General features: G+C 39.6%; 1 protein-coding gene and 1 long non-coding RNA gene across 4 annotated transcripts; one reads left to right on the forward strand and one right to left on the reverse strand.

Annotated features, from left to right (window-relative positions):
* Positions 1-261: 261 nt before the first annotated feature.
* On the reverse strand, positions 262-11,412 carry tbx1 (T-box transcription factor 1). Of its 3 annotated transcripts, none has more exons than XM_034171116.1 (8): positions 10,886-11,054; positions 9,506-9,896; positions 7,845-7,946; positions 7,320-7,491; positions 6,456-6,611; positions 4,862-4,929; positions 3,343-3,443; positions 262-1,875 (listed from the first exon to the last, which is right to left on the reverse strand). In XM_034171116.1, the coding sequence occupies exons 1-8, from the start codon at positions 11,052-11,054 to the stop codon at positions 1,493-1,495; spliced, it is 1,542 nt and encodes a 513-aa protein (XP_034027007.1). In that variant the 3' UTR covers positions 262-1,492. The 3 variants fall into 3 exon arrangements, with proteins under 3 accessions (XP_034027007.1, XP_034027009.1, XP_034027008.1); XM_034171117.1 differs by having other exon boundaries at positions 1,493-1,875; positions 9,506-9,845; positions 10,886-11,412; XM_034171118.1 differs by lacking the exon at positions 7,845-7,946 and having other exon boundaries at positions 10,886-11,411.
* On the forward strand, positions 9,931-35,227 carry LOC117511140. The gene is made up of 3 exons (XR_004560897.1): positions 9,931-10,439; positions 34,712-34,815; positions 34,910-35,227. It is a non-coding gene; the product is annotated as an uncharacterized LOC117511140 (long non-coding RNA).
* Positions 35,228-63,680: the final 28,453 nt, after the last annotated feature.

Consider the following 63,680-nt stretch of genomic DNA (forward strand, 5'->3'; position numbering starts at 1 on the left):
AGCATTAGTTTTTTAATCCAAATAATTTGTGCAGCAACATGAGTAATAAAACTTTATAAATGTCTAACATGTTAAAAAAAAACAATTTAAATATTCACTCAAATGATTTAAATATTTTTATGGCAAGGTTTGAGCATTTCTGGGCAAATTACCAAATTATATGTTTATATAAATGATTTATATGAATTCTTTAAAAAATTGTAAGGAGCAGCCTTTTAAAATTGTTTTAATGAGACACACATACACACATACATATATGACTTAAAAATAAGGCTGCTCCTGGCATTTTTTTTTTTTTTTTTTTTTTTTGGTATGTATTTTTTATTTATTTATATTTTTTTGAATTATGCTCTTTCAATATGAAATTAAAGCTTCACAACATGATCTTAATTAAATAAAGGTCCTAATTGTTTAACTAAACATCAAAGGCTGTTCAATGATTTGAAACTTGCAATTCACAATTTGAGGACAGCTGTGTGTAAATATTTTTATTTTAAATAATAAAGGCCGTGTTTAATTATGCAGTCCTTTGTAATTTATATGTTTTATTTCATTTGGCAAGGTTGTAGAGATTTGTTGTGACCTTGAGATCAAAAATGTTTTTTTTTGTTTTTTTTTTACGATGAAGCCAGATTATTATTATCATTTTTTAAATACAGAGAACGTGTGTGAATATTTTGGTTAGCTATGCAGTGACGCATTCAGAGACCAGCCACAGCAGCAGGGAGTACTACGGCAAATTCAGATGGAACTGTGAACAATGTGAACCCTGCCGTGAGGTAAATTCCCACTTCTCTCAGATAGTACTTTGACCGTAAGACTGGCGGTAATTTTTTTTGTTTTTTTAATGAAATGCAAGAATTTACTATTTATTTTACAGATACAGAACAGTCATTCTGCTTCATTTATTTACTTTGAATTGCTACAAGTCAGTGCCTTGTACAAGTTTCTCAGAGCGGCTCAAGATGTTCACGTCATTTCAAAATCAAATCTCACCCCCCCACCCCCCGGGCCCCAAACTAAAACATTTGATGTGTTTCGACACCCTCTCTGATGATCTCAACATGCAAACATTTCGCCTACCTAGAAGGTTGATGACTATACATATACATAATATATTTATATATAAGATATGGCTTTTTTAAAAGCAATAAAAACAAGTAAAATCTAAAAGTGCATCCAACACAAAAAGAAAACTCAACTCCAGTCTGTGATCAGAGTTTCTGTCCCTCCTGTCGGTTCACTGTCCACTCCAATCAGGAGCTCCCTTGTAGGGCTGTTGCCCTTTGGGTTCAAAGGTCACAGCAGATCTCTGTCAGGGCTCAAAACAGATGCCCTTTCTCCTGTACAAAAACTGTTTATTTAAATAAATATGGCAGATTTATCCAGCAGCAAGGACGGTTCAGCTTGTGAATGCACAAAGCCGTTTCTTTTTCGGCCTGTCTCCGCTCCCACAGTGCTGTTTACGTTATCCTTCTGTGGACAGCAGGCATTATCTGGGCCCGTAGTCGTAGTTGGTGGGACCGCTGGTTGCTGAGTACATATTAGCTGTGGCCGGGTTCATGTGATGGTGGTAAGTGTGTCCTCTGATGCTGGGTAAGGGGTAGGGTGATGGCCTGCTCTTGGCTCCCAGGTAGTGTTCGTAGGTGCTGGGGTACTTGTAGGGGTGATGGTGCAGAGTGTCCGGGGGTAGAGAATGGGGGTCAGGTCTGAGGTCGTGCGGAGGGCTGGGTCGGCCACTGGTGAGCGGGACAGCGTGGAGGCCTCCTGGGACGGGCAGGGCTGGACTGAGGACTCGAGACATCAGCTGGTGAGCCGGGTCGGCGTGTATGGGTGTGCCAGTAGGGTCCCGCTCATATTCCCGCCTGCTGTCATCTGTGCAGAAAGAAATACGAGTTAAGTTACGGCTACAATGTTTGAACTTCACACCAGTTTGTTTTAATATGGTAGTTGGCTTGTACTGACAGATTTGGGTTTATCAAGGATCACACAGAAAGTATCTTATGCACTGATGTGGGTCAAAGTGTAAATTGAACACTGGGAGCAGCCAAGTGGTCTTACTTTTTATTCACTAAATTATGAGCCATTTTCATACATAAAATAAAAATCAATATTTAAGAACAACAATGATATTCTAGCAATTTAAAATCCTATTTAGACAACTAAATAGTGCAACTATACACCAAATGTGTGTTTGTGTGTTAAAAACTACTTTTTGCTGAGCAGTGCAACACAAAGATCATAACATGATTGTAAAAAATTATTAAATGTCTTTTCTGCTAAATGGCAAAAACACTGAAGTGATTTATTAGTTGTTTATTGCCTTAAAATAAGATACATTTTTTAATCGTGAAAAGTGGCCACAGAATTCATATACAGTATTTTTTGTAACTTTTACTCCAGTGTGATGTATATACTGAGGAAAAAAAAAAAAAATCACATTCATTATGAACAATAAGAAGAAGAATTATAATAACTATTTATTTAGGGCTTTCCCAGAAATCAAAACATACAACAAAATAAACTCCAATGATAAAATAATAAGCATAATAAGAATTATACAACAATTCACAAAAACACCAAAATGCACACAGAAGTATTTTTTCCCTTTTCTTTTTGTTGTTGTTTATGCACCAATGATACCAGGTCAAATTCCTTGTGAGAACTTAGCAATAAATTTAATTCTGATTCTAAATAAAAAAAAAAAATCAAAAGAAAAATCAAAGAGCTGATAATTAAGAAAAAAAAAGCTGCGACATATATTCCAGTGCAATTCATTCGTTTGTTTTCCTCTTCAAGAAACATTTTTTGACACGTGCGACATATTCTGGAAAATACAGTATTTATATTTATTTTTAAATGGATTTGTAGCCATATTTGATGGTTTTCAAAAGAATTAAGGACATTATATGGTTTGCATCGTGTGTGTGTGTGTGTGTGTGTGTGTGTGCGCGCGCGCGCATGTATATAAGCCCAGAATAATTGTTCCAAAATGCAAATTTAAGTAAGTACATAAAATACTACGTGCAGATATATTCCAAAATAAAAACTTTCAAACTGTTATAAAAAACATGTCTCCAGATACTTTAGAGTTCAGGGTCAAAAAGGACTTTCTGCTTTTAAATAAAGTATTATTGAAAAAAGTCAAGCAATTAAAAAAAAAAAATCTGCAGCTTTTCCAAACATAAAGCAGAGCTGCAGCTGTGGCTAACGTGCACTGGCTGAGATTTAAAGCTGAATTAGAATTAGAAGTCAGTGTTGTGAATGCATTACTACAAAGGTAAAAGGCCATCAGGTCAAATCTGATTTTAGATGATTGAAGTTTGTGATCGAGCTGCAGACCTTTCTCTGTGCCGTTCTGCTGAGGGGGTGACGACATCGGGTTTCTCGTTCTGGCAAAGGCGCTCATTATTGGCAGAGAGCCGGGCCTGTGATTCCTGGGCCTGCAGCACGGATAACGGTTCAGTTACACACTCATTTAACCAGTGTCAAAGCAACTATTTCTTTATTACACTTTAAAATGATGCGAGTTTACACTGAGGCATGAACCTTCACACATTGAGAGTCCCATTACTGTAAAAGAACCATTTGTGTGAAGTACACACGACTCACACTGAAGGGAAAAAAACAAACAAACAAAAAAAAAAAAACACCGCTTCAGTTAAAGCTTTCAAATTCAACATTTTTTCAGCCTTGGGTGGGCGGAGTTTGCAGTAGATCATTTGTCTCTGGGGTACCAGATGTGTGTGCTTAATCTGATATGGTAATGTGGGGGAGGTGACGGTCTAGTGGTTAAGCATTGGTCTTGAGACCAGAAGATCCTCAGTTCAAGCCCCAGCCTGACCATGCAACCACTAAGGACCCTTGGGCAAGGTCTTTAATCCTCTAGTAGTTCCTGGTGTGTAGTGTTCACCTTGCATGGCAGCACCCTGACATCAATGTGTGAGCATGCATGAATGAATGCGAAGCATCATTGTAAAGCGCTTTGCGCTTCTGATTCAGATGGAAAAGTGCCATATAAATGCAGTCCATTTACCAGAATTGTAATTCCTGTCTCAGTGACAAGAAGAGAGAAAACTCACATCTGACTGACTTTTAAATCTCCTACATTTGTTTTAAGGCTGATTCTTTAACTACGGGCACTATTGGCCTTGTAAATGTAATTTCCACCACATAAAGCGCCTTGGGGCAACTGTTTGTTGTGATTTGGCGCTATATACATGTGCTCTGATGTCACTGTTTATCTCCATAGAAACTACCCAAACAATCTTTCATACAAACTGTTTAAAGGTACATTACAGTGTTGTGGTGGAAATTACGGCAATAGTGTGGGACAACTACATTTTGTTTAAAAAAATCACAACAGTTGTATGACATTGAATACCCCAATTATGTTTTGATTATTTTACTGATATTTTATTCAGAGATATTTTAAAACATTAGAAAAAACATTTCTTTACCATTCATTTTTATCATTGAAGATCAAAAGTCTGGGTGTGGGACAAGCACAAAACGGCAATATTTGCATATAATGATGCTGAAAAAAGGTGAAAAAGTCATCATAGACTACTAGAACAAATTTCTTAACACACTTTCATTGTAAAGATAACTATAAAAGTGTGAAATTTCCCCTTTTTGCTGTTTTTCATACAATATGATCAAAGGACATAATAAGTGCCCGTAGTCTAAGAATTACCCTTAAACGTCTACATTTGAGGCACTGATTGTGCTTTCTTAAGTGGAAAAACTCCACCCATCTGGCACCAGCATAAGATTAAACAAATACCTTTTTTCTGCAAATGCTCCCAGGCACAGGTTGCCTGTTGCACACATTGTACAGTAAATAAGTGTAAAATCTCACCAGTCCTCTGGGTCACAGTCCCTGAAGCCCTTTGCAAAAGGATTGCTGGCAATTTTCAGCTGTGTGATCTGAAATCCAGAAACAACATCAGACGCACCTCACGGCTATATTTCAGTTTGTTCACATATCATTGCAGGAAACAGGTTAGTGTGATGGAAACACACACACAAAAAAAGAAAGAAAAAAAATCACGTAATGAACAGTTTCCAAATCAGATCAAAGGGGCTTAAAGCACAAATTACTGTAACTTACACTTACAGAAATTATGCAGTGAAAGTGATGCAGTGATTTCTTACACCATTAGAATACTTTTCCTTGCAGAGGGAAAGCTTTTTATTTTGCATTTATTTATTTACAATAAAACAGATGTATACTTTAAAACTAATTTATTTAATATACATAAATGATCAATAGTAAAAAATAGCAGATTTAATAAGTGATTATTTCTTATTACTGATATACAGGCAAAAAGAAAGTTCAAAACTGTAATAATAATAGTAATATTAATGAACATCTTTCCAAATTCATTTCAGATAAATTGGTGACACTTTACAATAATGGTGTATTAATTAAGTAATGCAGTAACAAGCATTAAATAATGAATAAAGAAGTAACTGTTTAGTAATAATTTATTTTGGGTGCTCATGGTAACTAGGAAGTAATTAATACATTACTCAGCAATTTATAAAGAGAAATAAGCACCATTAATAAATGATCACTAAACACATTAGTTATCTTTAATTAATTTTGAACTACTCTTCATTACTTAATCATTAGTCATTTTGTATTTTTTGTCTCAAATTTTACTGCAAATGTTATATATGGTTGCTATGTTTATTTGTGATATATATTGGTCCACAATGGAAACAAGTGTTTTATATGCTCTTTGTGTTACCGTGTATATTTAATGTATTTCTATTTTATTTAATACACTGATTTGTATTTTTTATTTTAACAAAAACAATTAATTATAATTAATTATTATAACTGACTGCGTTAAGCAACATGAACACTTGAATAAATGATAATTAGACACATGAGTTGACTCTTAAGTGACTGTTAAAACTTGTCACTGCATTCACTGATATCTATTGATACACCCTTATTAGCGATAATTTCTATAATTACTACCGATACTACCGATTGAGCTCAATTTCAGAATTAGAATTTGAATTTCATTTCTAACCTGCAGCCGTAAATGTGTCGAAATAATGCCCATCCAAACAGATCTCGGAGAGAGGATTTAAAAAACATTATTATTATAACATGATCCAATGTTACATTCTGTTATTTTGCAGCAAAATCCATTCGTCATCATGAATCAAACTTGTGTTAAATGAAACGTAAAGATGCGTTGCGTTGAAATAACTTGAAATAAGAACAGAACTTGGGGCCACAATGGAGAGAAAAAAAACACTTTTTTTTTTTACATATACATAGATATACACACACACACACACATACATACATACATACATATACGGTATATATATACGTATGGCTTCTGCATCATCGCAGTGATCCAGAAGTGCAAATTGCAAATAATTGGAGACCCCCCCCCCCCCCTCCTCTGCCTGGGGTGTGAGGTTCTTACCCGGTGGTTCTGGTAGGCTGTGACTGCCGTGAAGCGGGTTTCCTCAAAGACAAATGTTTTAAAATTCTCCTCTGCGTATTTCTCGCTGTCCTTACGGGGATCCACGTAAACCACGTGGAATCGTGGCTGGTAACGGTGCATGGAGTTCAGAATGATCTGCAAAACACGTGGGTGGACAGAGAATCGTTATCTCCGGGAAAACTAAACTGGTTTAGTGAACGTGATTGTGCTGCAAAATTTCAAGTCTCACGCTTTTTTCGTGCCCCCATCACGAAATGGGTGTCAAGTTCATGACGTGGGTTTGTTTTTTTTTTTTTTTTTATTTTACTATTTCTAATACCCCTTCTCCTAAATATATCCGCCCCCCCCCCCAGCTCCCCCCCATGATTCCTCATTTTCTGCTCCCACGAACCATAGATTAATTTACTTTTCGTAATGCCATCACGAGCTGCCGTGAGATTGGGTTGCGTTGGACACATGAACGTGCAGCTCCGTGGGTCTGAGCCTGAAGGATTCTAATCTGCGTCTCCATTTTCTCTGACATTTGCTAACAGTATTTTTTTAAGAGGGGAAAAGACTAATTTCAGCAGACGTGAAGCGTGGAAAGATTCCAGCAAAAGCAGAAATAATTTCCACTGGTGAAATATTCCACTTCACTGCAGAGCGTCACTTTTGGAGCAAAGCCTCCTTAGTGCTGAAATGAAAATGTGCTTCTGGCGGTAATTCGAGAATGTTGTGATTTATTTGATGTCCAGACGCTTATTTAATTGAATCAGCATCCACGCTGCGACCACATGCACGTTTGGATCAGCTGCCAGGAAAGTTTGCGCGCTTTTTTCTTTTTGCGTTCTGACGTATACTCACGTGTCCGTTATCGTCCAGGAGGTTGTTCGTGAGTTTGAGTTTGTCAAAGGAGACGATCTGTTTCATCCACTGCGCTCCTTTGGCCGGAGAGTCCGGGTGGTAGTGGACTCTGCCCGGCGTGGCGGGGTCCGCTTTACCGGCCACCAGCCACGACGAGCTGTGGAACGCATACCTGTTGGAGGGAGGGAGGGGAGATGGGCGTGAGTTTAATGAGGCCCGTGCACTGAAGAGTTTTCCTTTTTGCACCAAAACAGCTCTGCGTGTTTTAAGCTTTTAGCCACGCCACACCTACAAACAATCTGTTGTCAAATTATAATAAAGGATAAATATGATGTAGTAATTTAATTTTCACCCGAAGTCATTGGTGCGTAAAATGGAAATATAAATGCAGATTACTGGTTTATATTTGTGCCACGGATGTTACACTTTTTATTTCCACGTGCAGCAGAGTGCGCGCGCCTCCGTTGAAGCTGCAGTGTTTTTAAAGTTTCATAATGATCTGCTTTAACGTGTTTAAAACGTCACCTGTAACGTTTGTCGTCCACAGGCAAGAAGTCCATCAGGAGCATGTAGTCCGCCATAGGATCCATTCCAAATATTTTCACTTGGAAAGTTGGAAACATTCTCCTGGAGAGAGGGGAAAAAAACTGGAATGAGTGTTCGAACGGGTTGTTTTGTGAATTCTTCAGGCCTACAGAGCAGAATGTGAAGGTCATTTGAAGATGGAGGCTGCAGTTTATTGAACGTGACGCGGTTTAGTTCGCGCGTAAAAGTTTGATCCACAGCGGGACTCTGGGGTTTAGCTTCTGTGAGCGCTTAAATTTCTGATCATCGGATGAAATCCAGATACAGAAAGCTACATGCACAAAGGTCGCGTTTTTTTTTAAATTACCCCCACCTCTCTCTTTTTGGAAATACACCCGCTGACACGTGCGTCGTTCACGCAGGTGCCACTCTTGTATTTGTGGAAGCCAGTTTAGAATTTAAAGCTTGCGTTATGATGACGAGGTTCAAAATCCAAACTGCACGTTTACCTGTTCAAAAGAAAAAAAAAATCACGCAGTCCACTCAAAATATATTTATTAATTAGATGTATGTTTTGCACGCCTATATTTTTCTGAGCGTTTCATCGCCAGATGTGAGGACTTTGTAATAATTTCCCTGAAACTTTTGGTTTAGGATTTGTGTTCACCTTCCCAAAGTGAGCGGTTGTTATTCCAGCGTGTGGTCCACTCGTGGAAGATGATCTGAAAGTTGAGGAATCCGCCACGTCGGGGAAAGGGATCCTAAAAATAAACGCTCAATTAACGTCCGTGTCGTGGCTCTGTGAGCCTGAAGGAGCTCTAAAGTGCTCCTCTGTCACGAGGCTCAGTCACCACGGGGGGGGGCCAAAGGTCACCGCCGGTACAGAGTCAGCGCCACAAAACCGGTCGTTAAAAACGGGCTCCAATTTGTAAAAAAAAAAAAAAAAAAAAAAAAAAATAGAAAAAGCAGCCATAAAGTTCAAAGTAAAATGTCAGACACGGCCTTAAAGTGACAGGACATAAATAAATAAATGTAAATTAAAACTATTTATTCGGTAAATCAGATTATAATGAGGAAAATGTTGGAAATGTGAAAATGATGTGGACACGCAGAGTAAACGAATTAAAACGACACTGCCACCAGTAATCTGACCCGCTGCTTTATGACGCGTAAAATCATAAAATAGAGGGTGTTTACCAGCTATAAACTACGGGTGATCAGAAAAAAAGACGATATTTTAATTATATCTGATTCTACTCAACTACACGAAAACCAACCGTCATCATTTTTGTTTGGACTCATAATTAAACTTAATTAAAAAAGCTTTCTATTGTGAACTAAATACAATTAAAAATGTTTCAAATGTGTATGGCTGTGAGGTTACAATAAAAAGTTAAATAAAGAAAGCAAAATAGAATGTTTGTGAAACGTTTTATTTTTTCTATTTTATTTATTTATTTATTTATTTTTAAAATCAGTTTCGTTTTGAATTTCACACGTTTCTGTGTTTATTTTTGTGTATTCGTGACTTTGAAGCATTTTTGTTAAACCTTTTAAAATACAACAATAATTATGTAATTGCGGTTCTAGTGGTATTAAATATAATAGCATGATAGATTTTAAATAAAAGTGAATCCTGTTTTTTTTTTTATTGCGCTCACCTCCCGGCCTTTGTGACGATCATCTCCGTGCCAAGTTGGTTGAATTCGTCCCATAACGCTTTCATCTCCAGCTGCACGTTAATGTTGGCCACTTTTGGGTTTTTCTTCACCATCGTTTTGCTGTTCGGCGTCGAGCTGGAGGACGACGACGAGCAGTTGGGCGTCCCGGCGTCGCTCGGTGGCGCTTGGGCCGGGTTAGGAGCCGGATAAGTGTAGTTGTGCTGGGCGGCCGTGCAGGGCTCAAAGTGGGACTCATGTTGGCTGTAGGGGTCCCCGGGGGACGGAGAGAGGTGGTATCCGCCCGGCGTGTTCAGGCTGCTCAGGCTGCTCGTCGTGAAGGCTGCAACATCGCAAAAATGGGACAGCTGCGTCAGCCACGGGCTGGATATGGCTGAAATCATCCCAAAAAACTGGATTTACTTCAAATGCCTTTCGGTAGAAGTCGGTTACAACACAAACAGTGAGAAAAACATGAAGCCGAACTGTGAGCTCCAAATCATGGCAGGTAGAAATGCGCCATTCCCGCCCCCGGCTGTGCGGCAGTCCCTGCGGTGGCGTCCTGTACAGCAGTCAGTCTGCGCTAAAACGTCCCAAAACGTTCCCACCAAACTGCACGAACAAACACCGAACCGCGCTGTGCGCTGTGCGTGCGTAAATGAATGAGCCGCCTGCGTTGTGCGCCGCTGTTGTTTGTCTCCTCTCTTATCTGACGCAGGGGGCCTCCCCTTTGCGATAAAACCGGTTCTTATTTCTATTTAGATAAGGAACTGCAGGTAATGCGCCTTTTCCTCGCCACGGGACGAGACTGATTGACAGAGAAGTGCGCCCCTTTTTAATGTGCTTTCCGGCATCCATTTAACTTTTGGATAAGAGTATCGCCCACTGCACCCCGTTTACAAACAACAGAGGATCTCTGCGTAAACGCGTTTACAAGGTAAACAAACGTCGATATGCATGAGTAAACAAGCAGGCGGGCAGGTGATTGTTGCTTTATGGACAAATGGATTAATGGGATGGATCCACAGGACGCCCCTCTCGGAGTTGGCTATGCTTATTATAGACTGTTTTTACCATTACGCACAGTGTGTCCCCGTAAAATCTCCTCCTCTTTTCATTTCTTTGCGGCGCTGTCCCACGACATAAATCTGACTGTGGAGCGCTGTTGGATTTTGGATCGGGAACTCCTTCCCCCCCACACACACACTGGCTGCTTTCTTTGGACACACTAACTTTTGTCATTAAACTTATTCGGACAGCCACGCGTTCCAAACAGCGCGCAATTATGCCCCGAACACCATGAAACTGCAGTTGCCGCGTTTCTGGCTGATGGTGGTGGTGGTGCGTTATTTCTGGTGCAGCAGCACTAACAATCACATTTACCTTCCATTTCCCGGGTGACAGTGCTGTAGTGCATTTTAAAGGAGCTGTGCTTCTCCTGACCGCTGCTCTGTCTCTCAAACGCCGCGTTTCCCGCTTGTTCTGCAGCCGAAATCAAAGAGGCAATACTGAAAGCATTTGCCTTTGGAGAGAGGGGACCGCCGTCGTCCATAGGCAAGGGATCGAGTCGGGAAAAGCCGTCCCTCCTTCTCTTCCACCTCCTCTGCTTTCCAACCGCGCAGAAAGCAGGAGAAGGCTGCGCAGAATGAAGAGGAACATGCGCCAAAACTGGGGCTTTCACATTCCGCCACCGGCGCCCCACTTACAAACAATTCTTAAAGTTCCTGCAGCGGTCGGAATCATTCAGCCAAACCCCCCAAAACACGGGTCCTGTTATTAAAACTCATCCGGACGCAGATTCTCGTGTTTGAGCTCCGGTCGATGTCGTGGTGGTGTCATCTGAGTCCTGCCTTGAGGAGAATGCCAGAGTGAGAGAGATCCACGCCTCCCCCGCACCACTGTGGAAAAAAGTGTCTGTGCGCCTTTGCGCTGGATGTTTTATTTCAATAAGACCCCGTCGGTCAATTCAATTCAATCACAACGTCATTACAACGTCCGGCTTCACAGTGCGCCACTTTTTCACCAATGTGCACATCTGTGTGCAAGCCAGTCTATAAACCCCTTCAACTTAAATGTCTACTGCTTTCGTTATTTTAAAGGAGAAGCATTAAAGCTGCGCCAACTTTTCACAAAGTTTTCTTAATTGATCCAAGAAAAGCTGTGACTCTCGTGAAAATGTGGTTTATTAAAGCGCATTAACACACTGTTGAATGAAGTCTTCATTAGCGCTCAAATATCACGCACGGTGGACATTATGTGCGCGCGTTAACACTTCTTCCCCTTATTTACACCAGCATCATCTATTTACCCACCGAATTATTCGTTTGTTTGTAGCACAGATTTTCAACTGCGGTTTTAATCTCTCGTACTATTTTACGCACAGAGACAAGCAGGACGCCAGAAGAAAACACGCGTGGACTTGACCTGTCCCCCGTGCGCCTCTGAACTTTAATGCGCAGCGACCACTTTTATTCTGTTTGAGCTGCCGAGTTCAAGGTCGAGTCTTATTTTTACTGAAGCCGATGAATTAAACACGAAGGCAGCAGCAGGATTTGGATAAAACGGTTTTATTCAGTTCTGGGCGTTTGGAGATCTAAGGTGTTAAATGGAGTAAAGCAACTTTACGCACATTGACATCTCACACTCATCTTGATTGTTCCACTGGATAAATCACGCACAGTCATAAATGTTTATTATAATTATTTATTTTACGCCAGCTCAATTCATCATTGCCAAGTCGGAAGCCTCCTTTGTAAATACTCAGGTGATAGACAAAATACAAGATCAAAACGAAAGGAGGACGGTGTTGGAATTCTCTTTCGGGCCTCAAAAGCCGAAAACAGAAAATGATGAATGAAAATATGAATCTGAATAAAAACGAGTCGTGTGAGAGCCCGCGGCGGCGCCACAAATGGAAAAAAGAAGCAAAACCCGCACTTTAAATTAATATTTAAAGTCATGTAAAATGTTCTAAGATTCCTCACAATGCCGTGAATATGAATCGATTGAATTCAAAATCATTGTGAGCGCATGACAAGAAGGGTGACCCACAACCCGCAAAGTGCTGCCACGCAATCAAATAAAAGAAATAAGTTGTCACCGTGTTCTTGTTTTTTTTTTTTTTTTTTTTTTTTTTTTTTTTTTTTTTTTTGCCCACAAACAATCGAACAATCTAAAAACAAAACAAAATTACTTCACCTTGTTTGAACGTCAAATAATTTTTAACGCTGATTTAAAGTTTTACTTTGACAAACAGTGGCACAAATTTAAATACACACACACACACACACACACACACACACACACACACACACACACACACACACACACACACACACACACACACACACACACACACACACACACACACACACATATATACATACAGTCAGTGACCGATGGGAGCGCAAAATATATTTGTTTACTCCTGATTTAATGGTGTTTGTCAGTGTTGAATCTGGTCAGTGTATTTAGTTTTTAATTGGTATTTAAAACCTCATTATTTTGAAACAAAAATAGCCACTTTGATTTGACTGCATTCAGATTTCTTTATTCATTAATTTATTTATAGCTGAGATCATTTTAAATTTACACGCAGTATTGTGGTGTGATTTTCCGGCCTCTTTGGTCAAATTATTAAGACGTTTTCCCCTTTAAAGTCTAAGGTGACATATAATTTCAATGTAGACAATTAGTGGCTCCACAAAAATTCATTTAATACTCATGCTCCAGCTTGCTCTTGTTTGGGAGAATTTGTGTCAGATTCATACTTCTTAACCATGGTCACTTTTTATTTTACGCACAATCTTCACTTCCGTGGTAATGAAATGATTTATTTGTCATTGCGGTTTTTTTTTTTTTTTTTTTTTTTTTTTTTTTTTTTTAACTACACCAAGATGCGTGTCCCCCGAAGGGAACTTGTCTGAGGCCTGCGTGGTTGCCTGGTCCTGGAATGTGACAAATCACTTTTACGCGCACGTGCCTTATTAAATGGCATAGATCTTAAAAAGTTATTTTTGTTAGTTCTAAACATAAAGGTTGATCTGGTCGTGTCTGCATGTGGTTCAAACCGCCAACAAAATCTTTGATGTTTCTGACAGTATGAGCCCGTCTGCGTCATAAAGAGTTGATTCAAAATACTGATTTACACGTACTCATCAATTAGCAGATAATAAATCACAGGTTAATCATTAAAAAACAACGATTTTGCTGTGGGGACCGAGACGGCAGTCCACGTATAAAACTCGATCCTGTCAAAATATTTGTTCAAATCCCTGAATAAGAAGCAGAGGAAGTGAACAGTTGACCGTTGACAGCAGAGGGTCGATGTGTAAGTGCTGCTGCTCTTTAGCAAACAGCAAATCATTTCAAATATAAATTCAAGTTTAGGATGGCACTTAACTTATGTTACCCAGTTTATTAAATGTCAGGAAAATCAATTTGTTTAATCTCCCAAAGAGAATTTTGTGTATTATTTTATTTGTGTACTATCACATCATTGATAAACGTTTTCCAGAATAAAGTATATTTATAGGTTTATGTCTATTTTTCGTTGTTTTGTAATTGTAATTTTGATGAAATGCAATATTTTTTAATATTAATCAGTCGGTTTTATTACTTCGCGAAAATGACTCAACGAATGAAAATGATTTGCCTCTGAAAATCAATTAATTGATCTTCAGTGTATTTATTTTGTTGCAGGTGCAGGCGTTGGTCATTTTTGTGTTTGCCTGCGCTGATCTGTGAATGCTTTCATTCAATCCAGACACTTCCAGAGTATATTTAAAAATAAATCAGCATATATTCTATCTGCAGTTTTGTTTCCAGTAAAATATCCAAACATTTTAGCGGAGAGCTGAATAGTTATTTGATTTCTTTATTTGTTTTTCCTCGTTTGTGCATTTATTTACACAATCTGTCATTGGTTGGTTATTTGGATATTTTGAAGACTTTTTTTTTTCCTTCCTACACCGTGATTCCATGAGTTCCATTAAGAATAAATGTAAATAAAATAAGTTTCGATGATGCTGATTTCAAATAAATATGTAGCAACGGCCGGTGTGTGTTTTTGCGCACGTTACAGGTGTTTGTACATCGTCTTCACCCAGTCTAGACAGATATATCACAGCAAATACAAATGAAATATAATGAGTGCTCATTCTATCTCATATTATGAAGATTTGGCTGTTTTGTCGTGTTATTGTTACAGTGACTTGTTGCTTTTTTTCCTCTTCATTTCCAGAATGAAAGAAAAAGGAAAAATGAGCCTAAAGTCGTTTCCTTGTTGGCATATAAATGTGTTTTTCCTGTTCAGCTCAGTTCTCTTTGTACATTGAGGGTCATCATAAAAGGATACACACATAAAAAGACAATGGAAATGAACACAATGGCTGACCAAAGGTGAAAATCATTATTCCCTAGTGTCTGTCTCCAGCAAATTCCGACAAATATTCCCACACACGCCCAAAAAAAACAAAAAAAAAACAAAAAAAACCCCGTAGAAAATAGGATCCATCCTTTTAATTAAAATGCAGAGCAGGTTTACTTGAAGTGACATCAGCAAATTAGACAGTCACATTTTTTTTTTTTTTGTTAAAAAAAGAAGCAAATTTTATTTTTCCTTCATATTTTAGCATTTACTTACATAATGAGAAGGTAACTTGTTTCAACTAATGTTTAATAATGAGGTCCAGAATTACAATAATATTTTATCTCAATGCTTTAAAAAGTTTTTACAAAAATTGTCACAAGTGTAACACAATTTACAATCATGATTATTATTCTTGTACAACTGATGCTTTCTGTCTTCTTTTAGGAATTGTGGTGAGGTGTGTTATGAAGGAAGAAAATCAAAGAAAAACAGCAATTATATTCACCTGCAGACATTCAAATGTAATATTTTAAATATGTCAGCAGTGTAATGCCTGAAGCCTTGTAATAACTTTTTTGTATTAACTTTTTTTAAAAATATATTTATAGCTTTTTCCCCCAACAAAAGACCAAATACCAGCACATTTTCTACGAAAGTGCAAGCACAATTAAAGTAAAATCAAACATGTGCTATACAATCCGAACATTCATGAACATCCAATTCCAACATACCATAGGCCCCACAAAATAATAATGAATAAATAAATAAATAAATAAATAAAAAACACACACAACACTCCCATGACAATCAGCTCAATCAGGTCCAAAAGTTTTCAATGATCCAAGATAAGCGATACAAGGCTGCCACAGTTTTAGAAACCCATCAGCCCTCCTTCTGAATATAAATTAGATTTTTTTTTTTTTTTTAAACATGAGATCTTTCAACCATTAAGACATGGATGGGGGACGTGGAGCTTTCCAGGACAGTAGTATTCTGTGTTGTGCTAGCAATGAGGTAAAGGTAATTACGTCCGCCTTTGATTCAGGGACATAGTGTGGACTCCAAGAACTCCAAAAATAGCGATCATTGGACAAGGCTCCAGCCTGACTCCAAGAATGTGAGAGATAACATCAAAATCCAAAATCCACTATGGTTTAAGTTTGGGGCAAAGAAAACATGTATGACAAACAACCCAACTGGGATGGACTTAAATCACAGGGAGAGGAGTTCCATGTATCATACAGATCACAAACACTGGGATAAATTTTGGAAAATTTGAACTTTTGATAAATACAGCCTGTGTACTACTTTAAATTGAATTAGGGAAAGTCTTGGGCAAGATGATCGCATACGAATTCTGTCTACAGCCTTATTCCAGAAAACCTCCCTGAACTCTTGTTCCCAATTACAGATCATTTTATTGACTGAATGATTGTCAATTGAAATAACAAGATTATATATCCACGATGTAAGAGCTTTTTATGGGGCATAAGTTCAAAGAGGTTCTCCCAAAGATGTTTAGGGGCTGAACGGGGAACTCTGGAAAAATAGTAGATGCAGACTGTCTATTTTGAAAAGTAATACTACTACTACTAATAATAATAAACAAAATAAATGAGATGAGGGCAGGTCAAATAAGGAAGATAAAAAAAGTAAAAGTTATTATCCCTAAAAAGATCATAGAAGCATTTAATGCCATTCTTGCCTCATAGATGAAATGCAGTGTCTAAAAAGGAGGGAGAAAAGAGGTGATTCAAGTACAGAAATAGAAACACATTTGAAGTGAAGTAAAAATTGATACCTTGTTTTAAGAGAGGCAAGTACAACTGGATTGTCTGTGTACCGAGACAGGAACACAGGGAGAGATGAAAATAATAAGGCTGGGAGAGAGGTAGATAAGCACGACTGAGCTTCTAATTGATACTAAGTTGTATGAGGATCTTTTAACCAGTATTTTTGAATATTAGCTGTCCAATGAGAGAACATCAAATTAGGTAAAGACATACCTCCACTGAGCTGATATTTTTGTAATAATAATGTATGTACTCTTGGAATTTTACCTTCCCATATAAATGAGGAAATCATTTGATCAATAGATTTGAAAAAGGTTTTTGGTAAGAACAGAGGAATACACTGAAAAAGGTATAAAAGCCTGGGTAAAACATTCATTTTTGCTATATTAATCCTACCTAAAAGACACTGTTAAATTAGCCCATCTTTGAAAAGCTGACCTGACCTTATATTGGACAATAAAGGAATTAGATTAGCAGACCACAGAGCCTGAGGTGAACCAATTACATTCACTCCCAAGTAATTAAAGCCAGAATCAGTCAGATCAGTTTGTCTGAGTCGCTGTGCAGCTACATTTATAGGTAAGCATTCAGCTTTTTGTATGTTAAGTCTACATCCAGAAAAAGAACCAAAATTTTGGAGTCCTGTCATCATAGATGTTAAACAACTAGTTGGATCTGCACACAGAGCAACCCTATGTTCTGTACTCTCACAAGTCACACCCTGGAACAAGGAAGAGGTTCTGAGACTTATTGAGAGTGGCTCTATTGCTAAAGCAAAAAGTAAATGGGAGAGGGGAGAACCTTGACATGTACCACGTGACAGAGTAAAATAGTCAGATTTTACATTATTAGTCCAGATAGAAGCTAGCAGGGAAGTATACAAGAGACAAATCCAAGAAATAAATCTATTACTAAAACCAAATTTCTTCAGGACTGTGAAAAGGTACTCCCATTCTTCTATATTAAATGCTTTTTTTGGCATCCAATGAAATTACCACTTCAGGCAGATTACTATTGTGTTTGGAGTACAGTATATTGAAAAGGGTGCATATCTTATAAAAGGAATGGCTTCCTTTGACAAAACCCCTCTGTTCATTTGATATAGTAGAAGGGAGGATTCCATCCATACAGGACACTAACAGTGTGGCCAAAATTTTTACATTCACGTTAAGAAGGTTAATAGGGTCTATAAGAAGCACAGGAAGTCGGATCTTTTCCTTCCTTGAGCAGTACTGAAATTGAGCCCTTGAGCAACAACACATCTCTTCAACCTGGGCAAGCTCCTCTTGCAGCTGATATTATCGGCCAATCACAAGTAGATTAAGGAGCATCTCTCCCGTGACCAGTAGTGGCTCATCAATCTGTTTCCATGGAAACAAACTTTTGCATCTGCTTTTGCATGCAGCATGCACAGTCTGGGTGGTCAGATTTGGAAAACAGGTCAGCGAGAAAGTTGTTTTCAGTATTAAGGTGAATTTCTCAGTGGTTCGCTGCGACTGACAGAGAGCAAAAACAGTTTGGAATGTCTGGACGTGGTGGTGGGCGGCGGTGGTGGGTGGGGGTTGGAGTCAGATCCCTTTTCAAAAATCACTTCTTCTCTTTCCCTCCCGTCTTTGTTTTAAAACTGGGAAGCTTTTAGCTTTTGAAAAGTATCCTTTTCCTATCTGTGGCTCGGCGGCCCCGGTCGTCATCACCTCGCCTCTCCCTGCAGCCCTATTGGAGCGGCAGAAAATAGCTGGCATTCCTGCCACAAAGAACTGATGATGTGGGCGCGGGGCCTCCGTGATCTCTCCAAATTAATTAAGGCCTTTCTCCTTTCCAAGCAGGATCTGTGGCCTTTGTCTCTGTGATACGTCTTAAGCCTGGTATTAAATGTGAGGGCAGGGTCTACGCTCATTATAAATCTGTCACTGCCTGCTTTGCTCTTCTCTGTCTGGCCCGTGATACTAAATATGAGTGTAGCCGCAGAGCCATCCTCCGGCCCGGCTCTCTGTCCTCGCCTCCTCCTTATCTGCCGCTCCTCCCTGCTCCCCACTGGCTTGGTATTTATTTAAATATGAGAAGGTCTGCTTGTTGTTTCTGGCATAGGGAGCTAAAGAGTGAGATGGCACCCCCCCCCCCCCGGACCCTCGCCCCAACTGTCTTTGCTCTGCCATCCTGACTTAGTCAGTCTTCACCAGCTCTGCACTTGAACCACAAACGTAAAGGCCTTTACAGACGGGCCCAGTGTGCACGTGTATGAACGAACGTGTGTTTGTGTATCAATCAATCAATCAATCAATTTTTTTATATAGCGCCAAATCACAACAAACAGTTGCCCCAAGGCGCTTTATATTGTAAGGCAAGGCCATACAATAATTATGTAAAACCCCAATGGTCAAAACGACCCCCTGTGAGCAAGCACTTGGCTACAGTGGGAAGGAAAAACTTCCTTTTAACAGGAAGAAACCTCCAGCAGAACCAGGATCATGGAGGGGCAGTCTTCTGCTGGGACTGGTTGGGGCTGAGGGAGAGAACCAGGAAAAAGACATGCTGTGGAGGGGAGCAGAGATCGATCACTAATGATTAAATGCAGAGTGGTGCATACAGAGCAAAAAGAGAAACAAACAGTGCATCATGGGAACCCCCCAGCAGTCTACATCTATAGCAGCATAACTAAGGGATGGTTCAGGGTCACCTGATCCAGCCCTAACTATAAGCTTTAGCAAAAAGGAAAGTTTTAAGCCTAATCTTAAAAGTAGAGAGGGTGTCTGTCTCCCTGATCTGAATTGGGAGCTGGTTCCACAGGAGAGGAGCCTGAAAGCTGAAGGCTCTGCCTCCCATTCTACTCTTACAAACCCTAGGAACTACAAGTAAGCCTGCAGTCTGAGAGCGAAGCGCTCTATTGGGGTGATATGGTACTACGAGGTCCCTAAGATAAGATGGGACCTGATTATTCAAAACCTTATAAGTAAGAAGAAGAATTTTAAATTCTATTCTAGAATTAACAGGAAGCCAATGAAGAGAGGCCAATATGGGTGAGATATGCTCTCTCCTTCTAGTCCCCGTCAGTACTCTAGCTGCAGTATTTTGAATTAACTGAAGGCTTTTTAGGGAACTTTTAGGACAACCTGATAATAATGAATTACAATAGTCCAGCCTAGAGGAAATAAATGCATGAATTAGTTTTTCAGCATCACTCTGAGACAAGACCTGTCCACAAACACACCAGCAGTATTAACATTCAAATGAACTGCAGAGTTGATGCTATTTCACAAACTCTAGAAGAAGCAGAACTTTTAGAGCAAAAATGCCTCTTTGAAAACTGAGGTGATTATTTTATCGTATCCCGACTCACCCCATTTAGGCCCAAGGGAACTAATGCATCGACATCCCTACTGCAACAGGAAGGTACAAATTAGGTGCATTGAGCTGATGTCTTGGTCTGATGTTGGCCAAAATTACTGGGTCAGAATCTTCTGTGGCACATTGGAGTGATGTTGTAGGGAGTAAGACTTGGTTCACAGTTGATGTTTTCACATAGGAACAGGTTAGCAAAGTACATCCAGATAAATGTATTTTTCATTCATTTTTCATTTTCATTTATTTATTTATTTCATTCATTTAAAAGAAAAAAAAAAAAAACAGAAAAGCAGAAATAAAGCATCTCCATTACCAGAATGAAAAGGAGCAGAGAGAAGAACAAGTCTTATATTTTCTGCCCCTTTTTACAATGCAATCTTTCAATATCCAGCGTCATTTTTCAACATTATTTAACAGATTGTATTTCTTTAAACTTGTCACATACCACTGACTTATTTCATAATTATGACCATTATTAAATAGATTACATCTCTGACAGGTTACATTTTTAAACTTAAAACATTTTATACATTATTAACAAGTTACATTTTTTTTTTTTACTTCCTTACAGCCAACTAACTTATTTTATAGTTTCATACTTACTTAATACATCTAGTTTAATACGTTTTTTAAATAATTTAAGCGACCTTAATTCTTTAATTTCTTTGCTGAGATTGTTCCATAATTTTACACCATTTACTGCAATACTGCAATGCTTGTGGCGTCCCACAGGGGTCAGTATTGGGTCCAAAACTGTTTCTAATTTATATAAATGATATTGTCAATGTTTCCAAAATATTAAAATTAGTATTATTTGCAGATGACACAAGCATTTTTTGTTCAGGGGGGGATTTGCAGGAGTTACTGAGGAGGATCAGTATAGAAATGGGAAAATTGAAAATATGGTTTGACAGAAACAAATTATCATTAAACTTAAGTAAAACAAAATACATGTTATTTGGCTATTGTAATACAGACATACAGGTTCAGTTACAAGTCGAGGGGGTAGATATTGAAAGGGTACATGAAAATAAGTTTCTGGGGGTGCTTAACCTTTTCCAATTCTGTTTTTATCACTTGTGCTACTTCCTGTATATCTGATCCAGAGTAAAACAGCGTTGTATCATCAGCAAATAAAATGCTACCAAGCACATTAGATACATTCACAAAATCATTGATATACAAAATAAACAGTTTGGGTCCAAGTACTGATCCTTGTGGTACTCCATAAGCAATATTACACAATTCTGATTTGATATTATTTATCTGAACAAACTGTTTTCTGTTTTCTAAGTAGCTTTTTACCCACTGATGTGCAATACCTCTTATTCCATATTGTTGTAACTTGTGAAGCAATCTTGAGTGGTCAATAACATCAAAAGCTTTTTTCAAGTCAATAAAAATACTTACAAAATAATCCTTATTTTCTATTGTTGTTGATATTTTCTCTATTAATTCCATAATTGCCATAGCTGTCGAATGTTTTGTTCTGAATCCATACTGAGCATTATTTAAAATATGATGTTTCTCAGTGAATTTATCCAACCTTGTCACAAAAACTTTTTCCATAATTTTAGAAAACTGTGGAAGCAATGATACTGGCCTGTAATTAGAGAATTTATGTTTGTCTCCATTTTTATATAATGGGACAACCTTGGCAGAGACAGATTGCAAATATAAGTAAATGGTTCAATAACAGTTTCTATTATACTTTTTACAGTCATCATGTCTAAATCTTCATGGTCAGTTGATCTTTTGCTTACACAGTTTTTTTTTTACAATATTTCTTATTTCATCTTTTTCCACATTGTCCAGGAAAATACTATTGACCGTATTTACAAGTGTATGTAATGTATCTTCTACTATTGGTTTATTTCCCACCAGACTTGATCCTACATTTGAAAAATAATCATTAAACCCATTTGCCACTTCTTTTATGTCATATATCTCTTTATTTTCTTTGACAAAGTAATTTGGAAAAGTTGCTTTCATTCCATCACTTTCAATCACACTTTTTATAATTCCCCATGTTGCCCTCATATTATCTTTACTCTTATTTAATTGTTCACTATAATAATCTTTTTTTTGTTTCCTAATTATTGTCAATAGTTTATTTTTATATTTTTTGTATCTGTGTTCTGTTTCCTTTGTTTGCATTTTTAAAAAGCACCTGTATAAATAGTTTTTCTTTGCACAAGCATTTTTTATTCCCTTTGTCAGCCATGGTTTATTTACTTTTTTCTTACTAATTTCTATTAATTTACAGTTTTTATTATATGATTTCATTAATATTTTCATAAATGAGTTATATGCTACATTAACATCACTGACATAAACTTCTTCCCAATTTTGATTTTTAAGATCATATTTTAATGCCTCTAAGGCTTTTACTGACTTGTCTCTTTTAAAGTTTATAACAGTTTTTTTCTTGTACCTATTTTTATATTTAAATATTGAAAAGACTGGTAAATGATCACTAACATCTGTCATCAAGATCCCATTCCTGATAATTTCATCTGTTCTATTTGTAAATATATTGTCGATTACCGTTGCACTTTGCGATGTGATTCTGGTTGGTTTTGTTATCAAGTGGAATAACCCCAAACTATACATTGAATTCACAAAATCACTTATTCTTTGGCAACTGGAGCTCTCTATGTTAATGTTAAAGTCTCCACATATAAAAAGCGTTTTGTTTTTAATTTGATGGAATAACTCTATTATTCTATCTGTAAATTTCACAACACAAGTGTCTGGTGCTCTGTATACACAACTGATTAAAAATATTTTTAGATGTTTCATGTACAAGTTCCACTGTTACAATTTCTATGATGTCATCCACAGTTGTCATTTCTTCTACAATTGTACATATCAGATCTGCCTTTATGTACAGAGCAACACCACCGCCCCTTTTATCTCTTCTGTTCACAAAATACAGCTCATATCCCTCTATTTGAACATCAGCCATGAGATCATCATTAAGCCAAGATTCAGTGATTGCAACAATACTAAATCTATTTTTAAACTGATTTAAATAATCTTTTATTTGCGACATTTTACAATAAAAGCTTCGACTGTTTATATGTAAGAGTGACAGGGTATCTTCTGCAATTTTTTCACTATTTAGCTGTTCTACCGTATAATACTCACAACCAATCGTTTTTAAGTCAAATATACTTTCATCAATATTAGTGTCTATGTCATATATTTTATCATCTATTTCCATGTTTGATCAGATTTTTTTTGTTGTTGGTCCAATTACCAACAGACGTCATATTTGATTGTCTATTCAGGTCTGTATTTCGTAAGGTCCTCCATGTTTTTGATTTGTATACCGTTTGTTCCTTCTTTTACTCTAATCCACACTCTACAATTCCAGACCCATGTAGCAACAATGTGCTTCTGTTTTTTTAATAGTCTTGCTTCCCTAGCAATATCTGCATTTTTTTTTTGTTAAATGCTCATTTATATAGACACTTGTTCCTTTCAAATTTTTTGCCTGTCTTAATACTTCATTTTTATATTTTCTGCTTGTAAATAGTATAACAATGTTAGACAGTTTATTTTTTCTATCTTTAGTTGGAACAGTATAGCAGTCTGATATTGTGTCTTGATGGATGTCAACACCATTTTGATATAAAAAGTAACTTGCTGTTCCAATGATTGTCGTTCTTCAGGTGGTGCATCCTCCCCACTGGTTCCACCAGAATCCACCACCCTTGCATATGTCCGATGCCTTGTTTCTAGTCCAGATATTATAACATCATCTTTTCTAGTCATCTTTACAAACATATCTATTTTAAGTTAGTGAAAAAGGTCTTGGATTGGTATCTGTATCGCAGATACTTAAGGTTCTAGCATTCGTAACGTGTGAGACGTGAAAAGGTGGTATTGTACCATCCTAAGAATAAACACACCTGTGAACCAAGAGCTGCCAAATTGATCTTCTTACAATGGTCACTGTCCCTCTTGTTGGTCTCTTGTTTTCAAACTATACTCAACAAAAATATAAACACAACACTTTTGGTTTTGCTCCCATTTTGTATGAGATGAACTCAAAGATCTAAAACTTTTTCCACATACACAATATCACCATTTCCCTCAAATATTGTTCACAAACCAGTCTAAATCTGTGATAGTGAGCACTTCTCCTTTGCTGAGATAATCCATCCCACTTCACAGGTGTGCCATATCAAGATGCTGATTAGACACCATGATTAGTGCACAGGTGTGCCTTAGACTGCCCACAATAAAAGGCCACTCTGAAAGGTGCAGTTTTGTTTTATTGGGGGGGGATACCAGTCAGTATCTGGTGTGACCACCATTTGCCTCATGCAGTGCAACACATCTCCTTCGCATCATCCTTGAAGAGAACATCTCTCCAACGTGCCAAACACCAGCGAATGTGAGCATTTGCCCACTCAAGTCGGTTACGACGACGAACTGGAGTCAGGTCGAGACCCCGATGAGGACGACGAGCATGCAGATGAGCTTCCCTGAGACGGTTTCTGACAGTTTGTGCAGAAATTCTTTGGTTATGCAAACCGATTGTTTCAGCAGCTGTCCGAGTGGCTGGTCTCAGACGATCTTGGAGGTGAACATGCTGGATGTGGAGGTCCTGGGCTGGTGTGGTTACACGTGGTCTGCGGTTGTGAGGCTGGTTGGATGTACTGCCAAATTCTCTGAAACGCCTTTGGAGACGGCTTATGGTAGAGAATTGAACATTCAATACATGAGCAACAGCTCTGGTTGACATTCCTGCTGTCAGCATGCCAATTGCACGCTCCCTTCAAATCTTGCGACATCTGTGGCATTGTGCTGTGTGATAAAACTGCACCTTTCAGAGTGGCCTTTTATTGTGGGCAGTCTAAGGCACACCTGTGCACTAATCATGGTGTCTAATCAGCATCTTGATATGGCACACCTGTGAGGTGGGATGGATTATCTCAGCAAAGGAGAAGTGCTCACTATCACAGATTTAGACTGGTTTGTGAACAATATTTGAGGGAAATGGTGATATTGTGTATGTGGAAAAAGTTTTAGATCTTTGAGTTCATCTCATACAAAATGAGAACAAAACCAAAAGTGTTGCGTTTATATTTTTGTTGAGTGCTCATTTCTGCCTATCAAGGGTGCCAAGTACACTACACATGCTATTACATGCCCTTCCTGTAGGAGCTGTAGGTTGACAAATGAAACATAACAGAAGTAAAGAACAATGTCCAAAGTGGTAATGCCAATCATTAGCAAGCTATGCCAAACATCAATTTTGTATACAATTCTAACCAATGTGTAAACTCTTCCAGAAACATCATTATATTTTGGAGTCATTTGTAAGGTGATATTGACAGTAAAAACAATAAAAATACACTTCCTTCATATAAATGTAAATTTTTCCTTCATTTGCTAGCAACCGTGCTAGCTTAACAGAGTCCTACAGTGGCACTTCATGCTAGCTTATTGTGTGTTTCTAAAGATTTCATCCAGCATTATTTTAGTTGTAAGATAATTTTGTAAATATGTTGAAAGAATTGTGTGATAAATAATAACTGAATTTAGCCAAGGGAGTCTGTGCCAGCCTGCAGATTTAATTAAAATGCGTATTTGTTCATTCCTAGTATTGCAGCGTTATTGACTTTTCTGATCCCTCCTCCCAGCTTGCATCACCTTTGAGGAACAGGTGTGTAGGACGTCACTGTTCTATGGACTCATTGACTGTGTCCCAATTTAGGAGCTGCACCCTTCTAAAGCTGCATTCACCGGCTGCATAAATCAGAATTGGCGCAACTCGGCTGTCTCAAAGCTTCTCGGAATGTGCCTGATAAATACAGCCTTCTTTCCTCTGAAAATGAAGGATACACCTGTGGCATCCTTCACAGTCCAAAAAGTAATGGGATGATATTTTTTCCAAGACAAAATGGTTGGTAAATAAAAAAAATAAACAAAAGGACAAATTCAGGTTCCATATGTACAATTATAAATAAGCAATGTTTATAAGTAAAGTATGAATAAGTATTGAAAAGTGATTGCTAAACTACAGGTTATGTCCAGTACATTAGATTGGTGTATGTAACTGTCAAGGTTGCTAGGCGACAGGGGACGGGGCAGAATTAGCTAATGACACAAAAGCTAAGTGCTCTGTGGGCTAAACAACTTACTTGTTTGTTTATTTCACTGTACTTGAATGCAGCTATGCCACTGCTATATTCACAATGCTGATTTCATGGCTATAATAAATAAATCCCCTTGACACAAACTATAACATTTTACTGTCACCTCCATTAGCATTGGTGCTGTTTTTGGCCTCATGAGTTTTAGAGGGGGAAAACAATGGGAAGCCAAGGACTGGCCTATTTATTTATTGTGTCAAATAGCTTTTCCAGTACATTGACAGGTCATAAAAATGTGACATCACTCTTTCATCTTTCTGCTTTCTCTTTGGCGCATCTGGAGAAACACTCCAACCCGAAAGAACAGTAAAACGCTGAGTCATGCGTTACATCTGAAGGTGTTTATGGGGAGTTGAACGTGGCAGTTTATTGTGAGACACCAGGTTCAGGATCGCTTCTTGGCAACAGCAGGAAGTCAATAACATTTCCATTCCAGGGCCTCCGCACAGACCCCAGACGTAAAATTAGTGGATCAGAGGCGTGCAGAGATTTGACCTTGAGTAATGTTGTTACCACACCCCTGCCTGGAAATGTGCAGCAGACAGGAAAATGTTGGTTTTTGTTTGGATGTACGGGAGATTTTGGCTGCCAGGGAAATATTAGACTGTGCCTCTCGTCCAAGACGACAAAGCAGGAAGTCACACAGAAGATAAACAACGTGGAGAATGGAGCCAATACGATGGCCTGACGTTTTTGCTCCATCCTCCTCGTATCAGGAGGATGCGTGCATCTTGAAATGTTGCAACTTTCTCATCATAGTGCTAATATTCAGTATGAGATGCTTCACAGAGGAGAATCACAGGCATTGTGTTTGAGGTGGGAGGAGGTCTTGGCCTGTGCGTCTTATCTCTGTGTTTTATAGAGAACGTGTCCAGCGAACGTTGGTGTAACCGGTGCTCACTGCAGTGATTTATCATGTCAGCCGTGCCCTGCCAGTACATGTTTGTTTGGATATTCTCCTCTTCGGGGTGGTGACAGTGAACGATGAGGAACCATGTGGCCACGACGGCTTTGCGCCATGGAAACTAGCAGCACTAGCACCATTTTTGGGCTCCTACAACGTGGAGCTGTGCACACTGGTCGGTGCTCTGTGATGGGGCTCAGTCGGGTGTGGGGGAGATTTGGATGAGTGGCTAATTGCCGGCCAGAAAGTGTAACTTTAGGTGAAGGGGTAGATTAAGTCATGTTGACTTGTGTTCGCTGGGGGAGCTAAAATGACACTTGCTCCCCCCCTGGGCGGACAGTTCCTGACACCCACTCGAGTTGGCTGGGGGGGTCCTGGGTCACATTAAGGGGGAACTGTGTGCCCTAGCAGGGCAGACCACATGACCAGCTCCTCTAAAACAAGCATGGCTGTGTCTGTAATGTCAAACACTTCCTCCATTTGCATCCATTAAGCAGCTCTCGAGGCGGCGGGATCATTTGAGAGCTGAAGAACAACAAAAGCTGCAGAGACCAAATGAGCTCTGGACTGAGAACGTTCCCTCACCTACTGCACCTAAGATATTGTCAAAAATACTTTTCAAAAGTGGAAATTAAATTTTATTTCTTAGTTATATTATTCTTATATATAAATGACAGAATATGGACTTGGAAAAGAATGTTATATTTTAAATGACACACACAGTATATAATATTTTTGGCTACATTTATTGAACAGTATTTACATCTCTTTTGACATAAGGTAGATGTTTTGCAAAGTAAAATGTTAGTGACATTTTCTAAATGAATGAAAATTAAATGAGTTTATTTCTGATGAAGAAACAATTATATTTATATATATAATTACAATTATAATTATAGCATCTAAAACTTTGCAGTCTGCAAGGTTTTACATGCACACTACCCCATAAGGGTAATCATCACATTTAATTCACATTTTTAAAAAAGTTACATGAAATAATTTCAAAATTTCCATTAAAACAAATACATTTTAGTTAAACATCGCAAGGTTTAAAACATATTTTAATTGCTAAATCTCAAAATGAACAACAGAATAAATTAATACTGCAACACTAAAGCTGGTTTTAAAATGTAGTTTAATTACTAAAGCTCAAAATAAATAATAAAACAATCTAATAATATTGCAACACTAAAAGTGGTTTAAAACATAGTTTAATTGTTAAAACTCAAAATAACAGAATATGATATTGCAACACTAAAATTGGTTGAAAACAGTTTATTTGCTGAAGCTCAAAATAAAAAATAAAACAATATAATGTAATTAAGACTAATTAATTTTATTAATGAAAAGTAAATGCATATGTGTAGTAGGCCAACATAAAAATAAATTATATTAATATGAAGTAAATTGTCAAAAAGTCTAATCTGCCCAAAGCGTTAAAAATAATGAAAAACTGAGTAATATATAACATGTATAAATAAAATTAAAATTGCAAATATGGGACTGATTTTCAAGTTTAAATCAACTTTTGAGGTGATAAACTATATAAATTCTTTCCTGTGTTTCATGCAACTGTTATGAAATTAGGGTTGTATTCAAATAAATTATTACTGTATGATTATCAGCAAACTTCTTTATATTTTTTTGTGTTTTCAAATAATTTTTTAAATTAATTGAAAATAAAAGTGTGGTTTGTAATTTGATACTTGATTATTTCTTTGATTAAAAACATATTTTGATATTTGAACATTTCACATTGAATGAAAAACAATAAACATTTTATTATTGTTTTGCACAGTAATGTACATGATAATGTAAATGAACATTTTCTGTAAAAGTGAAACATTAGAATGAAACTTGGATGAATATTTGTTTATCAGATGTACTTGTTAAAATGTTTTACACACAGATTACACCATAAATAATGCAATGATCATATTTTATTATTTCATTAATGCTTCATCACTCTAAAAAATGAAAATTTGTATTAATTTAATCTAGTTATGTCAACTGGACAGTGGCTTACTGGTTAGCACTGTTGCCTCACAGCGAGAAGGTCATGGGATTAATTCCCACTTGTGGCCTTTCTGTGTGGAATTTGCATGTTCTCCCTGTGTTTGCGTGGGTTTCTTTTGGGTGCTCCGGCTTCCTCCCACATCTGGTGGAAACTTTAACCCATTTATGCCCAGATTTTTTTTTATTAGTGGACAAAGTTGCATTAGCACATTTGAGATTTTTTATTATGAGTAGAAAATGACAGTGATACACTTCAGCAACAGTTGTTGCCAGTGGGGAAAAAACGGGTTAAATTGTCCGTAGTTGTGCTCATGGGTGTGAATGTGTTTGTCTGTATGTGGCCTTGCGGCAGACTGGCATCCTGTCCAGGGTGTACCCCGCCTCACACCCTATGACTGCTAGGATAGGCTGCAGCCCCCCGTGACCCTCAAGTTGGCGTAAGTGGTTGAAGATGAGTGAGTGTGAATTATTTCAACTGGTTGCACAAAACTTGCTTGTTTTAAATGGGGAAACATAATATGCAATTAATTGTTACAATTTGCTTTTCCCATTTAAACAACCTGGTGTCGCTGACTGAACGTTCCCCTCTAAAAATCAGTCCCCCCTACCTATGCTGTGCTTGCGTCATTTAAACATTTAACATTTAAACATCTCTGTGTTTTTAGATGTCTTTAGCATAACTGACAAATTTTTATCATAAATAATATTAATTCAACTTCAGGGGTGGGTATTGATAAGATTTTATTGATATAGATTCCGCTTATCGATTTGATTCCTTATCGATTCCCTTATCAATACCTCCTGTGAATTTTCTGTGTACTAAAAGTGGGCTTTGCAGGTTTTCTATGTCAACATTTTATTGAGTCTTAAAGTAAATAAATATGAAATTGGTCACTGGAGCCTTGATCTCTGGACATAAATAGAAATAAACAAAATATGTAGTTTTTCTCAAAAGCATTTCCTTTCAGATATTAATGGTGCAGATGTCACTCCATACCTCTGAGCTGAGCTCAGCCAGCTGCATGTCAACATCAATGTCATTCATAAAGAATGCAGGACGTCTCATTTTGGGAGGGAAAAAAATGTTTTAGTCTGTTGTAGTTTGTTTGTTTGTCTGTGTTACGTTTGGAAAGAGGTGTCATTTGATTTACAACCCCTGGCAAAAATTATGGAATCACCGGCCTCGGAGGATGTTCATTCAGTTGTTTAATTTTGTAGAAAAAAAGCAGATCACAGACATGACACAAAACTAAAGTCATTTCAAATGGCAACTTTCTGGCTTTAAGAAACACTATAAGAAATCAAGAAAAAAGATTGTGGCAGTCAGTAATGGTTACTTTTTTAGACCAAGCAGAGGAAAAAATTATGGAATCACCCTGTAAATTTTCATCCCCAAAACTAACACCTGCATCATATCAGATCTGCTCGTTAGTCTGCATCTAAAAAGGAGTGAACACACCTTGGAGAGCTGTTGCACCAATTGGACTGACATGAATCATGGCTCCAACACGAGATATGTCAATTGAAACAAAGGAGAGGATTATCAAACTCTTAAAAGAGAGTAAATCATCATGCAATGCTGCAAAAGATGTTGGTTGTTCACAGTCAGCTGTGTCTAAACTCTGGACCAAATACAAACAACGTGGGAAGGTTGTTAAAGGCAAACATACTGGTAGACCAAGGAAGACATCAAAGCGTCAAGACAGAAAACTTAAAGCAATATGTCTCAAAAATCGAAAAATGCACAACAAAACAAATGAGGAACGAATGGGGGGAAACTGGAGTCAACGTCTGTGACTGAACTGTAAGAAACCGCCTAATGGAAATGGGATTTACATACAGAAAAGCTAAACAAAAGCCATCAGTAACACCTAAACAGAAAAAAACAAGGTTACAATGGGCTAAGGAAAAACAATCGTGGACTGTGGATGACTGGATGAAAGTCATATTCAGTGATGAATCTCGAATCTGCATTGGGCAAGGTGATGATGCTGGAACTTTTGTTTGGTGCCATTCCAATGAGATTTATAAAGATGACTTGAAGAGAACATGTAAATTTCCACAGTCATTGATGATATGGGGCTGCATGTCAGGTAAAGGCACTGGGGAGATGGCTGTCATTACATCATCAATAAATGCACAAGTTTACGTTGATATTTTGGACAATTGAAAGGATGTTTGGGGATGATGAAATCATTTTTCAAGATGATAATGCATCTTGCCATAGAGCAAAAACTGCGAAAACATGACACAAGACATGTAGGGTCAATGTCATGGCTCAGGGTCAATGTCAACGAGCAGATGTGATTTGATGCAGGTGTTAGTTTTGAGGATGAAAATTTACAGGGTGATTCCATAATTTTTTCCTCAGAATTGAGTGATTCCATATTTTTTTCCTCTGCTTGGTCTAAAAAAGTAACCGTTACTGACTGCCATAATATTTTTTTCTTGATTTCTTATAGTGTTTCTTAAAGCCAGAAAGTTGCCATTTGAAATTACTTTAGTTTTGTGTCATGTCTGTGATCTGCTTTTTTTCTACAAAATTAAACAACTGAATGAACATCCTCCGAGGCTGGTGATTCCATAATTTTTTGCCAGGGGTTGTATAACAGCGAATTGCTTTGAAGTTATTAATTCCAGCCACACTCTAACTCAGCAGAGAGCGGCACAGCGTTTGGAGCTGTATGAACAGAATGGAGGGGGATTCTTGTTTCTTCCCTGCAACAAGACAAGAGTCCAAGTTAGTGACTTTAATCTGCAAAAAAGTGACTCACGATTGACATTTTTAAATGGCTTTGAGAGGGGTTAAGAAGCGGACTTGTCGCTTCTGAAAAGCAGTGAAGCAATGAACCAATGAAGCGGTGGGTTGGAGCACTGCTTCATTGCTTCAAGCTTCAAGAACAGCAGCTGATTACAGACCCGTTGTAGGGTCTGTAATCAACGTAAAGAAATGATAATTTTACCAATAAAACACCCTCCAAAACAACGGCTGCTCTGAAGGACCAATAAGGGAATCATTGACGCAAAAAGGCTATTGATGTCAGTGGATCGAATCATTTCTTAATAATTCTTGATACCTATCCCTTGCTCCCCCGTGCCTCACAGTTTGAAAACCACTGATTTAAAAGGTTTTACTTTGTCATCTGATGGTTAATAAACACATTATTCCCTTTGATCGGTTTGGGTGTAGAGACTCAGAGTCAGAGAGTCAGACTCAGACGAGCTGCTGTGTCGCTCTGAACCGCCCCCTGTCTTTAATAAAAAGTAAGTAAGTCCCTTTGACTGCTCCCTTGTTTGCACTCGGGGTCGCCACAGCAAATCCAAGGTGGATCTGCATGTTGAATTGGCACAGGTTTTACGCCGGATGCCCTTCCTGACACAACTCCACATTACATGGAGAAATGTGGCAGGGGTGAGATTTGAACCCGGAACCTTCTGCACTGAAACCAAGCGCATTAACCACTTGGCCACCACCCCTGCTGGGGTCCCCTGTCTTTAATAATTATGGAATAATACTGAATTTATGTGGAAATGATTGTTGTACAAAAGTTTCAGATATCTGTTGCTGAGATAGATGATGACTGGAGTGCAGTTTGAAGCAGAAATTAGGTGATAATCGGTGAATTGCTGCTGAAAAGCAAAATGACTGATGCACAGTAAAGGCAGGGCGGACTGATTTTTAGGGGGGGGCCCAATCGGTCTGTGACCCTGGTTTTGTTGGACAGGTTGACATAACCAGATTATGCAAATAATTTCATTTTTTTTCCACTAGTGTGATTTTGGACAGATACGAGGGCTGTCCATAAAGTATAGGTCCTTTTTATTTTTTTCAAAAACTATATGGATTTCATTCATATGTTTTTACGTCAGACATGCTTGAACCCTCGTGCGCATGCGTGAGTTTTTCCATGCCTGTCGGTGACGTCATTCGCCTGTGAGCACTCCTTGTGGGAGGAGTCGTCCAGCCCCTCGTCGGAATTCCTTTGTCTGAGAAGTTGCTGAGAGACTGGCGCTTTGTTTGATCAAATTTTTTTCTAAACCTGTGAGACACATCGAAGTGGACACGGTTCGAAAAATTAAGCTGGTTTTCAGTGAAAATTTTAACGGCTGATGAGAGATTTTGAGGTGATACTGTCACTTTAAGGACTTCCCACGGTGCGAGACGTCGCTCAGCGCTCTCAGGCGGCGTCATCAGCCTGTTTCAAGCTGAAAACCTCCACATTTCAGGCTCTATTGATCCAGGACGTCGTGAGAGAACAGAGACGTTTCAGAAGAAGTCGGTTTCAGCATTTTAACCGGATATTCCACTGTTAAAGGAGATTTTTTTAATGAAAGACGTGCGGACAGGTCCGTGCGTCGGGACGCAGCCGACGCGGTGCGCCAGCACAGCAAAAACACCTCCGTGTTGATAACCATTTGTAAAATCCAGGCGGCTTTTGATGGCTTTCAGTGGAGTGAGTATATGAGAAATTGTTTAACAGCTGGACATGTTCCAACTTGTCCTTAAGGCTTCCAACGGAGGTGTTTTTCCTGTGGCGGAGCGTCGCGGCGGCTGCGAGCCGACGCGCGGACCCGTCCGCACGTCTTTCATTAAAAAAATCTCCTTTAACAGTGGAATATCCGGATAAAATGCTGAAACCGACTTCTTCTGAAACTTCTCTGTTCTCTCACGACGTTCTGGATCAATAGAGCCTGAAATGTGGAGGTTTTCAGCTTGAAACAGGCTGATGACGCCGCCTGAGAGCGCTGCGCGACGTCTCGCACCGTGGGAAGTCCTTAAAGCAACAGTATCACCTCAAAATCTCTCATCAGCCGTTAAAGGTTTCACTGAAAACCAGCTTAATTTTTCGAACCATGTCCACTTCGATGTGTCTCACAGGTTTAGAAAAAATTTTGATCAAACAAAGCGCCAGTCTCTCAGCAACTTCTCAGACAAAGGAATTCCGACGAGGGGCTGGACGACTCCTCCCACAAGGAGTGCTCACAGGCGAATGACGTCACCGACAGGCATGGAAAAACTCACGCATGTGCACGAGGCTTCAAGCATGTCTGACGTAAAAACATATGAATGAAATCCATATAGTTTTTGAAAAAAATAAAAAGGACCTATACTTTATGGACAGACCTCGTATATCACACAGATACAATTTCACTCTTTGAAAACACTTTCTATGGATATATTCAGCGGGCTACTCGTTGATGGTCACCTCTCCTTCACAGAGTTGTTAGACCCTTGTTAGGGTGTAAACGGTAAATGATAAATGGACTACATTTATATAGCACTTTTCCATCTGCATCAGATGCTCAAAGTGCTTTACAATTATGCCTCACATTCACCACGATGTCAGGGTGCTGCCATACAAGGCACTCACTACACATGGGAGCAATAGGGGATTAAAGGGTGATTTTCCAGTCAGGGATTTGAACCCATAATCTTCTGGACTCAAGCCCAACACCTTAACCACTAGACTATCACCTCCCCTCTAGGCTTTGCTTTTACCTTTCCTTGTGTGTCTTGTCTCCCTGGGGTATCATGTTTGTCTGTCTGTCTCTGTGTTGCTGGGTGTAAACTCTGGGTTCCCCCCTTCAACCTGCCCATCTGATCCTCTGCAGCTGCTAAGTATGCTCACCTGCAACATATCTGCAATCAAGCCACTGCAGCATTCAGCCATGTCTCGGACATCAAGACACTGCCAGATCTTTCAGTCTCCATTGTGGTACAGACTATTGGCCTTATCTCTGAGAAGTTTGGTTTGTATTTTTGGTGTTATTTTCCTGGATGTCTGATCACCTGTTTTCTCTGTGCCTCAGATCCTCCATGCCTGAGCCACCAGAATCCTAGTTGCCATCTGCCTTGCTTCAGTCTTCAGCTCCCTGTTTGATTCACTCTTATTCAACTCTTCTGCCTGCCTCTCCTCCACTGTAGGACCAGTCAGGCCAAACCTTCTTACATCTCACCGAAATAAACTATAAAAACTGTCCTGTCTTCAGGTTGTGTCTGCTTTCTGGGCCATATCTTTCAGTTCGTGGGTCAGTCATAACAGTCCTGAAGCCACTCCTTTGATATCTTGGCTGTGTGCTTAGGGTCATTGTCCTGCACAGATGGTTGTCCTTCTGGAAGGTTCTCCTCTCTCCATGCTAGAGCTCTGACAGAGTGACTATTGGGTTCTTGGTCACTTCCTTGAATAAGCCCCATTTCCCCCAATCGCTCAGTTTAGATGGGCGGCCATCTGTAGGAAGAGTCCTGGTGGATCTGAACTTTTTCCATTTACAGATGATGAAGGCCACTGTGCTCACTGGGACCTTCAAAGCAGCAGAAATGTTTCTGTACCCTTCCCCAGATTTGTCCCCCGAGACAATCCTGTCTCAGAGATCTACAGACAATTCCTTTGACTTCATGTTTGGTTTGTGCTCTGACATGCACTGTCAACTGTGGGGCCTTATTTGTAGACAGGTGTGTGCCTTTCCAGATCATGTCCAGTCAACTGAATTTACCCCAGGTGGACTCCAATTAAGATGTTGAAACATCTCAAGGATTATTAATGGAAACAGGATGCACCTGACCTCAACTTTGAGCTTCATGGCAAAGGCTGTGAATACATATGTACATGTGATTTCTTAGTATTTTCATTTTTAATAAAGTCACAAAAGTCTAAAAAAAAAAACGTTTTCACATTGTCATTATGGGGTATTATGAAGTACATGGAAGAAAAGTCAGAGTTGGACAAACGCTGTCTTATGTTGTTGTCTATGGCATTCCTGAACTCTCCCCTAGAGGTGGAAGTGGATGATGGTGAAATGAGAGATACAACTCCACCAGAGCCAAAAGAACATGTCTACATCAATCCTAACTTGTCGAGGGTACAGCGTGAACGCAATCAAGTCGCTAGGAATGAACTGAAACGAAGAAGAGAAAATGGCGAAAACAACCTAATAATCAGGAACTTCAAAGTTGTTACAAGACAGGCATGGCAACAAGAGGCTTTATAGGACAAAGGCACATATCGAAAGACAGTAGCTGATTATGAGCCGGCCCAAAAACTCTTGTGAAATGATTACATCAACAAAAGCACTTTAAAATGCTTTGCTACAAATTCTGAAAGTATTTAAATAACGTGGATGAATTTAAAGTAAACGTAAATGAAGTCAGATTGGATGTGATTTTTGGTACTGAAACATGGTTGAATACTGAAATTGATGATGGTTTAATTAATATTCCTGGTTTTAATATTTTTGGGAATGACACTGATGAAGTTGGAGGAGGTGTGTTGTTTTATGTCAGAGACCATTTGTATGCTGAGTTATGTGATGAACTTAATGACATGGGTGTGAAAGACCCATGTCACGTGAGAAAGTCACGTACCACCGCCGCAGAAATGTGTGAATTTAAGCTACCATACGAAAGTACTGATGTGGATTCTGATACAGAATTATTGTTTCACATTTGATGGATTACTCTGCACCCTGACCGCTGTTGGAGAGACACTGCCTCACGGTAAGCCTTGCTGACTGAATTACCTACAGAAAAATAAACCGTGCAAATGATGAAATTGGATTAGAATGGGAATAACTCTTGTGTCTGATGATTTGTGGACATTCATGCTGTTATACGGTCGCAAATATCCATTTTACTGGATCCACTAATGCGTTGCCGCAAAACTCCTTTTGAAGCTCAATTTGCGACCGTATATCCAGCATGAACGTCCGCAAATCATCAAACACAACATAGTCATTCCCTAATTATAATGCTTGGATTTCGATAGAAACTAAATTTTGCCAAATTTGAAAGGTTTGTACAGCTTTAATGTTTGTTGCCTCAAATATTCCACAGACAGTCAGTTGATGCCTCCTAAAAACAAAACCATTTTCAGGTTTGTGAGAATCCTTATTTTTCTGTGCCTGTTTTAAATGGAAAGTACCTGTTTCTAGCCATGCCCCATTTGTTTCTGAATGATGTGTCAGCTGCCTCTCTCCTGTAGACCAGGTGGGTGTGTCACAGAGCATAGACTGGTTTAGTGTGCTTGTCTCTCAGGGCAGCAGGAATCCAAATATGGACTTCTGCGACATAAGTCACACAATTCTAAAATGAGCTGTTTCAGTCTTAAAAATTTTGCTTATGTCTTGAAATCTTGAAATTCCAGCAATAGTTAACTGTAAAATGCACAATACAACTACTTTAATAACTAAAGAGGCTGCCATAAAATGTGTTTTGTTTATGAGCTGATCATAACTTTAACAAAATGTTTGGTTTTTCCCCAACAGTGTTTACTGATGTAAACAAACCAACAGCTTCTGAAAATAAAAGTTAGTTTAATGGTGGTCTTTTGTCAGTTATGGTATTTGCTAATGTGCAAAGTTATGTTATCACCTATAAAGTGGGGATAGAGATTTTTGTGAAATTTCATAAAGAGGAAGTCTGTGGGTAAGTGAAAACCTGAATAAACTTTGACATTGATCCAGTTTTGCTTCAAAATTATGTTTGATCTCTTTCCTTAATGCTCGCACCTTATGATGTCACAAAGACTGAACTGTGGATCCTTCTGAACACTCCGCCTCTGTTGTTTGTCAGAGATAGCAATATTGCTTTGGTGGAAGTACCAGCCCAATTCCAATGAAGTTGGGACGTTGTGTAAAATATAAATAAAAACAGAATACAATGATTTGCAAATCCTCTTCAACCTATATTCAATTTAATACACCACAAAGACAAGATATTAATGTTCAAACTGATAAACTTTATTGTTTTTGTGCAAATATTTGCTCATTTTGAAATGGATGCCTGCAACACGTTTCAAAAAAGCTGGGACAGTGTTATGTTTATCACTGTGTTACATCACCTTTCCTTCTAACAACACTCAATAAACGTTCGGGAACTGAGCACACTAATTGTTGAAGCTTTGTAGGTGGAATTCTTTCCCATTCTTGCTTGATGTACGGCTTCAGTTGTTCAACAGTCCGGGGTCTCCGTTGTCGTATTTTGCGCTTCATAATGTGCCACACATTTTCAATGGGCGACAGGTCTGGACTGCAGGCAGTCCACTCTAGTACCTGCACTCTTTTACTACGAAGCCACGCTGTTGTAACACGTGCAGAATGTGGCTTGGCATTGTCTTGCTGAAATAAGCAGGGACGTCCCTGAAAAAGACGTTGCTTGGATGGCAGCATGTGTTGCTCCAAAACCTGGATGTACCTTTCAGCATTGATGGTACCATCACAGATGTGTAAATTACCCATGCCATGGCCACTAACACACCCTCATACCATCACAGATGCTGGCTTTTGAACTTAGCGCAGATAACAATCTGGATGGTCTTTTTCCTGTTTTGTCCAGAGGACACGATGTCCATGATTTCCAAAAACAATTTGAAATGTGGACTCATCAGACCACAGCTCACTTTTCCACTTTCTGTCTGTCCATTTCTAATGAGCTCGGGCCCAGAGAAGGTGGAGGCGTTTCTGGATGTTGTTGATGTATGGCTTTCGCTTTGCATGGTAGAGTTTTAACTTGCACTTGTAGATGCAACGACGAACTGTGTTAGCTAACAATGGTTTTCTGAAGTGTTCCTGAGCCCGCACGGTAAGATCCTTTACACAATGATGTTGGTTTTTAATGCAGTGCCGCTTGAAGGATCGAAGGTTACGGGCATTCAATGTTGGTTTTCGGCCTTGTCGCTTACATGTAGAAAGTTCTCCAGATTCTCTGAATCTTCTGATTATATTATGGACTGTAGATGATGGAATCCCTAAATTCCTTGAAATTGAACATTGAGAAACATTGTTCTTAAACTGTTGGACTATTCTTCACACAGTTGTTCACAATTTGGTGATCCTTGCCCCATCTTTGCTTGTGAACGGCTGAGACTTTTGGGGATGCTCCTTTATACCCAATCATGACACTCACCTGTTTCCAATTAGGTGTTCTTTGAGCTTTCGTCGACTTTCCCAGTCTTTTGTTGCCCCTGTCCCAACTTTTTTGAAATGTGTTGCAGGCATCCATTTCAAAATGAGCAAGTATTTGCACAAAAACAATAAAGTTTATCAGTTTGAACATTACATATCTTCTCTTTGTGGTGTATTCAATTGAATATAGGTTGAAGAGGATTTACAAATCATTGTATTCTGTTTTTATTTCCATTTTACACAACGTCCCAACTTCATTGGAAATGGGGTTGTAAGTGCGCTCTGAGTGTCCTTCTAGGAAGAAGGTTTCCAACGTTGTACATGGACACAGGTGTTTGAGATGCTGATACCGTTGCAAGAAAATGAGGCTCCAGGTCTTTAGTCTCTTGGTGCTTCCAATGATCTCTCCCAAGAGCGGATGTCTTTGGTGTCAGGTCTGTGGTTTCATTGTCAGCTTTCACATTATGGCAATATGGTGTGCATTCCTGAATATGGTCTAGCACGCATGTGCGTCAGTGTTGAGAACCTCAGCAGGTGGCAAAGCTCAAGGGGATGGCCGCATATCACCTGGCTGTGATGGATAGATGGCTATTTTTGAGAGGTGGGAATGGACTGGTTGTCAGTGTAGTGGCAGTTATGTGCGGCACCAGCGCATGTCCCTGGATCTGACCTGTCTTCCCAAGGGATCAATAAAGTTCTATCTAATCTAATCTAACCTAACCTAAATAGCCATATATGCGTGTCTCTGTGTGACTTAAAATATCTCAAGAACAAAGGGATGGTTTCAACCACATTTTGCGACTGGGTTGCCTTCCACTGAAAGATGATCTCATGAACTGCTGAGGGTCAAAAGCTCAAGGTCACAACGAATGTCAAAATTTTGCACTAATGCAAACAGGAATTTCAAAGGGTTGTGACTCCTAAATTCAAGCTTACAGACCCAATGGTATTACGAGACATGAGTAGGTAAATCATGTTTTGGCTTCCAAAATATACCACCGTATTTGACATTGCGTGACTTTGAAGGCCAAAGTCCAGGTTACGCAATTCAATTTCTGTTCAATTCAAATTTAATTTATGTACTATTACACTTTCCCTCTGGCATACAATACACAAATATTGACTAATTTAAAATCACTGTAACAACATAGAAAATAGAGTAAAAACCTGCAATATAGAATAATTACAAATGTTAAATTACAGAGAATTTAAAATGTCACAAAAATGTAATATTTGATATAACTGACACCCATAAAACTTAAAAATAATTTAAACATACCAGTGAATGGATCAAATAAAACAGGTGCACAGTACCTCTGCAAGCCATCAAATACACTATAGTGGCTTAAAGGTGCCAGGTAGGCCCATGATTACTATTAGATATGAAGAGGAAGTCGTATGCGGGTTTATAATATGCAGCTATGAGTCTGATCTTGATTGACCTCGAAGATATTTAAGATCAGTCCCAGGTTGCTGTAAGAAAATAGAATATGTGTACTTTACCAATTAATATAGTGTGCCTATGGTGGTGGATACTGTCCTCACCACAGTGTTGCTATCTAATTTGGATTTTTGATATTGAAGATAATCAATAAATCAGTATACTGAGAATTCATAAATGGATTAGTTGCTCCTCTGATACTGTCTACTGTGGCTTAAATCATCATACTGTAATGAGGGCATAAAACAAGTGCATGCCTATTTTAATAAAGCTAGAAAAGGTCAGAATAATTTTTATGCACAGACAAACCCCTGCCTGTGTGCAGCAGGTACACACAGTCTGTGTATCTGCTGCAGGTCTTTGCAAAAAGCAGTAGCTCCCCTGTGTGGTTTGCTGCAGTAAGAGCACGTGGCACCACAGGGGCAGAGGTGGGCATCTGGGTATGCAAGCTGCCCAGCTTCCGGCCTGAAAAACCTCAGCAGCATGAACTCATGTGACGTGCATTTAAATGCATCCGCTCTAATGCAGGCGGATGAAAGAAGTCGTCTATTAAAGTGGAAGGGAAGCGAAAAAAATCTGTCTGCTGCAGTGACTTGGCTTGTAAATTGTGTTTTCCCCTCCGTGTTTTACATTCCACCTGCATTCCTGCTATCACCTAGAGACACCTCTGTCGTCAACTGCTTCTCCACGTGACACATGAAAACACCTTGCTCGAAAACAATTACTTCTTAGTGGTCTTTCAAACTGTGTGATTTGTACTGAACACAACAATCACACTTGAACAGGTGAACAATTTTCACACATGCATGTGAAAATTAAAATGCACAGACACAGAGTTATTTGGCTGCAGGCACTCTGGTGCAGCTAGCTGTTTTGAGAGAAGCTGTGATGTTATTTCAGAGGTGGCCTCATGCAGGATCAAGTGTCCTCGGCCGGATCGGGTGCCCTTGTGGAATGGATAGTGATGGCATGCGCCCTCTGCACACACCCGACCGTCATCAAACACTTTCACCTTCGTAGGTTTTTAGTACACACATATACAAATGAGAGTTGAGATTAGATGACTAATTTATACAAGTACAATATAATGTAACAGACTGCCCAGTTAGCTCTGTGTTAGTTACTGAATGGGCAACTTTAGCCATCCCTGCATCTACTTTGCCCCCCCACCCAGAGAAATTTGTCAGGAGCCGTCACTGCTCATCATGCCGGACAATAAACTGAAAAACAAGCTCAATTCAAGTTAAATGTAACAACTACACACGTTGATATAAGATACGAAGTCACCTGCTCCTAATTTCCATCATACGAGTTGTTGGAATGTTGGAAATGTTGGAAACCATTCGGAAGATTCAGATGGCTTTCGGTGGCTTTTCAGTCGAGTGAGTATCCGAGAAATTGTGTAACAGCTGGACATGCCACATGTCCTGTGAGACTTCCAACACGGAGGTGTTTTTTGTTGCGCGCCATGAGCGGCTCCGTGCCGACGCGCGAATTCCTCCGCACGTCTTTCATTACAAAATCTCCTGTAACAGTGGAATGTGCCGCAAAAGTGCTGATGTCCACATTTTCTGTGATTTCTCTGGTAGTCACACGACGTCCCGGATCAACACAGCCTTCACTTTGGAAATGATCTGGTCGTTTCAGCCTGGCGATGGCCGCTCGAAGCGCAGCGCGCTCTCCGCCGCTGTGGGCCGTCTTTAATCCGGTTATAATCCTCCTTAATCTGTGTGACGCCGATAGAATCTTCACCGAAAGCCATCTGAATTTTCCGAATGGTTTCCACCTGGCTGTCTCACACAGTTTCTGAAAACATTTTCAGGGAGCAAAGCGGCAGTCGCTCAGCCATTTCCCTGACAATAAAAATCCGACGAGGGGGCTGGACCAGTGCTCACTCAAAGCCTGCCCACAGGCGAATGACGCAACCGACAGGCGTGAAAAAACTCACGCATGTGCATGAAGGTTCAAGCTTGGCTGATGCAATCACACGTGATTCAAATCCATATAGACAGACGTACATACATGGGATGACAAGGTTATTCCCTGTAACAAGTCCAGACATGTCCAGCAGGTGGCAGAATATTACATATGCAAGACAAACAAACAAAAAACAAGCAAATAAACAAACAGACTGGTGAAAACATGAGCTCTTGGTGCATCAAACTTAATCAAATTTCCCTCCCTTTATCCTCATTATATTTTGATGACTTACAAAGTGATAGGAGCCATTACAGCTGTGTACTGGAGGAGCACATGGAGGTATTATTTTCAGTTTTGTGTGTCCGTCGGTGTTTGAATAAATAACTGTTTGGGGCAATTTGAACCAAACTTGGGGGAATAATAAGTGAAGTGCGCATCTCAGGCCGCGCTGAGGAATTATGGGTAGGCTAAATTTTTCGGCTACTAACCCACAAGCTATGACGGCGGAAAGCAGCGAGGAGTGCTGTGATTTGGATCATTTCAACCGCTGAAAAGTTGACGATTTAAAGCGTTTTTGTAAGCTCCATGGATTGCCTGTTACAACCAGGACTACGTACGGCAGTGACAGAAATGGAAAGAAGAGCTGGTTGTGCTTGTGTGTGCTGGCATCTGTACAGAAACTACCGTTAGTGCTGACAAAGGAGGAAGAGCGCGCTGCTGTCGAAAAAGACCCATGCTTGTTGATACCCCTGGCAAAAATTATGGAATCACCGGCCTCGGAGGATGTTCATTCAGTTGTTTAATTTTGTAGAAAAAAAAGCTGATCACAGACATGACACAAAACTAAAGTCATTTCAAATGGCAACTTTCTGGCTTTAAGAAACACTATAAGAAATCAGGAAAAAAAATTGTGGCAGTCAGTAACAGTTACTTTTTTAGACCAAGCAGAGGGAAAAAAATATGGAATCACTCAATTCTGAGGAAAAAATTATGGAATCATGAAAAAACAAAAGAACGCTCCAACACATCACTAGTATTCTGTTGCACCACCTCTGGCTTTTATAACAGCTTGCAGTCTCTGAGGCATGGACTTAATGAGTGACAAACAGTACTCTTCATCAATCTGGCTCCAACTTTCTCTGATTGCTGTTGCCAGATCAGCTTTGCAGGTTGAAGCCTTGTCATGGACCATTTTCTTCAACTTCCACCAAAGATTTTCAATTGGATTAAGATCCGGACTATTTGCAGGCCATGACATTGACCCTATGTGTATTTTTGCAAGGAATGTTTTCACAGTTTTTGCTCTATGGCAAGATGCATTATCATCTTGAAAAATGATTTCATCATCCCCAAACATCCTTTCAATTGTTGGGATAAGAAAAGTGTCCAAAATATCAACGTAAACTTGTGCATTTATTGATGATGTAATGACTCCCACTGCCTTTACCTGACATGCGGCCCCATATCATCAATGACTGTGGAAATTTACATGTTCTCTTTAGGCAGTCATTTTTTATAAATCTCATTGGAACTGCAACAAACAAAAGTTCCAGCATCATCACCTTGCCCAATGCAGATTCGAGATTCATCACTGAATATGACTTTCATCCAGTCATCCATAGTCCACGATTGCTTTTCCTTAGCCCATTGTAATATTTTTTTCTGTTTAGGTGTTAATGATGGCTTTCGTTTAGCTTTTCTGTATGTAAATCCCATTTCCTTTAGGCGGTTTCTTACAGTTCGGTCACAGACATTGACTCCAGTTTCCTCCCATTCGTTCCTCATTTGTTTTGTTGTGCATTTTCGAGTTTTGATACATATTGCTTTAAGTTTTCTGTATTGACGCTTTGATGTCTTCCTTGGTCTACCAGTATGTTTGCCTTTAACAACCTTCCCATGTTGTTTGTATTTGGTCCAGAGTTTAGACACAACTGACTGTGAACAACCAACATCTTTTGCAACATTATGTGATGGTTTACCCTCTTTTAAGAGTTTGATAATCCTCTGTTTTGTTTCAATTGACATTTCTCGTGTTGGAGCCATGATTCATGTCAGTCCACTTGGTGCAACAGCTCTCCAAGGTGTGATCACTCCTTTTTAGATGCAGACTAACGAGCAGATCTGATTTGATGCAGGTGTTAGTTTTGGGGATGAAAATTTACAGGGTGATTCCATAATTTATTCCCCAGAATTGAATGAGTCCATATTTTTTTCCCTCTGCTTGGTCTAAAAAAGTAACCGTTACTGACTGCCACAATTTTTTTTTCCTGATTTCTTATAGTGTTTCTTAAAGACGGATGGTTAGACGAAGTACAGAGACTGAAATTGTGGATATTGCAGAATATTTGCTAAGCAGGGATGAGAAGTCACTACTCCACCGGCTTCATAATAACGACGATGACGGTGAGTCTCACATATAACCTCTTTGGTGTCACGTTTGTTTTGATAAGTTGACAGACATACAATGATATGTGCATGCATGCAGTTTGTTTTATAGAACATTACAATACAATATTACAATATTACAATATTACGCGCCACGTCATTCATGGCGCGACATTACAGTCATAAGCCAATGCACGAAAACAGCAATTTTAGTCCATCTTTTACGTCCGTTTGGATCTTTCTTTTTTGTTGTTTTTTGTTTTGTTTCTTTTTTTTGGTTTGTTTCTTTTCTTCTTCTTTCCGTCTTTGGGTGGACTCGGCGGAGCTTTGCAGTCATGTGTTTTCAGCCAACTTTCAAGCCTATAAATTCCGTTCGAGCATTTGAAAACAGCACAATGCGCCCCTATCATTATTGTATGTGTCGCTTAAGGCTTAAAACCTTTGAAACAATTCCTGTAAAAGCCTTAACTTTTACAGTCCACTAATGCTACTGTATATGAAATTCAATGGGAGCGGTGTGAGTTTGGGAGGTGGAATTTTTGCCCCCATTTGACCCACACATGTGCAGATGTGATGCTCACATCGCTTATTGGTCAACAGTATCAAAAGCAGCACTGAAGTCTAACAGAACAAGCACAGAGATGAGTCCACTGTCTGAGGCCATAAGAAGATCATTTGTAACCTTCACTAATGCTGTTTCTGTACTATGATGAATTCTAAAACCTGACTGAAACTCTTCAAATAGACCATTCCTCTGCAGATGATCAGTTAGCTGTTTTACAACTACCCTTTCAAGAATTTTTGAGAGAAAAGGAAAGTAGGAGATTGGCCTATAATTAGCTAAGATAGCTGGGTCAAGTGATGGCTTTTTAAGTAATAGTTTAATTACTGCCACCTTAAAAGCCTGTGGTACATAGCCAACTAATAAAGATAGATTGATCATATTTAAGATCGAAGCATTAATTAATGGTAGGGCTTCCTTGAGCAGGGGTCTAATAGATATGTTGATGGTTTGGAGGAAGTAACTAATGAAAATAACTCAGACAGAACAATTGGAGAGAAAGAGTCTAACCAAATACCAGCATCACTGAAAGCAGCCAAAGATAATGATACGTCTTTGGGATGGTTATGAGTAATTTTTTCTCTAATAGTTAAATTTTATTAGCAAAGAAAGTCATGAAGTCATTACTAGTAAAGTTAAAGGAATACTCGGCTCAATAGAGCTCTGACTCTTTGTCAGCCTGGCTACAGTGCTGAAAAGAAACCTGGGGTTGTTCTTATTTTCTTCAATTAGTGATGAGTAGAAAGATGTCCTAGCTTTACGGAGGGCTTTTTTTTTATTATAAAGCAACAGACTCTTTTTCCAGGCTAAGTGAAGATCTTCTAAATTAGTGAGACGCGATTTCCTCTCCAACTTACTGGTTATCTGCTTTAAGCTGCGAGTTTGTGAGTTATACCACGGAGTCAGGCACTTCTGATTTAAAGCTCTCTTTTTCAGAGGAGCTACAACATCCAAAGTTGTCTTCAATGAGGATGTAAAACTATTGACGAGATACTCTATCTCACTTACAGAGTTTAGGTAGCTACTCTGCACTGTGTTGGTATATGGCATTAGAGAACATAAAGAAGGAATCATATCCTTAAACCTAGTTACAGCGCTTTCTGAAAGACTTCTAGTGTAATGAAACTTATTCCCCACTGCTGGGTAGTCCATCAGAGTAAATGTAAATGTTATTAAGAAATGATCAGACAGAAGGGAGTTTTCAGGGAATACTGTTAAGTCTTCAATTTCCATACCATAAGTCAGAACAAGATCTAAGATATGATTAACGTGGTGGGTGGACTCATTTACATTTTGAGCAAAGCCAATTGAGTCTAATAATAGATTAAATGCAGTGTTGAGGCTGTCATTCTCAGCATCTGTGTGGATGTTAAAATCGCCCACTATAATTATCTTATCTGAGCTAAGCACTAAGTCAGACAAAAGGTCTGAAAATTCACAGAGAAACTCACAGTAACGACCAGGTGGACGATAGATAATAACAAATAAAACTGGTTTTTGGGACTTCCAATTTGGATGGACAAGACTAAGAGTCAAGTTTTCAAATTAATTAAAGCTCTGTCTGGGTTTTTGATTAATTAATAAGCTGGAATGGAAGATTGCTGCTAATCCTCCGCCTCGACCCGTGTTACGAGTGTTCTGGCAGTTAGTGTGACTCGGGGGTGTTGACTCATTTAAACTAACATATTCATCCTGCTGTAACCAGGTTTCTGTAAGGCAGAATAAATCAATATGTTGATCAATTATTATATCATTTACTAACAGGGACTTAGAAGAGAGAGACCTAATGTTTGATAGACCGCATTTAACTGTTTTAGTCTGTGGTGCAGTTGAAGGTGCTATATTATTTTTTCTTTTTGAATTTTTATGCTTAAATAGATTTTTACTGGTTATTGGTGGTCTACGGGGATGGGGTAATGAGGGGATGGCAGGGGGAGAGAAGCTGCAGAGAGGTGTGTAAGACTACAACTCTGCTTCCTGGTCCCAACCCTGGATAGTCACGGTTTGGAGGATTTAAGAAAATTGGCCAGATTTCTAGAAATGAGAGCTGCTCCATCCAAAGTGGGATGGATGCCGTCTCTCCTAACAAGACCAGGTTTTCCCCAGAAGCTTTGCCAATTATCTATGAAGCCCACCTCATTTTTTGGACACCACTCAGACAGCCAGCAATTCAAGGAGAACATGCGGCTAAACATGTTAACATGATAAGGTATGAGATTAAAAAGATCCTGGAACTTAGCCTGGTCTGGAGCGGGCTAGCGTCACAGAATAAATGTCCATGGTGACTTCTGTCATTATATATCCCACTTTCCAGTATCCTGCTTTCGTGCAGCCGGATCAGGATAACTACGATATCCTGAACTTAATCCTACACTCAACACACTGACTCATTGTAATGGCTTTCCTTCAAATAAATATATGTAGTCCCAACTAAATTAAATTATCTTAATTAAGTTGGGGCTACATATATTTATTAGATGGAAATCCTGCACATAATTGAATTGAGTTCATCCAATGAGTTATTTTTTTTGTGCAACGGGCCCCAGATGTTTGCAGAGGCCAATGATCTGCTGTTCAATAATTTGTGTTTCTGTCCCTGTTTATCACAGAACAGTGACTGAATAAAGATCATCTCTACAAATACTCATGTTATTCCACACGATCTGAACCTTTATCTGCATCCATCATAAATCTGACACATGCATACAAATTATCCATGTTCTCAAGACCAGGCACCTAAGTAGCTCTACTCTACTCTTTTCTACTCTCCTATTTTACTCTTCCTTTTTAGATATTTAGATATACCTTTGTATACTGGCATAGTCCACCTTAGAATTGAATATAACAGATATACCTTACTGAATTTTCATGTAATATTTCAGCCCAGTCTCACGTTTTTTTTCGTCCTCCCGCCACGAAATGATTCAAATTTTCATGATGGGTTTTTTTTTTAAACTCACTATTACTAACCCTACTCCTCCCCCTAACCCTACCCCCCCCCCCCCCCCCCGCCCTGCACTTTTAATTACGTACAGCCATCACGGAATGAATTAGAAGGATTTCGTGCTCCAATGATGAAAATTTTGCACTTTGTGCCTGCCCTTTAGTCTGACGAAGGGCAAGTTGCCCAAAACGTTATGTTAAATAAAGCCTTTTTTTGTATCAGAGCACTGTGGTTGTGCGGATCATTCGGTTTCTATTTTTGGCCCACCGATTAATAAGCCATGAATAATGAGCCATCCATGGGTGTGTCAGTGATTTTTTGAAGAATGATCCACGTTTTAAGCCATCATGTATCTGCTACTAAGGCGCCTCTATGTGCCTCACATATGCCAGGTATCAGTGAGCCACGACCGACCTGTCATTTGAGCCCCGTCCAGCCTCGGATGGCTTGTGTCGCCGTATATGATCCACGTCAAGCCACATATGATCCATGTAGTGCCATGTAACGCGACGTTGGTGCACATTGAGGCATGGATTTGGTCCAAACCTTCAGCCCAAAGTGTGGGTTTTCAATTCACAGCGTCCATTCAAGGTGCTGTCACATTTTTTAAACATAGTCCAAAAAAAATGTTTCTGTACAGTCCGGCCGGTGTGCGCCATGTGCCAGGCCGCTGTTCACTTGTGTTTCAGAGTCATTCAATGCAGCAGTTCTGCATGTTCACCCAGCTCTCTGTGACCAAAAAAAAAAAAAAAAGACACCACAAAGAGGTGGCCACTTTAATTATATACACCTGCAACTGTGTGGATCAAAAAAAAAAACCCACAACACAAAACACATCCACAGACCAGCTAGACGGGAACCATGGGTTCCTGGACAGTCACCTCTGCGCTTCTTCTCGCTGGCTTTATTTCTTCCACAGCTTACAGTCATTTTGATACCATGATCCAACTTTTAATTTTGTGTTTGTCCGTTAATGTCTGCAAAATAGCTCTTTTGCGAGTTGGTGTTCTGCGTAAATGCTCGTCTTGAGCGCAAGTCATTTCGTCAGCAGGCAGAGTGCTGACGCATCCTCATCTGATCCATTATAACAAGATGTTAAATCTATCATAAGCATACTTTTACAGCTGCTTATAAAGAAGGAATGGATATGCTGTTTTACCAAACTTGATCCAACTTTTAATTTTGTGTTCATGTGGTGGTCTTGTGGTCTTGAGTGTGAGTCATTGCGTCAGTGCGCACACAGGAGCGAGGAGCTCATCTGATCCATTATAAAAACATGTTAATCTATCATAAACATACTTTTACAGGTACCTATAAAGAAGGAATGAACATGCAACATGCAACTGTTTTACCAACCTATTACAATATAAACATTACAAATAATTACCTTTTAGGCTGTTCCAAATATGTTCTCCACCTCAGTGCATGAGAGAGTGAGACAGAGAGAGGAAAAAACTCCAAATGTCCTCTGTGATTCCAGAAGTGATTAGAGGTGTTTTCACCTGCCAAACTGTGACAGAAAATAGCTAGAAGCACTCAGAGAGTGCAAACCTCCACCAAGGCCATGGGATCACTGACGTCATAACATCTACACATCGTGGAATCATTGAACCTAAAAAAGTCTAACAATGTTGTTTGCTCAGTAGTAAAAAAAGTTTCATCTGTTGTGACTGGATAGCATGTATCCTTAGCGCTTGGCATCACAGTTTATTGCAACTTGCACCTTTCCCAGAAGCTACTGTCATCTGAGCACTGATATTGATATTGCATGTGCTAAAAGACAAAAACAAATAAGAGACAAAATTCAATTTATTATTCAACTAAACTACAAATATATGAATTTTTTAACATTTATGAAACACTTCTCTAAACAAGGCCATAGAGTCACTGACCCTAAAGAGATTCCCTCCTTGGCATAGTGATCTATTTATTTTTGTCTCTTTCTCTAAAATTGTACATAACAATTAGGGTCATTGACCCTAAAGAGATTCCCTCCTTGGCACAGTGATCTATTTCTTTTTGTCTCTTTCTCTAAAACTGTATACAGTAATCATTAGATTATTAATATATAAACAAAGATAAATTTAAGAAATATTACAATTTGAAAACGAATGCACCCGAGCGTGATGGCAGCTGCAACTGCTTAATGCTAACTTTTAACATTGAAAATGCCATAGAAATGCTAACATGTTAGCATCGTGATCCGGTTCCAGATCACCACTAAAATTTAATCACTTGTTCCTCTTCTCATTTACAACCACTCCACAAAATTTCCACAAAAATATATTTAAGAAATATTACAATTTGAAAACAAATGCACCCGAACGTGATGACAGCTGCAACTGCTTAATGCTAACTTTTAACATTGAAAATGCCATAGACATGCTAACACGTTAGCATCGTGATCCGGATCACCACTAAAATTTAATCACTTGTTCCTCTTGTCATTTCCAACCACTCCACAAAATTTCATCAAAATCCATTCAAAACGTTTTGAGTTATCCTGCTGACAGACAGACAACCAAACAAACAAACTCAACCGAAAACATAACCTCCTTGGCAGAGGTAATTATTTTCTATACAGTGTCCAGCACACAAAGCAGGTGGGATTATCACTACAAAATGCGCACGAGGGTGAAGCCAAAATAGCCTGTCCTGTCCTCGTAGCCGCCAGGTGCTCAGATAATGGGTTTTTAACAGCCTCGTCCTCCCTACAAACATGCCTCTATAATCCTAGTTTGTCGTCGTAGTACCTCGAATACAAACTGCCCCACGCTGTTGTTGCTAAATTCTGAATTTCTTGAAATTAGCGCCACGCTCATAGATGAGCCCCTTTAGCTGAATATTCTGCCTCTAAGAGCCACTATTCTCCCACAGTTGTTGAATAACTGGACTCGTACCAAAAAACATGCTACGTGGCTCATTATTCGTCCTTCATTATTTGGTGGGACCAGAGCTTAAGTCACTTAAATTTGCATCTTTTTCTGGTCTGCGCTTGCCTGCAGTCCAGACCTGTTACCCATTGAAAATGTGTGGCGCATTATGAACCGCAAAATACGACAACGGAGACCCTGGACTGTTGAACAATTGAAGTCGTACATCAAGCAAGAATGGGAAAGAATTCCACCTACAAAACTTCAGCAATTAGTGTCATCAGTTCCCAAACGCTTATTGAGTGTTGTTAGAAGGAAAGGTGACGTAACTCAGTGGTAAACATACCACTGTCCCAACTTTTTTGAAATGTGTTGCAGGCATCCATTTCAAAATGAGCAAATGTTTACACAAAAACAATAAAGTTTATCAGTTTGAACATTAAATATCTTGTCTTTGTGGTGTATTCAATTGAATATAGGTTGAAGAGGATTTGCAAATCATTGCATTCTGTTTTTTATTTACATTTTATACAATGTCCCAACTTCATTGGAATTTGGGTTGTATATATATATATATATATATATATATACAGTGAGAAAAACAAGTATTTGAACACCCTGCGGTTTTGCAAGTTCTCCCACTTAGAAATCATGGAGGGGTCTGAAATTTTCATCTCAGGTGCATGTCCACTGTGAGAGACATAATCTAAAAATCCGGAAATTATAATGTATGATTTTTTAATAATGTATTTGTATGTTACTGCTGCAAATAAGTATTTGAACACCTACCAACTATCAAGAATTCTGTCTCTCACAGACCTGTTGATTTTTCTTTAAGAAGCCCTCTTATTCTGCACTCTTTACCTGTATTAATTGCACCTGTTTGAACTTGTTACCTGTATAAAAGACACCTGTTCACACACTCAATCAATCACACCCCGACCTGTCCACCATAGCCAATAGGTGCACAGATGACGCAGTTTCCATTGCGCTTCATTCTGCTCTCAGCCACTTGGAAAATCCAAACACTTATGTCCGAATGCTGTTTGTTGTTGATTTCAGCTCAGCATTCAATTCCATCAGCCCTAGTAGGCTTGTCAACAAACTGCAGGCATTGAAGCTTGGAACCCCGCTATGCCTATGGATTAAGGACTTTCTGACAAACAGACGGCAGTATGTGAGAATAGGCAACTCCATATCCGCTTCCACTGTCATCAACACTGGTGTGCCACAAGGGTGTGTACTAAGCCCCATCTTGTACACACTATACACCCATGACTGCGTTGCTATTCACAGCGCCACCGACTCTGTCATCAAATTTGCTGATGACACGACAGTCGTGGGACTGATCAGTGACAACAATGAAACGCCCTACAGAGAGGAAGTGGATTCACTGGTGACATGGTGCAGTGAAAACCATCTCGACCTGAATACCAAGAAAACGAAAGAAATACTAATTGACTTTCGGAAGGCGCGGGCTACACCTCACCATGCTCTGATGATCAAAGGGGAACGGGTGGAATGTGTCCAAGAATTCAAGTTCCTAGGACTACACATCTCTGAGGAAGTTGGCTGGACAGCCAATACCAATCATATGGTTAAAAAGGCCCAGCAACGCCTATTTTTCCTAAGAACATTGAAAAAGAACAAGGTGCCTCCGCCTCTGTTGAAGAATTTCTACAGCTGCACCATCGAGAGCGTACTCACATATGGATGTACGGTGTGGTACGCCAGCTGCACCGCATCTGAGAAGAAACAGCTTTCAGCGAGTGATTAAAACAGCTCAGCGGATCATCGGTTGCCCGCTCCCATCCCTGGCTGAGATCTACTCAAAATGCCTTCTCGGACGGGCCACAAAGATCACGAATGATCCCTACCATCCGGGACACTCCTTCTTCTCCATCCTCCCGTCTGGCAGGCTCCGGGTTATCCGAGCCCGCACAAACAGACTGAAGGACAGCTTTTTCCCAATGGCTGTGAAAAGACTTTTAGAAGAATATTGACTACTTGTATCGCACTGGGGATTACACTGCACTGTTTTTATTATTGCACCGGATATTCCCTCCACTGTTTTATTCTTTAAAATATGTATTTAATATTTATTATCTTATTTATACTGAGTTTTTAACAGACTATATATTTTATATGTGATAGTCTATTGTATATTGTAATTTATCTGTGAGGGAGCTGCTGCACAGGGGTGTTGCCGAACAACATTTCATTGTGTTTTTTATACAATGACAATAAAGCTTATTCAAATTCAAGACCAATGAGCTGTCTAAGGACACCAGGGACAAAACTGTAGACCTGCACAAGGCTGTGATGGACTACAGGACAACAGGCAAGCAGCTTGGTAGAAGACAACAACTGTTATGATTATTTATTAGAAAGTGGAAGAAACACAAGATGACTGTCAATCTCCCTCTGTCTTGGATTCCATGCAAGATCTCACTTTGTGGGGTAAGGATGATTCTGAGAAAGCTCAGAACTACACAGGAGGACCTGGTCAATGATCTGAAGAGAGCTGGGACCACAGTCACAAGATTACATTAGTAACACATGATGCTGTCATGGTTTAAAATCCTGCAGGGCAGCAAGGTCCCCTTGCTCAAGTGAGCACATGTCCAGGCCCGTTTGAAGTTCACCAATGACCATCTGAATGATCCAGAGGAGGCAAGGGAGAAAGTCATGTGGTCAGATGAGACCAGAATAGAGCTTTTTGGAATCAACTCCACTTACCATGTTTAGAGGATTGAAGGGAGGATGGATGGGGTCATGTATTGCAAGATTTTGGCAAACAACCTTCCCTCAGTAAGAGCATTGAAGATGGGTCATGGCTGGGTCTTCCAGCATGCCAATGACCCCAAACACACAGCCAGGGCAACTAAGGAGGGGCTCCTTAAGTCCTGGAGTGGCCTGGCCAGTCTCCAGACCTGAACTCAATAGAAATCTTTGGAGGGAGCTGAAACTCCCTGGTGAAAAAGTACAGGAAACATTTGACCTCTGTAATTGCAAACAAAGGCTACTGTACCAAATATTAACATTGATTTTCACAGGTGTTCAAATACTTATTTGCAGCAGTAACATACAAATAAGTTATTAAAAAAAATCATACATTGTGATTTCCGGATTTTGTTTTTAGATTGTCGCTTACAGTGGACATGCACCTAAGATGAAAATTTCAGATCCCTCCATGATTTCTGAGTGGGAGAACTTGGGGGATCCTGAGGCGTTCCCAGGCCAGTGTGAAGATATAATCTCTCCACCTTGTCCTGGGTCTTCCCCGGGGTCTCCTCCCAGTTGGACATGCCTGGAATACCTCCCTAGGGAGGCATCTAGGGGGCATCCTTACCAGATGCCCAAACCACCTCAGCTGGCTCCTTTCAATGCGAAGGAGCAGCGACTCTACTCCAAGCTCCCCACGGGCGACTGAGCTTCTCACCCTATCTCTAAGGGAGACACCAGCCACCCTCCTGATGAAGCCCATTTTGGCTGCTTGCACCCGTGATCTAGTTCTTTCGGTCATGACCCAACCCTCATGACCATAGGTGAGAGTAGAAACGAACACTGACCAGTAGATTGAGAGCTTCGCCTTTTGGGTCACCTCCCTTTTCGTCACAACAGTACGGTAGAGCGATTGCAATACCGCCCCTGCTGGGCCGATTCTCTGGCCAATCTACCGGAGTAGGCAATCCATCAGTGTCCTGCTGAGAACCACGGCCTCAGATTTAGAGGTGCTGATTCTCATCCCAGCCACCTCACACTCAGCTGTGAACCGATCCAGTGAGTGTTGGAGGTCACCGGCCGATGAAGCCAACAGGATCACATCATCTGCAAAAAGCAGTGATTATACCCTGAGCCCACCAAACCGGAAACCCTCCTCCCCCTGACTATGCCTCGATATCCTGTCCATGAATATCACAAACAGGATTGGTGACAAGGCGCAGCCCTGTCGGATGCCAACCTCCACCGGAAACGAGTCAGATTTACTGCTGAGCACCCGATCACAGCTCTCGCTTTGTGAGTACAGAGATTGGATGGCCCTGAGAAGGGACCCCACCTCACTCAATACTCCTGCAGCACATCCCACAGTATCTCCCGGGGTACCTGATCATACGCCTTCTCCATGTCCACAAAATGCATGTAGACTGGGTGGGCATACTCCCAGGCACCCTCCAGGATCCTTGTGAGAGTAAAGAGCTGGTTGGTTGTTCCATGACCATATATAAAAAAATATGGCAGAACATTTAAAATAAAATTGTGCTATACACTACTTTTGAATTCATTTCTGGATTTTGTGTATAACAATGCGATTAATTGTGATTAATCATAGAAATCATGTGATTAATCGCAATTAAAATTTTTAATCCTTGCCCAGCCCTAATATCTATCTATCTATCTATCTATCTATCTATCTATCTATCTATCTATCTATCTATCTATCTATCTATCTATCTATCTATCTATCTATCTATCTATCTATCTATCTATCATTGACCAGGTCTATTAGAAAAGTATCCGACCTTATTATTTTTTTCAAAAACCATATGGATTTGAATCACGTGTGATTACATCAGACAAGCTTGAACCCTCGTGGGCATGCGAGAGTTTTTTCACGCCTGTCGGTTACGTCATTCGCCTGTGGGCAGTCTTTGAGTGAGGAGTGGCCCACCCTCTCGTCGTTTTTTTCATTGTTTAGGAATGGCTCAGAGGCTGCTGCTTTGTTTGATCAAAATTTTTTCAAAAACTGTAAGACACAACTGAGTGGACACCATTCGATAAATTCAGCTGGTTTTCGGTAAAAATTTTAACGGCTGATGAGAGATTTTGGTCTGGTAGTGTCGCCGTAAGGACGGCCCACGGCGCCTGACGGCGATCTGTGCTTCGAGGCGGCAGCGTCTCGCCGTTTCAAGTTGAAAACTTCCACATTTCAGGCTCTGTTGACCCAGGAAGTCGTCAGAGAACTTTCAGAAGAAGTCGGCATGAGGAGTTTATTCGGACATTCCATTGTTAACGGACATTTTGTAATGAAAGAACGTGCGGGCAGAGTCACATGTCGGGCCAGACCCGACCGCGGGAGGTCGTGACAGCAAAAACACCTCCGTTGGAAACCTTAACATTCAAGTTGGAACATGCCCAAGCTGTTAAACAATTTCTCAGTTACTCACTTGTTGAAAGCCATCAAAAGCCGCCTGAATTTTACAAATGGTTTTCAACACGGAGGTGTTTTTCCTGTCGCGGCGCACACAGATTCGCCGAGTCGTCACGGAAACGACTCGGCGAATTTGCGCGCACGTCTTTCATTAAAAAATGTCCTTAAACAGTGGAATGTCCGCATAAAGTCCTCATGCCAGCCTTTTCTGAATCTTCTCTGTTCTCTCACGACGTCCTGGGTGAATTAAGCCTTAAATCAGGATGTTTTCAGGTCGAAACAGGTCGAAACAGGCCGACGACGGCGCCTGGAAGCGCTGCCCGTGGGACGTCCTTACAGCGACAGAAACACCCCATAATCTCTCATCAGCCATTAAACTTTTCACCGAAAAGCAGCTTAATTTCTTGAATAGTGTCCACTCGGATATTCCTCACAGGTCCAGAAAAAATGTTGATAAAGCAACGCGTGCCGTCTCGAGCAGCGTGTGAAACAAAGGAATTCAGCTGAGAGGGCGGGACCACATCTCACTCAAGGCCTGCCCACAGGGAAATGACGTCACCGACACGCGTGAAAAAACTCACACATGCGCACGAGGGTTCAAGCATGATTGGTGGAATCGCACGTCATTCAAATCCATATAGTTAAAAAATAAATAAAAGGGTCGGTTGTCTAATAGACCTCGTATATTTGTATATATATATATATATATATATATATATATATATATATATGTATGTATGTGTGTGTGTGTGTGTGTGTACTGTATATATAATGTAGAATTAATTAAAAAATTTGTATACTGTACTGAGTAAAGCTTTTTGACATATTTCATGTTCACAAAATTTCCAAAATAATGAAAATTAAATAAAATTAATGCAAAGTTAAGTATTGATGTTGTGAAGTAACAGAGCTTCTCAAATGGTGCTGCAGACCTGCAGTAAGTTAAAAGAGTTGTGTGGCTCTGCTCAAAAAGGAAAGGCTAAAGATTTGATCATAAAGCTCATATTGATCAGAAAAAATATTTTAGTGACTTCATAATGAAGTCACAAAGATTAACAGCAAAATTAAACAAGACAAAACACCCCCTCTCCCCCAAAAAGGCAAAACTTATTTGATGGTGTGTGCTCCCTCACAGCTCAGTGCATGCAGCAGTGACAATAAGTATACATAATTTGTAATATAAATTTATATCGCTGTGTGCCTATGCACTGATGTCTTTCATTGTTTCATTATTTTTTCTTTATTTCCTCAAATTTGTCAAAATATAAATAGCTGCGTTCATGGTATTTTTGCTAACATAAACTGGCATACACACACAGAGGAAGTGTGTTTGGCTTTGAAGACAGATCATTACATCATAGAGATAATCCCCCCCCAATACTGCTTCCACCCTCTCCACCCCCAGCGGTTTGTGACAGCCGCCTGTGTCATTCATTTAGTGCAGTGTGTGAGTAGGATTGTTTACGTTAGGGTGGAACGGGTCAACAAGGTTCAGGTTACCTCTGAAAGCATTTCGGTATCATTCTTTACAATTACAATGTGGAAAAAGCATCACACGGATTTCAGCAACTTCAAGTACCAACTAACACTGCAGTATGTCCAGTTGGCTTTGTTTTCCACAAAGCCTAATGTCACCATCAGAGGTTAAGGCCGACTTTCTACTTTCAGACTCTGTGTCTGCGTTCCCATTATCAAGGATGCTTAACCCTCTGTGGTCCGAGGGCATTTTTTGGACAGTTCACTCGCCTGGCATACATGTTTTATTATTGCTGTTAACAGCTCTCCCTGCATCCCACAATCAAGTTTTATGTCTCTTTTTTTCAGGACAACCTGAATATATATGTTTTTGTTGTGTTTTATGTGTAATGAAGGTTTACTATCAAAAATAGGCAAGGAAAAAATAAAGCGAAAAATAATTTTCCAGACACATTTATTCAAAACACACAGCAAACTATAATAAACAACTGTTTTGACACTTTATAAAGGTAATTTGAGGTCTTGTGTGAAGGACTGTACAACAAAAAGGTTCAAACAATAAACACAAATGCACATTTTGAACAATATACTCAAAATGGTCTATGCATTTTGTTGTCCATTGATATGGTAAACAGTGGTTTATGCAGAGAAAGCAACAGAGTTATCCATTAACATTCACATGCAAGCTAGTGGAGCAATCCTGATAGTTACACACTCTTTGTTTGAGCACATGAGATTGTCATCAGAGGCTCTCCATCTGCTCCTGCTTTCACTGATCACTGTGCGTAATGGCGCAGGGCGCACTGGATGTACTCATTGGAGCACCCAGGGGGCTATTCAAACGGGCCAACTAGTAACATATCACTCCTGAAAACGATCTTTGGCTTTTCACGTGAGGTAAATCTACCTTATGATTGGATTTTGGAAAACCATGTGACGGTGAACCAATTCCGATTGGACACTCACATTGCGCACGTCATCACACAGCTTCTATGAGGAGTACAAAGATGGCCGATTGGTGGCTCAAAATTTCGCGGAGTTAACTTTTCAGCAAAAAAAATATCATATCATATCATATCATTCAAAAGTTATTTATAATTTAGTAAAGTTTGGTCTTAGCCGTCGTATACGACAGCGTCGGCCCCAGAGGGTTAACAGTCAGCCAGGTTTTTGTTATGCAGAGGTATGAGGAACAGAAAAGCATCCTTGGAGTTAAAGTCAACACTGACAGAAATATTGGTAAAAAAAACAAAAACAAAAACAAAAAATCAAAAAAGGAACATTTCTGTTCATTTAAATTCTCGGGCTGCAATGTTGGTACACCTTCTTCACGGTTCGCTACAAATCACAAAGTCACAGGACAGGTCAAATCATTGCTGTCTGATTTCTTCACAATGGTGTGAAGAAATCAGACAGCAATGACAAAAGACATGCAGAAAAAGATGTGTCATTTGAAAAGGTTCAACAACTGCCTTGAGGATCTTGAACATTTGGTCTGAATTTTTTGCATTAATAGTTAATGCTGCAGAGTGTTTTTTTCACAGTGCACTGCCCACTCTTGGTTACTTTTGTTTTTAAAACAAAGCAAAATCCAATTAAAGGTATCAAAAGGGCCATGCATATCCTGCATGTGCACATTGTAGTCATTTCAACGCGTAGGACTGGTAGCGGCAAGATCAACGAGTGAGACATTGTTAATGTAGCCCTTCTTCGTGCAGACATTCCAGAAATGTGCATCATTCATACCACATAATGATAAGTGACTTGCTGATTACTTTGGATTACTTCTCCAGCTCTATTGTTGTGGAGATATACTGGAAAATGTGTTTTTAGATAATTATGACATAATTTCATGATGCCTCATAACAGCACTCATTCCATTTGAGATTTACAGACTGCAACGCATGTGAAGTCAAGGTACATAAAGCTTTCCTCACCACCGTGTCAATAAATAAATGAATGAATAAATAAATAATACAAAAAAAATAAATAAATAAAAAAACTGCTGCTGGTTTCCACAAATCGACCCAACATCCACTTCATGTAAGCATTGAACAATGTGGTAAATCTGTCTGGAGGAGGCATTTCTCTGAGTGACTGCAAGAAGGGGACAAGTGAAGGAAGCCACCAAGACACCCATGATAAGGGCTGACGGAGTTGCAATAAACAAAACTTACAGTACCCCAGTTATAGCTTCATGGCTGAGTGAAACAAAGAAGGATTTGTTAAAAACAAGATGTGAAATTTCAGCTGCAGTTTGCCAGAAGGCACCGAGGCGACTGGATCCTAGACTTCATCTGTTTCAAAAAAAAAAGTGGACTTTGGATAATGGATAGTATTGTTTGTTTTTCTGCCAAAAGACTGTGGAGAATGAGTTGTGGGTTGAAGTACACGTGAGGCACCGTGCCTTAATTCGGTCACATGGCCACTCATCATGTGTTTGCACAGCTTGTGAAAACCCACAAAACCGCTGAGAAATGTGCATTGTTCTGTAAAATGCTTACAAAGAAGGGCTTTTATAAATCTACAGGACACTATCACGTCAAAACATGCCAACAAATAAAAAAAAAGAAACCCTCTTAGAACAAAACCGGTTGCAGTTAGCTTTAGCACTAATGCTAGCACATCCGCTGTGCAGGCTCCTGAAGTCGCTGCTCTAATCCGAAACATAAACATGGCACTGTGGACCAGCGGGCTCACATGTGGCTTTTATTTACATGTTTTGGTCTGCTTAGAAATAATGCTTTGTCAACATAAATGGAACCAAAGGAAACGTGCAGCATTGTAACAGTTTAGTTCCTGGTGCAAAACCAAACAAACAACCTACGGGTCTGAAAATGACAGTTTAATGTTGGCAGGCAAACAATGAAAAGGTACATTCCAGCATGTTCTACTGTTTACTAAGGCGGCAACACGCTTCTGATTTTGTCGGTTCAAGTTGCCATGGCATCAGCTCGCTGGTGTCATGTTGCCAGACGCATTATTTTCTTCAAGGCTCGTCTTTCATTTTACTCAAACAAATGCATCATAAAGGGTGGGGGGATACATCTCACTTTTGGTCTCATATGAACCCTCAGTCTGCCTTTCTCAGCCTTCAAAACCAGTTAACAGTGTGGATGAATCGGAAAATACCGCCTACTGCACAAACATGGACACAAAAACTGAGCTTTTGCAATGCTGACGTTATTCTGCTCACACTGTTGCAGTTCTGAGGAAGCAAAGTTTCAGGAAGAAGACAACTTTGTGTTGTCTGTCTCTTTGGATTACCATGACCCTGGGTGCCAGCAGTGCAGCAGAGCATTGCAGTCGATTATATAGCTACTCTCACACAGAAGGCGTGTCAATGGCATGTTAGTGGTAACCAGTGACATGCCATACTGACAGTGCACCCACCTGCACATCCCACCAATACTGATGACTGCTGCGCGTGCGTTTAATTCAGCGTGTCATCTGCTGCCTCCTGACTAATGCTTTATCAACTTTGACTGTTTTTTTTTCCAATTTACAAGGTGTGATTGAAATGTTTTGAGCCTGACCCAGAAAAAGTAGGGCGTGGTTCTCCGTCTTGTGCATTTTGAGAAACCAACATTTCTCTTATACATCTGGGATAACTCCACAACCAATAGGGCTACAGAGATGACCCCACAGCTGGAGAACATTTATTATATGCACACACGGGGTGCACCTAGATTACACACATGCAAACACCTGGACAAATCACTCTGCTGTGTAAAATCATCCTCTTTTTAAGTGGATTTTTCTGATTATTCAATGTTGGAGGAAGAGAGTGATGTTTTGTGAGTGTTCTGAGTCTCTCACTCACAAATCATCTGTCTGGGTGTCACTGATTTAGTGTTCTATTGTCTCAGACTGAATGGTGTGTCTCAGGATTTTACAACCTGACAACAGCAACAGATCAGATTACATGCTGCTTACTCCAATATAAACTTGTTGAATATTAAGGTAAATCAATCAATCAATAAGTCAATAAATATTTTGATGTTACAATCCAAGATGTTAACTTGAACAACATCTCCTACTTAGATAGATTAGAGAGGTCTGTAATTTTCATCATAGGTACACAAAGACAAAATGAGAGACAAAATGAGAAAAGAAAATTCAAATAAATCACATTGTAGGATTTTTAAAGAATTTATTTGTAAATTATGGTGGAAAATAAGTATTTGGTCACCCACAATCAAGCAAGATTTCTGGCTCTCACACACCTGTAACTTCTTCTTTAAGAAGCTCTTCTGTCATCCACCTGTTAGCTGTATTAATGTCATCTGTTGGAACTCGTTATCTGTATAAAAGACACCTATCCACAGCCTCAAACAGTCAACTCCAAACTCAAACATGGCCAAGACCACAGAGCTGTCAAAGAACAACAGGAAAAAAAATTGTAGATGTGCACCAGGCTGGGAAGAGTGAATCTACAATAGTCAAGCAGGTTGGTGTGAATAAATCAACTGTGGGAGCAATAGTAAGAAAATGGAAGACATACAAGACCATTGATAATCTCCCTTGATCTGGGGCTCCATGCAAGATGTCATTCCATGGGGTCAAAATGATCATGAGAACGGTGAACAAAAATCCCATAACTACACGGAGGGACCTGATGAATGACCTACAGAGAGCTGGGACCAAAGTAACAAAGGCTACACACTGTGCAGAAAGGGACTCAAATCCTGCAGTGCCAGGCGTGTCCCCCTGCTAAAGCCAGTACGTGTCCAGGCCCATCTGAAGTTTGCCAGAGAGCATATGGATGATCCAGAAGAGGATTGGGAGAATATCATGTGGTCAGATGAAACCAAAATAGAACATTTTGGTAAAAACTCAACTCGTCGTGTTTGGAGGAAGAAGAATATTGAGTTGCATTCCAAGAACACCATACCTGCTGTGAAGCATGGTGGTGGAAACATCATGCTTTGGGGCTGTTTTTCTGCAAAAGGGGACAGGACGACTGATCCGTGTTAAGGGAAGAATGAACGGGGCCAGGTATCATGAAAGTTTAAGCCAAAACCTCCTTCGATCAGTGAGAGCATTGAAGATGCAACATGGCTGGGTCTTCCAGCATGACAGTGATCCCAAACACACCGCTTGGGCAACGATGGAGTGGCTCCGTAAAAAGCATTTCAAGGTCCTGGAGAGGCCAAGACAGTCTCCAGACATCAACCCCATAGAAAATTTGTTGAGGGAGTTGAAAGTCTGTGTTGCCCAGTGACAGCCCCAAAACATCACTGCTCTAGAGGAGATCTGCATGGAGGAATGGGCCAAAATACCAGCTACAGTGTGTGCAAACCTGGTGAAGACTTACAGGAAACGTTTGACCTCTGTCATTGCCAACAAAGATTATGTTACAAAGTATTGAGTTGAACTTTTGTTAATGACCAAATACTTATTTTCCACCATAATTTACAAATAAATTCTTTAAAAATGTGATTTCCTGGAATTTTTTTCTCATTTTGTCTCTCATAGTTGAAGGGTACCTATGATGAAATTTACAGACCTCTCTCATCTTTATAAGTAGGAGAACTTGTGCAATCAGGGACTGACTAAATACTTTTTTACCCCACTGTATTGCCTAATGTTGATTCATGTGCTTGCAAAATTACCTTTTGTCTGTTTGCACACTAATTTATATTTACTAGAAAAGCTCATCTATGGGAGCAGATCGGATTGACTCTAAATATTGCTGCTGAGTGTTGCTCCTTTTATCACTCTACTATATTGTTGTCTTTTAAAAACCCATAGGATGCCCTTCCTGACACAACTCCAGCTACGGGTCTTCAAAAGAGGTCTCCCATCCAAGTACTAACCAGGATCCAGTCTGCCTAGCTTCCTAGACCTGAAGGGTTTGGGCATACAAAGAGCAGAATGGCTGCTAGTTTCAAACTCTATATGTACAGTTGTTAATAACTAATAATAA

Source organism: Thalassophryne amazonica, chromosome 5, assembly GCF_902500255.1.
Source record: "Thalassophryne amazonica chromosome 5, fThaAma1.1, whole genome shotgun sequence".
NCBI classification, from domain to species: domain Eukaryota; kingdom Metazoa; phylum Chordata; class Actinopteri; order Batrachoidiformes; family Batrachoididae; genus Thalassophryne; species Thalassophryne amazonica.

What these genes read in the sequence shown, in the direction of transcription:
- tbx1 (XM_034171116.1), bottom strand. Translation starts at nt 11,054, where the DNA reads ATGGACGACGGCGGTCCCCTCTCTCCAAAGGCAAATGCTTTCAGTATT. An exon ending in CAGCCTACCAGAACCACCGG is followed by an intron (nt 4,930 to 6,455) that starts GTAAGAACCTCA and finishes TCTGGATTTCAG; the next exon opens with ATCACACAGCTGAAAATTGC. An exon ending in GACTGTGACCCAGAGGACTG is followed by an intron (nt 3,444 to 4,861) that starts GTGAGATTTTAC and finishes TCCGTGCTGCAG; the next exon opens with GCCCAGGAATCACAGGCCCG.